Source organism: Camellia sinensis, chromosome 3, assembly GCF_055761805.1.
Source record: "Camellia sinensis isolate YWXY chromosome 3, ASM5576180v1, whole genome shotgun sequence".
Lineage (NCBI taxonomy): Eukaryota > Viridiplantae > Streptophyta > Magnoliopsida > Ericales > Theaceae > Camellia > Camellia sinensis.
In genome coordinates this window covers 66,249,194-66,321,282 of record NC_138963.1, presented here as the reverse complement: position 1 = coordinate 66,321,282, position 72,089 = coordinate 66,249,194, and the positions used below count along the sequence as shown (strand labels likewise).

Here is a 72,089-nt window from a genome sequence, read left to right as displayed (position 1 = left end):
GTTTTGTCAGTAACTGTTTGGCTCACTATATAAAGTTTTTAAACTTTTTGTTAGCCCAGCTAAAAGCAATCAGATTCAGATATCCCTTTTTAAGAATTTCATATTTCTTACAAGTTTTGCTGCTTGTCACAGGTGAGGGTTGACCATATGGCCATTGCTTTGTCAAAGACCTATAGATCACCAATAATGGACACCGTACAATCTCTTCCACAACATCAACAGGTAAGTTTGTTCTGCTAACATGATTAATTAGTTGACTATTATGACTCAAAAGATGTGCATTTTATATTGACGGGTCTGTTTAAAGGAGTTTATTCATGACTCGAAGGACTTTATTTATGCTTTGATCTAATAAGATAATCTAGATACGATGTAATTGAAAATCTAGTGTCAACTGAATTCAGTTACTAAACTAGCATGTGTGCCCTATGATTGTAACATTACGAAAATTCATCCAAAATTGAGATCTGGTGAATTTTAAAAGTGATGATAATATGGGAGGTATGTACTTATTTCAAATGTTCCTCACTTTATATATATCAATCAAATGATGTTTATTTTTAGGCAACTCAACTTCCTGAAAGTTGTCTTTGATCTTGGCATGCCTTGTGATGTGTTTAATTGATGGCATCATAAAAAGCGTTATAAGTATTTTTGTGGAAACTTGCATAATACTATTGCAGCCAACTGTGCAGCTCTTAGAATTGGGGTCCACTGTCCAAAAGTCCAAACCAGTTTCGATAAATTGTAGCCTGTTAGTTTTTATGCTGTTTTCCTTTTTGCTCTTGCTTATCTATCTCTAGAAACATTATTCTGTTTTTTGTTTTTTCCTTGGCTTCAGATTATGCTTTGTTCTGCTGTGAAGCTTTTCCGTGGGGGAAAGAAGGATACAACTAGAGGCGAGGTATATTATCTGACATAGTGTTCAATAAGATTTCAGAAGAGTACATTGTACAACAGTTAATTGAGATTTGTAAGTTTTCTATATGAATGCAGATCAGTAAATCATACTTAGACATCTGCAAATTAACATTAATCCCACCAGTCCGAATTATGTAACTTTCATGCATGTGTAGAGTTCTAGGTGACTAGGTGAGCTTAATATGCTGCGTGTTCTGATTGAATTTATTTCTTTGGATATAATTCTCTATACAAGATTTAGATTGAGCACATGAAGCTTATTTCGCAATACGATACGATCCCCGTGAAATGGCAAGGTAAGATGCATGATTCAAAGTGCAGGGTCTTCTCAAACTTGGTCAATCTCGAGAAGATAAATTAAGAAGAGTAACACTAAAAGTCGATGAAGCAGATGTTGCATTTGCATTGCAGGTATTAGAAAATAAATTTAAGCTTATTGTGTGCCTGATGTTTTGTTTCTGTATTCTAGTGTTATACAATGCAAAACACTGAAGTTTCAGCTTTTAGGATTGCCAACGCTATAGAGCTTTCTCATTTCTAGCTAATTCTAATTGTTTGTATTTTGGGTTTTTTGTTTGTATTCTAGTTTATTTGATGCAAAACACGTCTGTTTCACTGTAAGATTACCTAAGCTATGGAGGTTTGAGTTAGGACATTCTGAGTGAAGGCATGTTAAACTTAACTCTCTCTCTCTCTCTCTCTCTCTCTCTCTCTCATGTTTGCATTATTCTAAAAGGCTCCATTTTCGTTGCAGATAACAATGCTTTGAAGAATGGAATATATACATCCATATCTTCCTTATAACAGAATTCTCCAAGTATTTATTTGAAGAATGAATTATACATCCATATCTTCCTTATAACAGAATTCTCCAAGTATTTATTTGAAGAATAAATTATACACATCCATATCTTCCTTGTAACAGAATTCCCTGATATGAGTGCACTCGATAGGTTATTAAACTTTTGGTCAAGACTCAAGACCAAGGAAGAAAGTGGTATTCAAGGTTTTTCCAAAATTTTTAGGTAGTACAAAGTCGTCAAATTTTCAGCTTACCAAGAAGGGCGAAAATGATTGCTTATTGAGAGGGTAATTTTTGGTGAAAATTGGGCCGAGCTGTGAGATGGACTTTGTGGCCCAAAATACGAAGGACTGTGTAAAAAGGCCGTAATGTTACTCTGGCCCAAGAAAGGTAAAGTTATTTCGGCCCAAGAGATAAAGTTACTTCGGTCCAAGATGATGTAAAGTTACTCCGGTCCGGAGGCAACTTGGAGTTAGGCCGGTCTCAGAGTTAGTCCGGTCACGACGTAGTATGGTTAGAACGGTCAAAACCTTGCTACTCGGTAGTTCGGTCTAAACACACCATGGTTGAACATGAGAGAACCGAGATAAGGAGTGGATGGAGAAAACCGAGCTAAGGATAGTTCGGCCTACTCTGTGGCTCGGCATAGCCAGTATTATTTCGGTCATGTGGTAGTTCGGCCATAGTAAAAACCATCCCACTTGGTTTAAGCAGTGGGGGGGGGTTGTAAAAGGATAAGCATTATCCTTAGAAGTATGAATCCTTAGAGGACTCTGCATGGAGAAGTAACAGTCCTACTAGGATTATGCCACTCGAAACCTATAAAAGCTCACAAGCATCACCTTGGAGGAGGTAACATAACACAACATACAATTTTGCTTCCTGAATACATTGAGCTTTGTCTATTTGTCAAGTTTTCTGACTTAGGCATCGGAGAGGTTTCCGGCACACACCCGCCGGCTAGCTCACGTTTGTGTTTTTAGGTGACAAAGCGACGTCGTACGGAGAAGCGTGGAGTTAGTCAACAGGATTATACGAGGAGAATTATTTCTTCCCCGTACAATTGGCGCCGTCTGTGGGAATAACAGACAGAACAAAACCTCTTGATTAAAGCTTCTCCCCTTTACATTCAATGGCACACATTGAAGAATTGCCACAGTTCGTCGTCGACGGACTAACTCCAGATGGGGGCGCAAGGCGTGAAGGATTACCTTCTGTCCCTCCCATGACGGACTTGGAACCCCAACGACATAACTCCAGAAGGGATGTTAGGGGAAGGCGAAATAACAGCCCCCGTCACTCTCGTTCACAAAGCCCTGACAGGCAAAGACGGAGGATTGACCCTCAAGCTCTGGAAGACCGCGTGAAAGAGCAAGATGAATTGATAAGAAAGATGGCGGCGGACATGGAGGCCTTGAAACGCCAGATGAAGAAAAAAGAAGTGGCGACAGGAGAGGGGCGCAAAAACAAGACGCCCCCTCGCCACTCAGAAAATCGTAGTAGGAATACTACACCCTCACAAGGAGAGAGTAGAAGCCTCAGGACAGGCGATACTCAATCATGGTCTTCCAGAACTCGTCACTCCAGGTCTGAGAGGACAAAGTCTGAAAGATCATACACTGAAGGAAGCACATACTGGCCCTCTCATTCGCATCAAACTAGATCTAGACAGACGGAATTACCCAGATCATCCGACTTACGAACCGTGCTCGAAGAGAAAGCACGATGTAAGGAGGATGCCAGGGCGCGGGATCTGCACAGAGTTTCTGCCTTACAGCGGTTGGCTCCTCGGACGCATGGAAGCGTCGAGGTTGGAATGTCAATACTGCGCCCAGCCTACGAACCAACGGACAAAGCATTGACAAGATTACAGACTTCGCCTTTTGTTCCAGCAATCGAAAACGCGCCCCTACCATCAGGCTTCCTTCAGTCGAAATGCACCACATATGAAGGGAAGACGGACCCGTACTCACACTTGAGCCACTTTCGCCAAGTCATGGCTGTATACAGGCGAAACAAGGCCTTGATGTGCATACTCTTCCCATCAAGTCTTGGCGACCTAGGCTTGACTTGGTTCGAGAAACTACCAGAAGGCAGCATAGCCTCTTGGGCACAATTGGCAGAAGCGTTCGTAACAAGGTTCCGAACAAACACTAAAACCCTGGTGAAGATTGACCAGCTACTCTCCATCGACATGGGCGATAAAGAGACCCTAAGATCCTACAACAGTCGCTACTGGGAGACATTCAATCAGATTGGGGACTGCCCCACCAATCTCGCCATTGCACAATATAAAAGAGGCCTTCCAGTTGGGAACAGACTGAGGGACTCGATCACCATGACGCCACCCCTTACCATGGAAGCCCTGATGGAAAGAGTGCACCAGCACATCAGGGTAGAGGAGGATGGCGCACGTGCCAAAGCAAAATCTGGTGCGATCGCAGTACCAGAAAAAAAAAACCTCTGCCAAGGTGAACACGGTAGATCGAAGTAACAGAAACGGACGTGGCAGACGAGATAACGGAGAAGACCCCGATAAAAGATGGTTGAGAATCCGCACTGCCATAACCACGGTGTTCAAGAAACCGATATATCGGATTCTTAGCGAAATAAGAGATGAGTCCTTCGTCAAATGGCCAGCCAAACTAGGAGAAGCTCAGAAGGATTATGACGAAAGATCGCGGTGCACCTTCCACAAAGAAAAGGGACACCGCACGAAAAATTGCACACCATTGAGACAACATTTCGAAGAGTTGGTGGCAGCAGGCCACTTGGACAAGTACATTGAAAGAGGGACGCAACCAGCCCTCCAAGATCACAACAACCCCAATGGAATGCCAATCGACCTCCCACCTCAAGGCATTATCAATGTGATACATGGAGTCTTTGAACCTGAGCGTGTATGCGAGCTTAGGGGGTCAATCAAAAAGGCTGAGCACTTTAGAGAGGTGCTAAGTGCCCAACCTGTCATCAAGAAGGGGAAGACAGAGGCAACAAACGTCATGTCTTTTTCAGATAAGGACTTGGATCGAATATACTGTCCTCACAATGATGCTCTGGTCGTCACTCTCCGAGTCAAGGATTTTGACGTCAAGCGGATTCTGATTGACCAGGGTAGTTCATGTGAGATCATGTACTACGACACATTTAAACAACTGAAGTTACAAGACAAAGACTTGGCGCTTGCTGTATCACCCTTAATTGGATTTAACTCTATGCTAGAATGGCCCGTCGGCAAAATAACTCTTCCAGTGAGGACAGGAAGCGTGACGAAACAAATGGAGTTCTGGGTATTGAAGGTCCCCTCCACTTACAACATCATCCTGGGCAGAACATGGCTGCATGCCATGCGTTTGGTGGCGTCATCATACCATCAGGTAATGCGGTTCCCCAACGACACCGGTATAATTGAAGAAGTCTATGGAGATCAGATCATGTCAAAACAATGTTTCGCCACGGTAAATGGCAGCCGCGCTGCCAAAGGATACGTTCATTCGCTGGAGGAACTTGAAAACAATGAACTATTCGCGGACGTCGACAAAGAGGCTGATCAAAAAGCGGTAGAGGACTTGGTGGAAGTAAAAATAGGTGAGAAGAACCCGGATAAGTTCTTCTTGCTTGGCTCGTCGTTGTCCAACACTGAGAGATTAGAGGTCTTGGAATTCTTGACCTCTAACATCGAAGTGTTTGCCTGGACGCCCTACGACATGCCAGGCATTGATCCAAACTTCATCAGTCACCAACTCAATGTTCACCCATCCGCCAGACCAGTCATTCAGCGCACACGCAGATCGGCACTCCACCACGCCGAAATAGTGGCGGAAGAAGTGGGCAACCTGCTGGAGGCAGGGGCAATTAGAGAAGTGCACTACCCAAGATGGATCTCCAACACAGTCGTAGTACCAAAGAAAAATGGCAAATGGCGAGTCTACGTCGACTACAAAACAGTCAACAAGGCGTGCCCAAAAGACAGCTTTCCACTACCGCGGATAGATCAACTAGTGGACCTAACGGCGGGGCACAACCGACTTAGCTTTCTGGATGCATACAGAGACTATCACCAAATCGCCATGCATGAACCAGACCAAGAAGTCACATCTTTTACAACTCCAAGAGGACTATACTGTTACAAGGTCATGCTCTTTGGCCTAAAAAACGCAGGGGCAACATTTCAACGGATGGTCACCAAGATGTTCGAACCATTGTTAGGCAGAACAATGAAAGCTTACATCGACGACATGGTGGTCAAAAGCAAGGATGAGAATGACCATCTTAAGGACCTAGGCGAGATGTTTGAGATCCTGAAGAAGCACAAGTTGCGCCTCAACGCATCCAAGTGCGCATTCGGAGTAGGATCTGGCAAATTCCTGGGCTTCCTTGTGACCAACCGAGGTATAGAAGCAGACCCTTCCCAGATCAAGGCAATCCAGGGTTTGGAGAGACCAAACTCAGTAAAAGAAGTGCAGCATCTCACCGGCATGGTGGCTGCACTCAACCGGTTCATAAGCAGGTCGTCAGATAGACTACGACCATTTTTCCTTGCCTTAAAGGCCAAGTTTGAGTGGGACGAAGAATACGGCCAAGCTCTGGAAAGCTTGAAGGAGTATATGTCTTCCCCATCACTGTTTGTTACCCCAGTACCTGGTGAAGAACTCTTCTTGTACCTAGCAGTCTCTCAGCACGCAGTTAGCGCAGTGTTGGTTCGTGCAGAAGGAATTCAACACTTGCCCATCTATTATGTCAGCAAGACATTGCTGGGAGCTGAAACAAGGTATTTGCCACTGGAAAAACTGGCATTAGCCTTGATGATGGCCTCTAGGAAATTGGCACACTACTTTCACGCCCATACTATAGTCGTCTTCACAGCTTTCCCACTAAAAGCTTTGTTTGAGAGAGCGAACTTTTCTGGGAAAATTTTGAAGTGGGCAGTAGAGTTGGGACAATTCGACATCAAATTCCAACCCAGGACCGCAATAAAAGCCCAATCTTTGGCAGACTTCGTCGCAGAGTTTACTCCTGGAAGTCATCATATCTGCCCAGTCGACCTAACTGACACAACCGAACTAGGGACGGAAGTTGACGCCGGAATAGCGCAACCCCTAGTAGAAGGTACTCAGTCAAACTCCAAGGCAGACCAGACTAAGGACAACAAGGAAGAAACGAACAAAGGCTCACCAACAGTACAATCAGATGGCGAGGGGCAGACAGCAAGCATGGACCTTGAAGAAAACACTATTCTTGACCCCACGACATCATCTGACCCCTCCACTTGCTGGAAGTTATTCGTTGGTGAGATGTGGAAGCTCTTTGTGGATGGAGCATCCAACCGGCATGGTGCAGGACTCGGCATAGTCCTCATCTCACCAGACGACCTGGTTGTAGAGCAAGCAATCAACCTTGGCTTCCCAGCATCAAACAATGAAGCGGAGTACGAAGCGTTTCTCGCAGGACTCAAATCAGCATATTACATGAAGACCACCGAACTAATGGTCTACAGCGACTCACAACTGGTGGTAAATCAAATTTCTGGCGACTATGAAGCGAAGGATGATAGGATGGCCAAGTACCAAGAGTTGGTCAGAACAGAGATCAAGAAATTTGAAGTAGTAAGGATAGAGCAAATCGGCAGGGAGGAAAACAGCAGAGCAGACGAACTAGCAGGCTTCGCCTCAATGGCAGATTCCTCCATACCTCATCCACTACTAATTGACTACCTACCTAGACCAAGCATAGAAGACCCCGAAGCAGAAGAAGTATGTTGCACAGAACTAGGTCCCTCTTGGATGGATCCCATCATCTTGTTCTTAAAAGACGGCATCCTCCCAGAAGAAAAAAAAGAAGCCAACAGAATAAGAGCGAAATCGCAGCGATTTTGGCTATCTCCATCATTGGCATTATACAAGAAGTCATTCTCAGGGCCTTACCTAAAGTGCGTTCATCCCAACAAAGTAGAAGCATTCTTGTTCGAAATACACGAAGGGGTGTGCGGAAGCCATCAAGGGGGAAGGTCGCTAGCTTACAGGGCCATTTCGCAAGGTTATTGGTGGCCATATATGCAGGCAGACTCAGAGAAATATGTAAAGAAGTGTGAAAAATGTCAGAAATTTGCACATCAAATACATTAACCAGCTAGAGAACTCCTACCATTGACTAGCCCATGGCCTTTCGCAATGTGGGGCTTGGACATAGTAGGACCACTTCCAACAGCGCCAGGCGGCAGGAAATTCTTCTCGCGGCAACAGACTACTTCACAAAGTGGGTGGAAGCAGAATCATTGGCATCAATCAAGGAAAAAGATGTGAAGAAGTTCGTCTGGCAAAACATCATCACTCGATTTGGCATACCAAAAGCCCTAATCTCAGACAATGGTACTCAGTTCGACGGCAAAATCTTCAGAGGCTTTTGTGAAGAGTACAAGATAGAGTTCTACAATTCTACACCGGCATATCCTCAAGCAAATGGCCAAGCAGAAACATCAAATGAAGTTGTCTTGGATGGACTGAAGAAAAGATTAGAAAAGGCAAAAGGCAAATGGGCGGACGAACTTCCTCATGTTTTATGGGCTTATCGCACCACACCTCGACGATCAACAGGAGAAACACCATTCTCCTTAGCCTACGGAATGGAAGCAATAATCCCACTGGAAGTTGGCCTCTCCACAATTCGAAGCGAAAATTTTGATCCAGACTTAAATGGAGAAGCCATAAAAAATATTTAGGTGGCGACTCTGTATCTGGCAAAGCAGTCCATGTTTGGCACTTCTTTCAAAATCTGTTTTTCCAAAACGATTTGCCAGATTTGGACTCTTTGGTTCAAGATTAAGAACCGTGACACAAATCGAGTCCGAGCTGTAGTAACCCCAAATGAACGGAACGAGAGCTCACCTTCCCAGGGCGTTCGGGGACGTCTACACCTAGCACTGATTGAAAGACACTAATTTAGTTTATGGATGGACCTTGTCGAATCTTTTTTCTTCTCACAATTTTGTAAATAATATGGTCCATGATTAGGATAATTTTGTCAAGGCTCCCATAATTATCTCAAATTCCAATTTAACAATTGGGAAAATAATGTTGACATGAGAAAGGGGGATTCTATTTACACCAAAAAAAATCATTAAATACTCCCAATTTCTAAGTACACCTTACTTAATTATTTAAAATGTTATTTTACTCTCATTACACCCTATTATTTTTTCGAAATTACCCTCAAGGTAAACCCAAATAATAAATAATAAACAAACTAAAAAGACTAAATTATTTCAAAAACTTTTCAATACAAAAAATAATTCTCAAATACAGAAAAAAAAACAAACAAACTTATAAGCATATAAGCATTATAAATACAGAAATTGTGAAACCCCTTTATGTTTTCCAGTAACTTCAGAGTGCATTCATGATGATCTAATCAAAATTATCAATTCATAAAATATCTTAATTTGTTAATATTTGGACTAAACAATATTGCAAAGCTTTGGTGAATAAAAACATAGCCATAGAATAAAATAATTGAGCAATATGCGAGAAGAAAATAATAGAAAATAAAAGTTTTTTTTTTTTTTTTTTTTCAAAACAAACATAAAGTTCAACAAAGAAAGAGTAAAAAGGATAGAAAAAAAAAATTATTAAAAGGTGTCGCAGGATATACCTCCTTTTTTTTGTGAAGGATACTAACATGGTCATTGAGTTCAAAGATTATCTCCAAAAAAAAAAAAATATTAAAAGTTGTAATGCTATTTATATGATTGTGAAAATTGAAAGATTTAACATTGTAATGGGACATGTGAAAAAATACAGAAATTAATAATTATATTTTGATTTTTATATGAATGCTTACTTCCTTTTTGATGGGTTGCTTTAAAAAATTATCTTGATTGTTACTTTCATTCATTGTTTAATTGTTCAAATTTTCTTCTAGGGTTTAAGGTTTCAAAATAATAAAAAAATAATGATATTAATGATAATGGTGAATTTTGATAGGATAGAATAGAGTTTTGGAGTGAGAAAGAAGAAGAAGAAAAAGAAGACGACGACATAATAACTTTGATCTCTTAGGGAAGAAGATGAATATATTTAAATAAGAATAGTGGATTAGGGTGTACTATAAGGGAAAAAAAAATTATTTTAAGATTTATTATGTGTTGTCCTTATTAATAAATTCATATTAGGATATAATAAGAATTAAAATTTATAACTTTAAATTAGGCGTACTAAGACATATTTTGAGTTCAGATAGAATCTCCCATGAGAAAATGTATGTCAAATTAAACATTGAAAAAAACAGCTGTTGTTGAAAATATAGTCACAAAATGTGGGCCAATGTTGTTAAAAATACATTGCCTATATTCATTTCTTTTTTATCGAATGTGGGCCAATGTCCATGGTGTTCAATTCTTCTTTGAACCCTCACTATCTCCTTCTCTTTAGGCTTGGACTTGTGTTAGGCAACTAGGATGGTTGTTCAAAGGATAAGTGATGGTTGCTAGCAATCGGGGAAGTGAAAATAAGTGAATGAGGGGATTAGGAGGCAAGTGAGGGGAAAGGGATAGTAGAGCTAGGGTAAGAGAAGAGGAGGGGCGGTCGTAGAGCGTTGGAGGTAAAGGGGCAGCAGCAGGTGGTATGGAGAGAGAAAATGTGGTTGTGTGGAGAAATTTTAAAAGAATAATCCTTCGTAGATTGAAAAAAAAACTTGGCCCGAGTGGCTCGAATACCCAAAATGACGTCTTTTTGGGTATTATTTTTATTATATTTTTTTCTTTCTTTCCCTCTTATATTGTTGAAATAAAGGGATGAAGAGAAAGAAGAGAGAAGAGAGAGAGAGAGAAGAAGGAGGGGGAAGTGAGAGGAGCACCACTGGCGCCGTTATCATCGACACCATCACCGACGCTGCCTGGGTACAGATCTGTGTATAATGATGCTGATGATGATGATGATGTGTTGTTGATGATGATGATATGTTGTTGATGATGATGATGATGATATGTTGTTGATGATGATGATGATGTGTTGATTTTGATTTTTGATTTTTGGGTTTGAATCTCTCTAATTTTTTTGGTTTAATTTTTGGATTTTTGGGTTTAATTTTTGATCTTCAAAAAAACAGAGGATGAATCTCTCTGATTTTGTGTTGTTTGTTGTTGTTGTTGATGATGATGATGATGATCTCTCTCTCATACAGCTTCCTCTTCTCTCCTCCTCTTTCTTTTTCTACTTCTTCATCGGCAGAGAGAAAAGGACCAAAAAAAAAAAAATACTGCACAAAACGACGTCGTTTTGGACAATCGAGCTACTCAGGCCAAAAGAAATTCGAGCTACAAAACGGAACTGATTTTAAAATTTTTGTCAATTGTACTAAATTTGCCTAGGGTACTTAGTGTAATAAAAAATGAAAATTGTTATTCAAGTTAAAAAATTAGACATATTTTTCAAGTTTAATGATGTGACAATTAATTATGATAACTAAGTAACACTCTCTCTCATATCTTCGTTAATCATCAACCAATCATATTATTTGTACATCATTGGATCTAGAAAATGGATTTAGAAAGTGGGCTTGTATATCACTTTTCTAAAAGAATTTATTAAACAACAGGATTTAAAAAATATATATATATATGTAAACAATCATAAATATTTCTAGATAATGCTACAATGACAATGGGCTCTTTTGGGAAGAGTTAAAAAAGTCAAAAGTCAGTTTTTAATCTATTTTTGATTATATCATCTCTCACATGTTTTACACGTTTTTTCCAAAAAAGTCAAAAAAATAAAAAAAAATTATTTTTTAACCATCTTTTTAAAATAAGCCAATATTTCAAATATCATTTTTCGTGGCACAATCATAACCATTAGATATTAATGAAATTTACATAGAATTCATTGCATTTATGATATTTAAAATGTGATAAAAATTTATGATTAGCATTAATCATATTTCTATTGTCATTAAAATTTCCATTTATGTACTCTATAAAATGCATTGAAAGCATTGATTACTAAGCCAGCATCGTTGCATAATGCATGGAGAGTTAGCCAGTTGTTAGGTCATATCCATTCATGCCTTCATTTACTTCACTTCAGTTTCTTTCTCAAAGAAACAAAACTTTAGTCAAACAAAAGCTCCACAAGGTTGAAAGCCGTTGAGAAAGTGAAGGAAAAAGCACGAGAAAACCAAGGAAAAAGAAAAGAAAACGCTAAATGAAAGAGTGATTACAATTGATGAACAGAGAAAACTAACACACTCATATATATTTAAAATATATAGTGTATATATATATAACCCACTAAATATTATATATATTTATTCAAAGCATTAAAGTGTTAGTGTTCACACCTTAGAACATAACGAGTTTAACTTAAGAATTTTTGAAGCCTGTCATTTCTAATAAAAATTATCCCAGCAAAAAATTTGCTACAAGCCACCTAAATTCAGTTTCTACAGTACGCTTCTCTTGCATATAGTCTTTAAACCAGCATAACCTGGATCCAAAAAAGAAAAAATCTTAATATAAAATTATCAACACTAGGTGTGTAAAAAAAAAAAAATTGATAATAAAATGAGTAGACCAAATTTGTTTGGATGTGATTCACTTCACATGAAGTTCGCATTTCATGATTTTTCTCAAGTTCGGATATTGTGGGCCCATCTCAAGTCTATTTTTGCATTGACCATCTCAAATTTATTTTTGCATCGTTCAGTTTTTAATTCATTTTAAGTAGATCATTCAAAAAAAAAAAAATCAACGTAAACTTATAGTTGCAAAAAATAAATTTTATACCACTAAAACTAAATGTATTGGCTATCAACTCATACGTATAAAAAATCGACAATATGTATGTAATTTTTATTCCAATAAAATACATATCAATCAATACTTAAAAACCATAATTCATTTTCAAAGTGGCTTTTGGTACATACCTTATCGATAGAATTAAAGAAAAGGAAAAAGGAACTAGAGAGGAGAACTTACTCAGATCACGAAGATAGCATTGCCACCCATAGAGAACTAATGAGAAGAAGCAACCATCTCCATCAAATCCATATCTTTCTTCCCACTGAAAGAAGCTTGACCAGTCAAGCAATCCACCTTGAAGTTATTATCAATAATATTACAGTAGTTATCCATGGAAGGCAAAGCATTGGATTACCCATCCAACAGAAAAGAATGGTAAATGTCAGAAGAGAAATGGGTTATTGGAAGCTCTTTATTTGGGGCATTTATGAACATGTTAGTGTCAACAACCATATCATTAAGCAGCTGATCATCACCACTGGTGTTGTTGAGTAATCCGAGCGGATTTAAGGCAAAAACGCTCTTAGAATGATTATTTTGAGCTGTTTTTGCCTCAATTGAAGCCTTGGAATTGTTTTTATCATTCAGAGGCTGGTCATTTTTGGTACCGAAGAAATTTATCATGAAGTTCAGTTCGTCGTCGAATGTTTTGTTCATAAACTGTGGAGAGTCATCAATGGAGGACTCAGATAAGTCCCCGAGAGGAGCAAAATGGGTTGAGAAGTCTTCAGTGACGGTGGAGCCAGTGGTGGTGGCGGCCCTATTAGATGGATTCATGCTTTTGATGTAGTCTTGGAGTATGGAGGGTTGAGATTGACACTTCCAATTCTGGCTGCCTTGTGGTTTCTTGATGTTATTCCTTTTTGAATTTTGCTTTCTTTTGGTGGCGTTCCAGTGATTCTTTATTGAATTTTCGGTCCTTCCCGGTATTCTCTTGGCAATTTCTGCCCATCTATTGCCGACTTTCTTATGAGCTTCAACCAATATGCACTCTTCTTCTTCAGTCCAAGTATCTTTCTGATAAAAAAAAAAAAACAAGGGCGCCACATTGTGTATTATAAACAATGCAATATACATAGGGGAAAATTAAAAATAAAATAAAATAACAAAAAAAAGGTACCAAACTCTAATAAGAATTTCAATAATGCCATGTGCACTGTAGACAAAAATTCATAGAAACGTATATAGAAAAATCAATATTACACTTTGCTGTAAAGAAAAGTGATATTTTTATAAAATTTTTGTACAAAATTCTTGATTAGAATAATATGGTAGTGGCATTTTAAAAAGTATAAGTCAAGTTGATGAATTTTTTGTTTTAAAATGATAAAATTAAAATTTATCACATCATTTTATATTTATTTATTTTTATTTATTTTGCTGTGTAGCACTATAAGAACTTATCTATGAAAGCATTAAATGTGAACCTTTTTATAACAAAATTGATGCTTTGAGGAAGAAAATGTTCCAAAATCACATGAACGTGAACACTGAGAAATAGTGGGTGCAAGGAGGAATTTGAGAGGGTATAAACAGAAAATGGACTGACCCTATAAGTTTTGCATGTCAAAGTGCTCATATGAAAGACAATCCCCAGGCCCTTGTCTCACGAGGAATTATATTAGTTGCCAAGTAAACATATAACGTGGCTTTGTATATTTAAATAACAACAATATTACGAACTCAAAAAAAAAAAGTTAATGGTTGAAATTTATTTTACTCATGTATTCACATTTCATCAATTTAATCTCCACCACATATATACATTTGCAATAAATTATGATTTGATAAGGATGGGTTCATAGCATTTTTATTTAAATAATCATAAAATTCTAAACATGAACCAACATGTCTAGACGGTTAGATGGAAGAAGAAATGTCACTAACTTTTGCGGATTAAAATTAAAAATAAAAAAAAAATGGAAGGGGAGATGTCAGATGATATGAACAGCACCAAACTCACCATAAGATCTGCATGTCAAGCCCATGACTTGTAAAACAAAACCCTAATCCACTTTTTGAATGAAACTTTTCACTAATTACCAAATATAAAATATCAAAAGAAAACTCATGAGAGATGAACGGACAAATCACCTTGATGAAATTTTGGCAATCTAAATCCTATATCTCTAACTTTTAAGATATAAAATTAAATAATTAAAAAAGGAAAAAGAGTTGAGAATAGGAAATTAAACCAGATAAGGCATTCTAGGGTTTTCTCTTTTGACTATTTGAAAAATATCACACAAACCCAAACCAAATCTCAGTTCTTAGATATTTTGTCATAGATTTTTATGAGAAATCTAACACAATTGTTTGATGATTAGTTTTGCAAAAAGTAAAGCAAATTTTAACAAAAACCAAACCACACTCAGTGGTTCTGACAAAACCTCAAATTAGGAAAAGGGTGAGGAAAAAAGACCTTGATATCAGGGCGCAAATGATTGTGCCACCGCTCCCGGCATTGTTTTCCGGCCCTGCCAACCATATTCTCTGCTATCTGAGCCCATTTTCTCACTCCATGCCGCGTCACTAAATTGAGCAGTTTCCTTCACAAAAACAAAATCATAGAAATCTTCAATATCAACTGCACTTTCATGTAAAGAGTAGACATATGTGGGTTTAGTATAAGTAATACGGTCATATATGGGCTAATATTGGACAATATCGATTGATATATCATTATCAGAAGATAGATATTTAAAACCCTAGGTTGTATGAGACTTAAAGAAGGGTAAAAGTTAAAAATTATGTGTTATATCACCTATCTTCTTCATCTGTCCATTGTCCTTTGATCAGAGTAGTTGTAGAAGTGCCACCTTTTGCTCTCTTTGCCACTCTTTTACAATTCCTTTCTTTTGATTTGGCATCTTCACTCAAACCCATATTAGGATCTATCTCATATGTCCATTTAAGAGTCTCACTATCATGGAAAAGCCCATCTATGAAGCTTTTCTTTGGAAAACTTGGCCCCAAAAAGTTGCTTGAGTAGCCACCAATTGCACCACCAGAAGAAGAAAAACTACCATACACGCTCATCGGAACGAGCAGTCCTGGGTTGTGCACATTGTTTTGAGTCTGTTGGTGAGAGAAATGGTTGTTCTTGCTTGACAAGAACCTCTCTATGGCTGTTAATGGAGGACTAGGTCTATATAAAGAAGGGTTGTTTTGTAAATTCACATACCCAAAACCACCACCACCACCACCACCTTCCATGAAAGAGATGCTTGAAGGAGACTAAAAACAAGAAAAGAAAGAACTGTTTTCAAGCAACAAGATTGCTTCCAAAATTGCTTTGATTTAGAGAAGGTGCTTTTTTGTGTTTTTTCTTCTCTCTACTTGTAAAGACACAAGAGCTGGGCAAAGAGAGATTATAGTAAAAAGCCTTGTTTGGAGCTACTACAAGGGTTGGAAACCATTGATCTGAGGGTTCATCCAACGGCTGAGATTCAGAGGTGATTGTAACTCCTCAGCTTCTCTTCTCAGTCAAAAGTAGAAAAATAGTGGTGGAGAGATTAGTGGGTTGGTCATTAACCCTCAGTAATAAATCATTTTTGCTAAATTAAGATTACACTATTATTTTTGAATATATGGAAAGTTTGTGTCTTGTTACAATTAGGGAAAATTTGAATCCAATGTAAAAAAATTTAAAAAAAAAAATTACAAATAATTGGTAAATTTTATACATATTAATAATTATAATTTTAATTTTAATTTTTTTCATGATTCTGTAATAATTTTTTAATAGTACCATTTATAATTATTCACTGCCATTGTTTGGCCACCCCTCAAGGAAATTACTTTTTTACCCACTACGACATATAAGAGTTTTGGAGATCAAATGTTTTGGTTTCTAAAAGTAAAATTTTGTTACAAAAGACATTTAGGGATTAATTTCTATCATCATGAAGATAGTCGCTAAAAGGTCGTTTTGAAAAGTCAAAAATAAGGCTTTTAGTAACAAAATTTTGAAAATGTAACTAATAAATAGATTTTTTGGTACAAATAATTTGGTCTCAAATAGATAATAATTTATCACTAATGTTCAATTTTCATTATTAAAAATATAATGACGGTATTTTTCATAATAAAAATATTTAATTCTTAAAATATAATTTTATCCTTAAATTTTAATCTTCAAAACTTTAATTTTTTGTAATGATCGTTGTATTAACAAATTATTGTGCATCAAAGAAAGGGTGCTTTAGGGCACTAAATGCCATTCAACTTGAGGGGAGGTACTATTGATTAGAAATGATGGCTGCCCAAGTCAATTTGACAGTGGTAGAGTTAATTACCCCTTTTGTAATAAGCCAGATTTCTGCCCAGATTCTTGTTTCAGTGAACACCTTCATTTACAGACTTTGTCTTAAAAAATTCTTTGGTTTTCAACCTATCCCTGCAATCTACATTAAATGCAGTAATGATCCAAACTTCCATTTTTATTTCATTTTAGAACCCTTTCTTAGTCTCCACCGATTGAATATCCTTATCCAGCTCTTTGACCCGATCCATCATTAAGTAGCATCTTTTTAGAGCTAGCTGAAGGTCAATGTTATACTTGAGTGGCCCTTTTTTCTATTCCACTTCCCTGGGGAATAACTCTAATTAATCTCTGTAATGTCAATTGACTTTTTGACCTTAAATTTATAATTTTATTTTAATTTGGTCTAATTAATTATAATTTTAATATTTTTTTTATGAAAAATATGTATATAAGTAGCATGTGCTATATTTTTTACAGTAAAACTATAAATTTATTAAATTCAGTGAGTTAACCTCAACTAATCAATAATTGTTTTCTATCAAAAAAATTAACGGCATTATTAATTGGACCAAATTAATACAAAATTTAAAATTGATAGTCGAAATTAAGTCAATTAAAAGTGGAGAGACCAAAATGACACAAAGAGCAAAATGCCTGAACAACCGACGTAATTTGCCCTAATTATTAATATTGATAAAATTTATCACTAATTTATAATTATTTTTCAAGTTTTATCTTAATCTAAAATTCTCCCATAAAATTATAACTACTGAGAGCGACGAAATAGGAGAGAACTTATTATGGTCATGCAATTAATTGCTTGGATGACTGCTTATGCTTTACTTGTGGAGGTAACGCTCTCTTTCATTGTTGATTTAGGATTTGTTTAAAAATTTGACTATTTTATTTGATATTTTTGACTATTTTAACCTGTCTAAAAAAATTGAGTTTGAGATAATTTTTAGTTTTTTAGATTTTTTTTTGTAATTTATTTGATGATTGTAAGAAAAAAAAAATGAAATAATCATGGTTTGAATATAATATTTTGTTTTATTAGTTATTTTAACTTTTTTGTCTTTATTAACTATTTTAACCAAAAACTTGTGTCCCAAACACTCCCTCAATTTGAATTCTAATGTCCACCTCAAAATAATTCTCATATTAGTACTAATAAGGGTGTTAAAAAAATTGGTGAAACAGGTAAACTGATCCAGTCTAGTCCGAACTATCGATTTAGTATAGTTTTTATTGATTTTGATTCTAGTTCTAGTTTTGAAAATGATGGAATTATTCAAATCAATTTGATTCTCGATTCGAAAGCTTTGGTTGTGGCTCCAAACTGAATTGTGATATATTTATTTTTTTCACAATAACTTTCTGTTGTCTTATTTTGCTGTGTTTTTAAATTGGTATTAAAATCTAATTTCCTAGTCTTGTAATAAAATTATGAGTATTAAATATACTAAACAAATATAATCAAATAATTTAAATAATAGCATTTGCTACAAATAATAATAAAACAAAAAATACATTAATTATATTATTTTAAAAACTTAATGAAAAACATAAATACAGTTAATTGAAAATTAGTATATAAACGAAATTGGCATACAACAGTAGATAAATACAAGCCAGTAACTATTACATAATGATGATGTATCGATTCCCGGGTGGATGGGTCGGACCGGCCCAGGTTCTCCAGACTCCGGCTCAGGAAGGCTGGCTCCGTCAGATGACCTGCAAGCAAGTTCAGGGGGGGAACGGGGTAGTCCCCCAGTGAACCCTCCGGTGCAAGAATTAGAAGAGCAGAGTATGAAAAGACTGTATATCGAGAGATCAAGAGAGAGAGCAACCTAACCTTCTTTTCTTTTCTCTTATCCTTGCTTATATCCTTTGGTCATCATTTTTCCTGTCTCTTGTGACGTGCTTTTTCCGCCGAAAGCCTGTGCCATAGCTCATCTTGTTTAGGGTGATGGAGGCTCTGTTCCGGCGGGGAGTGCTGTTGTAATAAATGCTGTGTTGGGTTGCATTAATGGTGATGTGTTGTGATAATAACTCTGCAGATCTTTGTCTGCTGATGTGGCCCGTGTCCCACCTGCCGTGTGCCTAAATGCCGTTGGCCCTTCATGTCTAGGTGGCCTCCAGCTGTTCTGGGCCTTGTCACCCAAGCAACCGGGTTGTGCCATTGGCCCCAAGCACTGGGTTCGGGGTGGTTTACCGTGGGCCGTGTGCCTTGTGGGCCTATCCATGTCAGTAGTCCCCCATTTCCGAGTGCAGCTTTAGACCAACGAAGGGAATAGTGAGAAGGGAGAGAAGTGTGAAACGGGTGGAGAGGCCGACTGGAAGGTGGCCGAGCGGGAGAGGTCGGCCGTGAGGCGGGGCGACCACGAGGGTGGCCGAGCGGCAGGGGTCGACCGTGAGACGTGCCGATCATGAGGGTAGCCGCGCGGGAGGGGTCGGCCGTGAGGTGGGCTGACCACGAGGGTGGCCGAGCGGCGGGGGTCGACCGTGAGACGTGCCGATCATGAGGGTAGCCGCGCGGGAGGGGTCGGCCGTGAGGTGGGCCGACCACGAGGGTGGCCGAGCGGCGGGGGTCGACCGTGAGACGTGCCGATCATGAGGGTAGCCGAGCGGGAGGGGTCGGCCGTGAGGTGGGCCGACCACGAGGGTGGCCGAGCGGCGGGGGTCGACCGTGAGGTGTGCCGACCAGGGGGGCGTGGGGTTCTAAAATGTGCTGATGTGAAAATGGAAAAGACAGGGTAAGGGTAGGGGACAGTGCATCGTGGCCATACACGTGGCAGTGTCGTGGGGGAAGATGAAGCGTTGGGGCAGGAAATGAAGCGATAGGTCAGGGGGGGTTTTGAAAGAGTTTGGTTAAGATGAATTTGTGTACGAATGTTATTTTGTGTCTGTTGGCAGCTGACTATTTGTGCAGCAAAAGTGAATAAAAACCTTGTGCGGTAAAAATGAGTAAGAAATTTTGTGCAGTAAAAGTCCACAAATGAGGGTAAAGGGTAAGTTACAAGTAGTAGCTAGACAGTTAAGTGTAAATTTGAAAGTGAATGTGAAAAAGGTAAGTGTTATGAGGAGGTTTCAAAACGGACGAGTGAGAGTGTAAACATGAAGGTAAGAGTAAGTAAGTGTTGTGGGGAAGTTTAAAAATGTGACCAAGTGTGAAAAGATGTAGCCTTGTTTGGTTTTGGAGTGCTTGGTCGAGTGTTCAGTCTAGCTGGGGCTTTGAAGTGCTTGGTCTGGCCGAGGCTCTGAAGTGCTCGGACTGGTCGAGGCTTTGAGGTGCTCGGACTGGCCGAGGCTTTGAAGTGCTCGGACTGGCCGAGGCTTTGAGTGCTCGGTCTGGCCGAGGCTTTGAGTGCTCGGTCTGGCCGAGGCTTTGAAGTGCTCGGACTGGCCGAGGCTTTGAATGCTCGGTCTGGCCGAGGCTTTGAAGTGCTCGGACTGGTCGAGGCTTTGAAGTGGTCGGACTGGCCGAGGCTTTGAGGTGCTTGGACTGGTCGAGGCTTTGAGGTGCTCGGACTGGCCGAGGCTTTGAAGTGCTCGGACTGGCCGAGGCTTTGAGTGCTCGGTCTGGCCGAGGCTTTGAGTGCTCGGTCTGGCCGAGGCTTTGAAGTGCTCGGACTGGCCGAGGCTTTGAATGCTCGGTCTGGCCGAGGCTTTGAAGTGCTGGGACTGGTCGAGGCTTTGAAGTGGTCGGACTGGCCGAGGCTTTGAGGTGCTCGGACTGGCCGAGGCTTTGAAGTGCTCGGTCTGGCCGAGGCTTTGAGTGCTCGGTCTGGCCGAGGCTTTGAGTGCTCGGTCTGGCCGAGGCTTTGAAGTGCTCGGACTGGCCGAGGCTTTGAAGTGCTGAGGTTGGCCGAGGTTGTGAAGTTTTGAGTTGCTGGGATCGTCATACAAACATTTGAATTATGACAGTGTAGATCTGCAATCGGAATTTGCTTTATATATAAAGAAAAGGGGAATACAACAATATTGGTAATATAAAAAATATGAACTTATTGATAGTAACGCTTCAGATGTTCTGCATTCCAGGGATGGGGCAGGTCTCGGCCTTCCATGTCTTGGAGTCGGTAAGTGCCTGGTCGTGGTCGGGCTTTGACGATGTAGGGGCCCTCCCATTTGGCTGCCAGTTTGCCCTCGGCTGGATTCTTTGTGGCGAGAGTCACTTCTCGTAAGACAAGATCCCCGACGGAGAATTCCCGAGGTCGGACTCGGCGGTTGTAGTGTGTTCTCATTTTCTGCTGGTAAGAAGCCAATCTGACAGCAGCGGTTTCTCTGAGCTCTTCGATTAGATCGAGGTGTGTTCGATGGAGCTCTTCGGCTGAGGCCAGATCCGGGTGTAAAACCCTAGGAGTGGGGAGGCCGACCTCTACCGGGATAACCGCCTCAGCGCCATATGTTAAACGAAAAGGGGTTTCGCCGGTGGGGGTGCGAGCAGTGGTTCGGTAAGCCCAGAGTACATTGGGCAGTTCCTCGGCCCAAAGGCCTTTAGCAGCTTCGAGCTTGGTTTTGATGATTTTGAGAAGGGAACGGTTGGTGACTTCAACTTGGCCGTTTGCCTGGGGGTGACCGGGGGAGGAGAAGCACGGTTGGATCTGGAGATCTGCACAAAATTTTCTGTACTTCGCGTTATCGAATTGTTTGCCATTGTCAGAGATGATGGCTTGAGGGATGCCAAATCGGCAAATGATCGATTGCCAGATAAACCTGGTTGTGTTCCACTCGGTGATTGTGGCAAGGGGTTCAGCTTCGACCCACTTGGTGAAGTAATCGATGGCAACGATTGCGAATTTGGTCTGACCTCGACCGGTGGGAAAGGGACCGACCAGGTCAATCCCCCATTTGGCAAACGGGTAAGGACTGCAGAGTGTGATTAACTCTGTAGGAGGAGCATGAGGGATGTTGGCGAAGCGTTGGCATTTGTCGCATTTGAGCACGAAATCAGTCGTATCCTGACTGAGCGTTGGCCAAAAATACCCAGTACGGAGTACCTTCTGGGCAAGGGACCTGCCTCCTGAGTGATTGCCACAAATCCCCTCATGGATTTCCTGCATTACGTAAGTTGCTTGCGCTGGATTGAGGCAGCGTAGGTATGGCCGGGAGAAACCGCGTTTGTACAATATGTCGTCGATGATGACGTAATTGGACGCTCGGGATCGGACTTTGGAAGCCTGCTGCTGGTCCTCTGGGAGTGCTCCTGTGGTCAGGAATAGGAGGATGTCGGATGCCCATGGGATAGGTTCATTTTGAATGTGTTGTATAGCTTGTAGACTCGGTGAAACGGCCGGGTGGTGTAGGTATTCTATGCGGACGTCATGGCTGAGAGTAGGATGGTCAGCTGAAGCCAGCTGAGCCATTTCGTCTGCTTTGGAGTTGTCTGCCCGAGGAATATGTTTGATGTGGAAGGTATTGAAGAGGCGAGCAAGAGGGAGTGCCAGGTCTCTGTAGGCTCGCATCGTATCGTCCTTGGCGTCAAAATCCCCCGTCATTTGACCGACGACGAGTTGGGAGTCGCTGAAGACTCGGAGGTGGCTGACCCCTATGTCCTTGGCGAGGCGGAGTCCTGCTAATAATGCCTCATATTCGGCTTCATTGTTGCTTGCTTCAAACAGGAAACGGAGGGCACATTTGAAGTGACCGCCTTCAGGAGAGGTGAGGATGATGCCGGCACCGCTTCCTTCTCTTCGGGACGACCCATCGACATTGAGGGTCCAGGAATGAGGGTCTTCTGGCTCTGTTAGAGTTGGTAAGGGCGGGGGTGTGGTGGTCGGGGTCGGTTTAGTGAATTCCATGATGAAATCAGCTATAGCTTGCCCTTTGATTGCTGTCCGAGGTCGGTAAGAGATGTCAAACTGGCTGAGTTCTACTGACCACTGCATCAATCTGCCTGAGAGTTCCGGTTGCTGCATGACCTTCTTCAGGGGCTGGTCGGTGAGGACCACTATGGAGTGGGCTTGGAAGTATGGGCGGAGTCGTCTAGAGGCAATGACCAAGGCCAGGGATAGTTTTTCCAGCAAGGGGTAGTTCTGTTCCGCGCCCCTGAGAGCTCGGCTAATGTAATAGACCGGTCGTTGGACTGAGCCATCTTCTCGGAGGAGAGCCGCACTGACTGCGGTGTCTGATACTGCTAGGTAGAGAAAGAGAGGCTCTCCCGTGATTGCTTGAGAGAGAAGGGGGGGGTTAGCCATGCATTGCTTTAACTGTTGGAAGGCCTCTTCGGACTCAGTTGTCCATTCAAAGGTCTGTCGAAGGACTTTGAAGAAGGGCAAGCACTTATCTGTCGCGCGGGATATGAAGCGGTTAAGGGCTGCCACTCGGCCGGTGAGCCTCTGAACTTCTTTGACCGTCCGAGGTGACTGCATCTCGACCAAGGCTTTGATCTTCTCAGGGTTAGCTTCGATGCCGCGTTGGCTGACCATAAAGCCCAAAAATTTGCCAGATCCTACACCGAACGCGCACTTCTCTGGGTTGAGCTTCATCTGGTACTTACGCAGGGTGGTGAAGGTTTCTCGTAAATCAGTGAGGTGGTCGGAGGAGTATTTGCTTTTGACTAGCATGTCGTCGACGTAGACTTCCATATTCCGGCCTATTTGGTGATGGAAGATGGTGTTAACCAGCCGCTGATAAGTGGCCCCAGCATTCTTCAATCCGAACGGCATTACCCGATAATGGTAAGTACCGCGGTCGGTAATAAATGATGTGTGCTCCTGGTCGGATGTGTGCATTAGGATTTGGTTGTACCCAGAGAAGGCATCCATGAAGCTGAGCATTTGATGACCGGCGGTGGCGTCGACCAACAGATCTATGCGAGGGAGGGGGTAACTGTCTTTAGGACATGCTCGGTTCAAGTCCGAGTAGTCGACACAAAGCCGCCATTTGCCATTGTGTTTTCGGACGAGGACCACATTGGACAACCACCTAGGATAGTCCACATTTCTGATGAATTGGGCCTCGAGGAGCTTGTTAACTTCGGCGGCTATGAGGGTGTTGCGCTCCGGATGGAAGATGCGCTGTTTCTGGCGGTGGGGTCGAAAATGGGGTTCGATGCTAAGGCGATGGGTTATGAAGGAGGGGTCGATGCCTGGCATGTCAGAATGAGTCCAGGCGAATACATCTCTGTGCTCGGTTAAGAGGGCAGTAAGGTCGGCCTTGGCTTGAGCGGGTAATTGGCTGCCGATCTTGGCGGTTCTGATTGAATTGGTGGGATCAATGTTGACTTCAACAAGTTCCTCTACAGGTTCACCTCTGACCAGCTCGTCCTCGTCTCGGACGTCAAGCCCTTCGATGATCATGGCCTCTTTTAGCTTGACTTCTTTGAGTGAGGCGACATAACACTCCCTGGCTGTGGTTTGTTCGCCTTTGACGGTTCCGACGCCGAGGTCGGTGGGAAATTTCATGGCCAGATGGTATGTGGAAGTGATGGCTTGGAAGGTATTTAGGGCTGTGCGGCCAAGGATGATGTTGTAAGCGGAGGGGCAGTCGACCACGAGGAAGGTGAGCAGCTTAGTGGTCTGCCGCGGGTGCTCACCGATGGTGATAGGCAGATCGATGGAGCCGATGGAGGTCACTCGGTCTCCGGTGAAGCCGACCAGAGGGGTTTGGAGAGGGGACAGGCTCTCTTCCCCAACCTTGAGTTGGCGGAAGCAATTGAGGAAGATGATGTCCGAAGAGCTGCCGTTGTCTATGAGGACTCGTCTGACTTTGTAGTTGGAGAGGATGGCGGAAATGACAAGGGGGTCATCGTGTGGGTAACGGACTCCGGCACAGTCGGTATCAGTGAAGGTGATGGGTTCGATCCATTGTTTTGACTGTTTGGGAGGTCGGTCCACCGTCATTACTGCTTTGTCTGAGCCTTGTCTGATTTTTCTGAGTTCTGCCTTCTGGGCGGAGCGGGATGGCCCCCCGCAAGCAAGGCCTCCTGAAATGACTCTAATTTCGCCGACTGGTGGGGGGGGATTGCCCGGAGGTCGAGGCTGTGGTGGGGGGCGATCGCGGCCTTCGTTTGGTGGGTCTGGATTGCGGGGCGGTGTGCGTCGGCGATTGTTCCTGGGATGGTCAGTTCTTTGTCGCTGTGGGGGACGGGGGTCTGTGAATCGGCTGAGACGGCCCTGGCGGATGAAGGTCTCGATCTGGTCTTTGAGGTTAATGCACTCGTCGGTGGTATGGCCATGGTCTTGGTGGAAACGGCAGTATTTGGACTGATCTTTCCGGGTGGAAGGGCTTCGGGACGGTAGGGGCCATTTGAGGGGGTAATCCCGCTGGATCTGGTTTAGGACGTGATCCATAGGGGAGTTGAGAGGGGTGTACCGCTCGAACCGACCGGGCGGTCGGGTCGGAATCGATCGGTCAGTTCGGGGGGGGTGGTCATTATACTGGGCGGTTCTGGGCTCGGAGTCTTTCCTCTTCTCTCTGGGAGTCGGATTTTTAGGGGTTGGCTCTTGTCGAGCGGCCAGGGAATCTTCAGCATTCATGTATTTCTGAGCTTTGGATAGTAGGGTTGCCATGGTGGTTGGGGGGTTTTTGGAGAGGGAGAAGAGGAAGTCAGACGACCGCAGGCCGGCCATAAAGGCGGTGAGGATGACCTTGTCGTCATTTTCTGCTACTTGAAGGGCTTCGGTATTGAAACGGGTGACAAAGCTGCGGAGCGACTCCCCCTCTGTCTGACGAATGTTAAGGAGCTGGGTGGCCGGGCGCCTCTGACGCTGGGCTCCAATAAAATGGCTCAGGAAGGAGTCACTGAGGTGTTGAAAGGCGGAGACGGACTCCGCCGGTAGCTGGCTAAACCACAGCCGAGCTGATCCCTTTAGTGTCACTGGAAAAGCTCGGCACATGATCTCATCAGGAAAGGCATGGAGGACCATGAGGGTGCGGTAGGTTTCCAGATGGTCGACTGGGTCCGTCGTGCCATCGAAGGAGTCAATGGTAGGCATCTTGAATTTGGCAGGCAATGGTTTGTCGCGGATGGAGGCAACAAAAGGTGAGTTGGCGGTGGCCGAGGGCTTGTGCTGGATGTTCTGCATGACCCCTTGTAGTTGGAGTTTCATAGCTCGGATTTCAGCGTCCCAGAGGGGGGTGGTGTCGCCATGGTCGGCCAATGGAGGCTGGACGCTGCTAGCTTCCCCCTCAGGGGTCAGTACTGCAACCGGCGGGCGTGGAGGTGGTATGTTTTCATGTTGGGGAGGAAGGTGCTGCGAACCTTCTGGGTTAGGTGGAGGGGGCTGTGGAGCGGGATGGTCTGGGGCTGTTCCTTGGTTGGGGGGAACGTTTGGAGGTGGAACGGGGGGGTTTCTTTGGAGTAACGCATTGATCAGGGCCTGGTTTTGCTCGGCCATGCGGTTAATGCTGTTGGTGAGCTCGATGATGTATTGTGGTGGATTGATTGGGTGGGAGGGGTCTGTTTGGTGGCCGGAGGCATTGTGGTGAGAAGCCATGGACCTAGTCGTGACCATGCACCTAGATGGGCAAAAAGGAGAGGTGATAGTGAGAAGGGAGGGCTCCGGCGGTAGTGAACACAACTACCGCGCGAATAAACCAGTAATTTCCCACAGACGGCGCCAACTGATGATGTATCGATTCCCGGGTGGATGGGTCGGACCGGCCCAGGTTCTCCAGACTCCGGCTCAGGAAGGCTGGCTCCGTCAGATGACCTGCAAGCAAGTTCAGGGGGGGAACGGGGTAGTCCCCCAGTGAACCCTCCGGTGCAAGAATTAGAAGAGCAGAGTATGAAAAGACTGTATATCGAGAGATCAAGAGAGAGAGCAACCTAACCTTCTTTTCTTTTCTCTTATCCTTGCTTATATCCTTTGGTCATCATTTTTCCTGTCTCTTGTGACGTGCTTTTTCCGCCGAAAGCCTGTGCCATAGCTCATCTTGTTTAGGGTGATGGAGGCTCTGTTCCGGCGGGGAGTGCTGTTGTAATAAATGCTGTGTTGGGTTGCATTAATGGTGATGTGTTGTGATAATAACTCTGCAGATCTTTGTCTGCTGATGTGGCCCGTGTCCCACCTGCCGTGTGCCTAAATGCCGTTGGCCCTTCATGTCTAGGTGGCCTCCAGCTGTTCTGGGCCTTGTCACCCAAGCAACCGGGTTGTGCCATTGGCCCCAAGCACTGGGTTCGGGGTGGTTTACCGTGGGCCGTGTGCCTTGTGGGCCTATCCATGTCACATAATATAAGTAAAAACATTCTACACTCTTATAAAAGAACTGCACCGGAAAAAGTACCACCTATTTTTTTTAAAAAAAACACAATAAAAAATTATGACCTTCGTTTGGGAATAAGGCCTTTTTTTGGGAATAAGAATTTTGAGTCAAAAAGTCAAAAAAATATTACAAATTATCAAATCATTATTTCTATTCTCTCTTTTTTTTTTCTTTTTTTTTTTGTGTGTGTGCACATTATTCGATTAAAAGTTAAAAATAACTAAGAAATTAATTTCCAATCGAGCCTTAATTGGATAATTTGATAATACTTGAAGTAGAAAGCGTAATCAACCCTAAATAATTCAATGAACTCATTAAAGATCTAGGTTTGTTTGGAATTGATTTTTTTTTTCAAATAAATTTTCAACTTTTTACAAAATACATGTATAGAGTTAATTTTTATAGTGAAATTTTTTTATTATTTTGACTAAACGCCTTAAGAGCATTTCCGGCGCTTAAATTTTTTTTTCATCAAATTTGAAGAAAATTTTAAGTAAAAACTTCATATGATATCACTCATTTTAACAAATTTTTTAAATTTTTATCAAAACACTAGTCGACCGAGAGGATGTCTGGCCGATCGACTGGTTTGGTGTAAATTGACCACAACCTACAGAATAATTTTGCAAGGAAGAGGTTATGTCCAGGAGGACATCCGACCCAACGATCACCTACAAATTTGATGGAACACTCCAAGCATCTTTAATTTGATAAAAATTTTAAGACATCATTAATTTGATATTATAATTGGAGCACCAATTTTATTTTATTTTATTTTTCCATCAACAAATTTAAATTTGATGAAAGAAAAATGTAAGTGTAGAAGCTCTAACCGAACCTGACTAAGCACTCGTTTGGCATACACAATTTTGGGGGGTAAAAGGCTATTTTAATCACAAAAGATAAAATAAGTTAAAAAGTTAATAAAATAAAATGTCATATCCAAATTATAATTATTTAATTTTTTTCTCACAAAAGTCAAAAAAATTAAAAAAATCTATCACAAACGAAATCTTTTAACCTAAATTAAAATAGTCAAAAAAAAAATTAAAAAGTCAAAAAATCAATCAACGACCCAATTGAATCCTAAGGCCCCATTTGTTTTGGGATGTAATGGATGAGAGGGCATTAGGATGATGGATGTGTGGTTATTTAGTGTTGTGTTTGTTTGTAGTTAGGGAATGAATTAAGATGGACGAAGGGATTAAGATGGAGGTTGGAAGGGGGATTGAGATGGGGGAGATGAAGGTAGTATTAGAAAAATAGTGACGGGATTATTTTTATTTTTTATTTTTTACATATTGGAATTTTTTTTAAACATTAATGTTTAATTTTTTATTATTTTATATAAAAATAATTTAATAATTTCTACACTAACAACTATCATCAAAATAAATAAAATTTTATTTAATTCCCTAACTGTCAATTCCCTCACTACTAATTCTCTCATTATGAATCTCTTCCACTCTTAAAACAAACGGAGCTAAACGAGTTCAAATCTATTTACACTACACATTGGCGGGAAGCACACTTGATATGGTTACATTTTTCCCGCTAAAAACAACTCTCTCTCTCTCTCTCTCTCTACATTTGCCCCCTTTCTATTTTGTTTTTGGTACCAAACCAACACATTTTAACATCTCTATTCTCTCTCTGAGTTGAGTCACAGATTCTCAGATTTGTAAGAGTTTGACCTCTTCGATCTCTCAATCATGCCGAGCATCATCAGCAATGAACTCAACGATACAAAATCCATCAAGATCAGCGACATCAGATCCAATGGCGACTCCACTCTTCGGAAGCGAAGATTGAGATCCGATTCGGCTGCAGAAGACGGAACAAAGTCTAAATCTCCTCGTCGATGCATCAATGGCGGCCTCAACTGCACTGAAAATGTGAGTCTGAAAGTACTTCGATTTGCATCTGTTGATATTCTGCCATTGATGGTGATAGTGTTGGAGCTTCTTACATTTTTTTTTTTTTTCTCCAGGGAATCATTGAAAAAGAATCTGGTGGTAATAAGGTTGTCAAATCTCGCGAATTGCTAGTGAAAAATTGTCTGATGATTTTGTTGACAAACCAAAGTGGAATCCAAGAGGCAAGTTTGAGCAATTAAACAATTTTATAGGTTGTGCTTTTATTAAGGGCAATTGATAGATGAATCACATTATGTTTGGGTACTTTCAAAAAAGCTAAAAAGTTAAAAAGTTAACATTATTCACCAAAAGTCAACAATTACGGTTGCACAACTCCCAATTCAAATTTTTCCCTACAAATCAATTTTTACAATTTTTTATTACACATTTTTCAATAAAAAGTCAAAAAGTTAATCCAAACATCCATATTTTCAACCTCAATTTTTTAGTCCAAAAAGACAAAAAGTGCACTTTTTTAGTCTTCCCAAACTTGGCCTTAAAATGTGGAGTTCAAGGTTGTTTGGAATGTCTTAAATAAGTGTACTTTTTGTCTTTTTGGACTAAAAAATAGTAGAAAAAATATGAATGTTTGAATTAATTTTTTGAATTTTTATGAAAAAATGTGTAATAAAAAATTATAAAAATTGATTTGTAAGAAAAAATTAGAATTGAAAATTGTACAGCTGTAATTGTTGGCTTTTGGTGAATAGTATTAACTTTTTAACGTTTTGAATAATTTTTTAACTTTTTATAGACTTGTCAACCTTAGCCTAAATTAATAAAATTAAAATTACGAGAACTAAAATGAAATTTCCCTCAAATTAGAGGATTAATGATATATTTGACGTTCGAATAACTATTAACCATTATGAGATTAAATCCATCTTTCTCTTTCATCAAATCGTCAAAAAAGTTAGATGTAAAGTTCAAAAGACACAATGCATTTGTACTCACCGCCGCAAGTGTGTATATGTATAAATATATATATATATATATATATATGTATATATGTGGACACATACGGTTGTGTGCAGCGAAGATGAGAAGAAAAGGGTTTTGGAGTTCTGTAAACAATGCATGGAGCAAGAGAAAGCAGGGAGTTTGTATGTGTGTGGATGTCCAGGGACTGGGAAATCGCTGTTGATGGAAAGAGTTAAAGACTCTCTGGTCAATTGGGCACAGGGGGTAAGCTGATTGCCCTTAATTGAATAAGTGTTTGGTTGAAAATGTTAATCTTGCTGCATTACCGATTTATATTCAACAAACAAATTATCGATCACTCATTTGTTTGGAAATTGTTAAGGGAAAAGTTCAGAACATGTTTTAAGGATTCTATTGTTCGGCATCATTTCCATTGTTCTTGTTTTTGTCTTTGGTTTTCAATTTTTGTGTTTTTAGAAGTTTGAAAACACAATATTTTTCGTGTCAATTTTATTTTAGTACAAATTTTTTTGGGACCTTATGGAGCATATTTCAATTTTTCCTCAAACATGAGTTGTCTTTCAGATTTTTTTTTTTGCTTGCCAAAATAATTTTAATATGGATGCTGCTAATGACAGCTCAATAGGCTCTCAATAAGAGAAACAAAACGTCGAAAAAATTAGAATATCAATGTATTTTTTACACATCGCAAAGCATTTTCACATTTTTTATACAATTTTTTCAAATCCACCAAGTCTATTAACCGCCCAAAGTGCATTAATATTACTTCTTCTTTTCTTTTTATTTTTTATTTTCTTATAAACAAAAGCAACTTTTGAAAATGATATCAAACAAAATGAATTATACCACAAATGCTAGTATGATTTTCCCGGGCACAATTTTCACTTGCACTCACTTGCATTACATCGATTGCAATTATTTTCCCAATTTTGAAAGCTAGCTCTTCAGTTGATCTTTGCACAAGTCATTTGAATGGAACGTAAGAAGAATCATTATGTCATAATTTACCTTTTATGGAGTTCGACGTAGGATATTACATACAAATGCAGGTTAATTGACAAGGAAGTTGGGAAATATAGACGTGCATATAAATTCCCTTTTATTCTGTAATAGGTGACTTTTTTAACCCTAATACTAATTGAATCATAACTCTTGACTAGACCAAGTCTTTTGCTCTAGTCAACAAGACATTAAGTCCTTCAGCAACAATGTTAAAAAGGAATGGTGACAGTGTATGGTCACCTTGCCTAAACCCTTTTCTTTATAGTGAACTCAGATGTAGGAGATCTATTTACAATACGGACACCCCAGCAGATGATATGACTCTTTCATCCAGCTAGCCGACTTAGAACTGAACCCCATAGTTGTGAGCATGGACAACAAAAATCTCAATTTATCGAATCATACGCCTTTTCAAAATCCAATTTTAGAATTAAGCCCTTCGTGTGAGATTTTTTTCACCAATCAACTAACTCACTTGCAATTAAGACTCCATCAAAGATGTTTCTACCTTTTAATAAAACAGATTGTACTTCACTTACTACCTTGGGTGCAACCTGCTTTAATCTATTTGCCAATACTTTGGCGAGGATTTTGTATATTGACCCAATTAGACTTATCGGTTTGAAATATGTGAGACCCCCTGGCCACTCATTCTTAGGAACTAAAGTCACAAAAGAGCTTGTTAAAACTTTAGACAACCTCTCATTTTTGTGGAAATCATTGAAGAAAAAAACAATTTTGGCTTTGAACACTTTCCAATACTTTTGAAAACAAGCTAGATTAAAATCGTCTAGTCTAGGGGCCTTGTTACCCTCACACACCTTCACCGTTGCACAGATTTCTGCTTCAATGAAAACAAGCTAGATTTCTGCCCAGATTTCTGCTTTAGTTAACACCTTTACCTACAGACTGTCTTAAAAAAATTCTTTGGTTTTTAACCTACACCTCTTTGGTTTTCAACCTATGCCTGCAAGCTACATTATGAGTAGCAATGATCCGAACTTCCGTGTTTATTTCATTTTAGAACCCTTTCTTAGGATTGGTTTGGCAAGTGTAAAAAAAGTCAAAAAGTTACAAAAAAAAAAAAGTTAAAAAATTATCACTATTCAACAAAAAAAAAAATTTAATATACAAATATTAAATACAAATCAACTTTTTGGCCATCAATGTACTGATGTCAGGCCAGCTTCAGTGAAAGGGGAAGAAAAAAAAAATTGCATGTGTATATTCACTAAGTTGAATGGTAAAGTTGGGCTCATGGAGACCCACCATGGGTTCTATTTTTATAATCCGAACCGTTCAAGATGTAGAACTCGTCTAGTACTATATATTTGTAAAAAATCACGTCTATCGGATATTGCTAATTATATGATCAAATCAATTTTGTATAAAAATTGGATGGTGTTATAATTAACAGTTGACAAAAAAAAACTAAGACGATCAGATAACTATCGATATCTAACCAATGTGTTTTTTACAAGCATATAGTAATCAACGATTTTTACACATTGAACGATTCCAATTAAAAAAAAGGATCCGTGGTGGGCTCCCATGGGCTGAACAACACCGTCCAATAAAAGCCCGAAAGGAGGCAATCTTTTCCCATGTATTGACCAAGCTGACTGCCCTGCAATCCGTACGTCGTATTACACTATCTTTTTTTACACACTTTTTATATAATTTTTTAATATACATTTTTCACAAAAAGTCAAAAAGTTAACCCAAATATTTATATTTTTTTCCTCAACTTTTTAATCTAAAAAGATAAAAAATACACTTATTTAAAATACCTCAAATAACCCCTTAGTCTCCACTGATTGAATATCCTTATCCAGCTCTTTGACTCGATCCATCATTAGGTAGCGGTCATTTTAGAGCTAGCTGAAGGTCAAGGTTCTACTTGAGTGGCCCTTTTTTCTACACCATTTCCTTGGGAAATTATCCCTAATTAATCTCTGTAATTTCAATTGAATTTTGGGCAAATTACATATACCCCTTGAGGTTTGGCTAAATTACAAATACCCCCCTGAGGTTTCAAAAATTACATCTCGCCCCCTGAAGTTTGTATTTTCATAACAATTTGCCCCATGAGGTTTAAATTTCATAACAAATTACCCCCTAATTTGTTATGCAAATATAGCATTTAGGGGGGAATTTGTAATTTCTCAAAGCTCAGGGGGGTATTTGTAATTTAGCCAAACCTCGAGGGGGGTATATGTAATTTGCCCAAAAAATTTTATATATATAAGTAGCATGTGTTATATAATTTACAATAAAACTATAAATTTATTAAATTCAGTTAATTAACCTCAACTAAGTCAGTAATTGTTTTCTATCAAAAACCATTAACGGCATTATCAATTGGACCAAATTGATATAAAATTTAAAATTAAGAGTCAAAATTGAGTCAATTGAAAGTGAATGGACCAAAATGACATATAGAGCAAAATGTCTGAACAACCGATGTAATTTGCCTTAATTATTAATATTGATAAAATTTATCGCTAATTTATAATTATTTTTCAAGTTTTATCTTAATCTAAAATTCTCCCATAAAATTGTAACTACTGAGAGGGACGGAATAGGAGAGAACTTGTTATGGTCATGCAATTAATTGCTTGGATGACTGCTTAATAGGGACGGAATAGGAGAGAACTTATTATGGTTATGCAATTAATTGCTTGGATGACTGCTTAATGCTTTACTTGTGGAGGTAACCCTCTCTTTCATTGTTGATTTTAGGGTTCGTTTAGAAATTTGGCTATTTTACTTGATATTTTTTATTATTTTAATTTGCGTAAAAAATTTGAGTTTGAGATGATTTTTAGTTTTTAGTTTTTTTTTTTTTTTTTTTGTAATTTATTGATGATTGTAAGAAAAAAGAAGAAGAAATAATCATGGTTTGAATATAACATTTTGTTTTATTAATTATTTTAACTTTTTTTTTGTCTTTATTGATTATTTTAGCTAAAAACTTGTGTCCGAAACACCCCCTCGATTTGAATTCTACTGTCCTCCTCAAAATAATTCTCATATTAGTACTAATTGGGATGTTAAAAAAATTGGTAAAACAGGTAAACTGATCCAGTCTCGTCCAAATTGTCGATTTAGTATAGTTTTTTTTATTGATTTTGATTCTAGATCTAGTTTTGAAAATGATGGAAAAATTGTTCAAATCAATTTGATTCTCAATTTGAAAGCTTTGGTTATGGCTCCAAACTGAATTGTGATATATTTATTTTTTTCACAATTACTTTCTATTGTTTTATTTTGCTGTATTTTTAAATTAGTATTAGAATCTAATTTTCCAGTCGTGTAATCAAATTATGAGTATTAAATATACTACACAAATATAATCAAATAATTTAAATAATAGCATTTGCTACAAATAATAATAAAACAAAATAATACATTAATTAGATTACTTTAAAGGGGTTTTTTTTTTAAGCTCCCTAATAATAACAATTTTCTGCATAAAGGACATTAAAAAATGTAATACTGCCTCAGGTCCCTAACCAAAATACCCACGCATTTTATCAATTTCTTGGACCAAAATACCCTACGTCTGTTCATCTTCAAATGAGTTGAATGTTGACAAGATCAGCAGAGATGAGCTTTACGAGTATTGGTCTCAAGTCATTGATCAGAGCTTCGATTCTCGACTCCAGATCTTCTTCGACATGTATGCATTATTATTTTTTCTTTTCAAAAAAATTTAATAGATGTATATATATATGATACATACATATATATATATATATATATACAATTTGTTGCTTACTGTCTTGACTAGTATATATATGATAATTAATCAATTAAGACCATTTGCAACCATAATCAAATAGTCACTCTTGGTTATCTTATCTATGGTTGCAAACATATATATATATATATATATATATGATACATACATATATATATATACAATGTCAGCACATATATATATATATATATATATATATCCAGTGTTGAATATAACATCTTCAGGTTCAAAATTTCTCTGAGTGTTGAATATAACGTCTTTTGATTTTTTGGGTTTAGTAGAATTGGAGTTTTTTCTGGAAAAGCAATATTTGGACCCCTACTTGAAGAATATTGGAAAAAGAAGCTTGAGGAAGAGGCAGCAGTAGAGGAAGGCTTAAAGTAATCCAGAGAAATTTGAATTTTCTCTGGATTTAACCCAGAGAAATTTGAATTTTCTCTGGATTCAACCCAGAGAAATTCATACCATTAAGTTTAAAGAAAATCTATCACAAACTCATAGAAGAACTATTAATTTGTTTGTGCAGGAAATTGTGATTGAATCAGCAGCAGCAAAACCAATGACAAATTGATAAAATCAGAGTTTTATCGTTCCAGAGAAATTCTGGACCAGAGAAATTTGAAATTTCTCTGGGTTGAATCCAGAGAAATTCCTGCGAAGTCCAGAATTTCTTTGCTTCCAACTGATGATGGGTTGCTTTCCTTCCAACTGTCAAAATTGAACTGCTTTCTGTACATTTGGGGCTTCTTATTGAAGCTTCTTGTGTTCTTGTTTTTGTAAATTTCTCTGGCTTGCTACTACTCTATTGGTGTGGCTAATTTTCTCTGGCATTTATAATTTTCTCTGGCCAAATTACTTTTCTTACTTGTGTGTCTAATTTTCTTTGGCAGCATTTATAATTTTCTCTGGCCACATTATGTTTATGTCTTGTGTCTAATTTTCTATGGCATATTTATTTTGTTCAATGCTACCTTGTAATTTTCTCTGGGATTACAAGGTAATTTTCTCTGTCAAGGTAATTTTCTCTGTAATTTTCTCTGTTGCTACCTTGAAGAACCAATAAGCATCAAGATCAAGACACCAACTTCAAGGGTGATTTTCACTCAACTACAAGCTTAACATTTTCTCTGTCATTTTCATTGGATTATAATAACAAACCTATGATTTTCTCTATACTACAAAGAAAAGTCCAGAAACATGAATAGTGCAAAAAAAAAAAAAAAATGAAAAGTGCAAAGAAAACATATCAGAAAACTTTGAAAAGTGCAAACATATAAAAACACAACATATAAGTCCAGAGAAATTTGTAATACTTATCATTTGTAATACAATCATATGATTTTCTCTGGACTACAAAGAAAAGTCCAGAGAAATTTGTGAACTTATGTTTATGTCTTGTGTCTAATTTTCTATGGCATATTTATTTTGTTCAATGCACCATTTCCTCAAAATTTCTCTGTCGTGTAATTTTCTCTGTCATGTTTATGTTGCTACCTTGTAATTTTCTCTGTTGTGTAATCATTGCTACCTTGTAATTTTCTCTGGGATTACAAGGTAATTTTCTCTGTCAAGGTAATTTTCTCTGTAATTTTCTCTGTTGCTACCTTGAAGAACCAATAAGCATCAAGATCAAGACACCAACTTCAAGGGTGATTTTCACTCAACTACAAGCTTAACATTTTCTCTGTCATTTTCATTGGATTATAATAACAAACCTATGATTTTCTCTATACTACAAAGAAAAGTCCAGAACCATGAATAGTGCAAAAAAAAAAAAAAATGAAAAGTGCAAAGAAAACATATCAGAAAACTTTGAAAAGTGCAAACATATAAAAACACAACATATAAGTCCAGAGAAATTTGTAATACTTATCATTTGTAATACAATCATATGATTTTCTCTGGACTACAAAGAAAAGTCCAGAGAAATTTGTGAACTTATATTCACTTTCAATATAACAAAAACAAAAACACATTAACATCAAGAGACAAAAATATATTAAACACAAGCACATAAAAAAATCACAGAGAAAATCTGTTATGTTCACAAAACACTTAATTCAAAAAAAAATTTAAAAAAAACAAAACATTTACTGCTCTATTGCTACGTCTGTAAATTTCTCTGCCTACTTACAATTTTCTCTGTGATTTTCACTGCACTACAAGTTTACAATTTTCTCTGTGATTTGAGTTCAATTATAGTAACAAACCTGCAATTTTCTCTGCACTACACAAAAAATGCAAAGTGAACAAAAAACAGAGCACAAAACGCAGAAAAACAGAGCACCAAAAAGGAACTCATAACCATGTTGACAGAGAATGAAAAAGCAACTCCAAAAATCAAAATCAACTCCATCGAAAATTCATCAATAATAGATAATGAAAAATTAACTTCAAAAATCAAAAAGAACAACACTGAGTTCGTCTCTCTCACATTGATCAAAACTAAAAACAAAAACCTAATTCAACACCTACACGATCAAATCAAATCAAAAATTGAAAACTTATCTATTTCAACTCCACATGAAATCAAATCAAACACAATGAACCAGATTTCAACTCCTACACGATCAATCAACACCTACAAACAACGAACATGATTTCAACTCGTACAGGATTTCAACACCTACAAACAACGAACAGGATTTCAACACCTACAAAACCCTAGAAAATCTCCACAAAAATCTGAATCGTCAAATTCATCCTCACGTAATCTCCCACAAAATATCAATATGATCTTTAGCTGCCAAATTGAAAACAACGTATATTATAAACAAGGGTAAGACAGGTATTTTACACTCTAAAATAACATTGAGGGACCTTAGGCTACAAAAGAACACATTGTGGACCTAATCCATTACTAAAAGTTGGATAGGGACCTTAAACCGATTTTCCCTTTTTTTTTTCTATCCTTTTTACTCTTTCTTTGTTGAACTTTATGTTTGTTTTGAAAAAAAAAAATAAAAAACTTTCATTTTCTATTATTTTCTTCGCGCATATTCCTCAATTATTTTATTCTATGGCTATGTTTTTATTCACCAAAGCTTTGCAATATTGTTCAGTCCAAATATTAACAAATTAAGATATTTTCTGAATTGATAATTGTGATTAGATCATCATGAATGAACTGTGAAGTTACTGGAAAACATAAAGGGGTTTCACAATTTCTGTATTTATAATGCTTATATGCTTATAAGTTTGTTTTTTTTTTTTTTCTGTATTTGAGAATTATTTTCTATATTGAAAAGTTTTTGAAATAATTTAGTCTTTTTAGTTTGTTTATTATTTATTATTTGGGTTTACCTTGAGGGTAATTTGGAAAAAATAATAGGGTGTAATGAGAGTAAAATAAAATTTTAAATAATTAAGTAAGGTGTACTTAGAAATTGGGAGTACTTAATGATTTTTTTGGTGTAAATAGAATCCCCCTTTCTCATGTTAACATTATTTTCCCGATTGTTAAATTGGAATTTGAGATAATTATGGGAACCTTGACAAAATTATCATGGACCATATTATTTACAAAATTGTGAGAAGAAAAAAGATTCGACAAGGTCCATCCATAAACTAAATTAGTGTCTTTCAATCAGTGCTAGGCTTGTACCATGAAGTTTGCCCTAGGTGTGAGTCAAGCCCATAAACAAGCAATTACTATAAATTACAAAAATTTAAAAGAAACTCTTGATGAAAAACCACTTTTGATTTCAACATCCAAACACTTCTGATTTTTGTTGTTTTGTAATTGTACCTTTAGCCTTGGACTTGTGTTAGGCAATGTTTCTCACCCTAAATGGCCATTTGTGCAACCTATTATGTCGCCATATAATATGTGCAAAAAAATAAAAATAAAAAAAATCATAGAAGTATATACAAAATAAAAAATTAAAATGTGGTTCAAATTTTGATTACACCTTAATTTTGTTGTACACTTTTTACGCCCATAACATTATTGTTTATGTTGGATGGACCATTAAGAATTTTCTCCAACTGTGGAAAAAGTCCCCACAAGACTGATGGATAGCAGTTTAGCAAAGTCGACCTAATTTTTAGTCCACTTAATTCATTGCTTGGGATTCATCAAATAATTTCAAAATTTTTTTTCCACCAAAAACTCTAATCATCTAAAAGCCTAGAACAATAAACCTTATTTTGATATTGGGCCCAAGGCCTCAAAAATATTTGGGCCACTAATGGAGTTTAGGAATAAGTTTCTTTTATACTGTGTTTAGTTGAATGATTTGAGAAAGGATTTGGAAATGGAAACGGAGAGAGAAAATATGTATGAAAATAAGTGAAATATAAGTACATTCCATTCACATTTTGCCTATCTTTTTCCTTTTCCTTTCCAAATCCATTTCCAAATTCCTCAACCATACACAACATTAATGAAAAGGGTCATTATACTTGAATCCAAAAATCATCACAATACACCTAACTCAAGTTTTAAAATTTTAATTCTTATTATATCTTAATGTGAATTTACTAATAAGAACAACACATATTAAGCACTAAATAAAATGTATATATTTTTCTTATGGTACACCCTAATCAATTATAACTGAGAGGGTGATTTATGCTCCGGCGTTGGGCCGAGGTATAAACCGAACAGGTTGGGGGCCCAGCAGAGCAGTGGGCCGAGGTGATCGACTGTTCACCCGGAGATGGGCTACCAGAACTTGGGCCGGGCAGAGTTTGGACTATGTGCTGCCCCGAACCGTGCAGACCAGGATGCTCGGTCCGAGGATTGACGAGATCGGACAGACCGAGAGGCCGGCGCTCGGAAAGGCGCGGTCAGCCGAGGTAGTTGACTGACCGGCGAGAAGACCGACCAAAGGAGGATCCCGGGCTAAGCTTTGCCGAGATGCCGCCTAGCCCGGTCCTTCATTCGGTTATCCGGTCGGGCGCTTAAGGTATGAAGCATGGTATGACCGAGGTAGGGCAGCTCGGCTGCCGAGCTCCAGCTATGCTGGCAGGCAGTTGAGAGCAGGTGATGAACGGCATGGTTTAAGCTGACAGATGGGATAGCAGAGCCACGTGTCAGGAGATGACAGGGAGTGGATATGGGGCACAGAAGGTATATAAGCCTGTCTGCGCCCCCCATACGCGACAGACGAACACTGTGTAAGAAAATCCTTACACTCAAACACTCTCTCCCTTCTCTCTATTCCCTCTAAGGTGTGTGCTAACTTGACCGTCGGAGGGTTTTTCCGGCCACACACCGCCGGGTAGCTCATCCTTATTGACTCGCAGGTGATCGGACATCGACGGAGCTCGGAAGAAAGGAATACGGGCACGCCGGAATATTTGCTCCCCGTACAATTGGCGCCGTCTGTGGGAATCTTGACAGACAAAACCTTGTCTTCCAGGTTCATCTGATCGCCGTCCATGGCGAACAACGACGAGTTCCCGTTGTCCGCCATCGATGGAGCCACCCCGGAGTATACCCGAAGGAGAGAGGGACCACCTGCCGTCCATCCAATGGCTGAGTTGGGGACGCCCACTGGAGGACAGTCAGGAGACGCGCGGGATAAGCGCGGAAGGAGTCATGGGCATTCACGGAGTCCAGACGGTCACCGGCGGAGAGACTCACACGCCAGGCGACTGGAAAGCAAGTTAAGGGACCAAGACGCTGTCATCAGGCGGATGGCGGCGGAGATGGAGGATCTTAAACGGCATGTCAAAGGGAAAGGTGTAGCTGGAGTGGGAGACCACAGTGAGCGCACCCTATCCCGCCGTTCAGGCGGACAGAGCCAACGACATACTCAGTCCATATCTATTACCAGAAGTTACCAGGTTGGTGATTCCGACGTGCGTGCAGAAAAGTCCAGCGCGCAAGACAGCACCTACAAACCCTCACGTCCGGCGACGACGTCGAGGTATTCTTATTCAGCTCAGTCAGAGGACTTACGGGCAGTATTAAGGGAGCGGGCTCGCCGGCGCGAAGCTCAGAGAATACCTGCTTTCCAGCGGCTCTCCTACGGGGTTCATGCCAGTGAGGAGGTCGGAATGCCTCCACCCCGCCAGGCAGTGCCGATATTCGAAGATACAGACTTGGCAAGGTTGAATGCCACTCCTTTCTCCCTGGAAATAGAAACAACGCCGCTTCCAGCGGGCTTCCATCAGCCTAAGTTCACACTTTACGACGGGAAGACCGATCCGTACATGCATGTGAGCCACTTCCGACAGGTTATGGCCGGACATCGGCGCAATGACGGACTTATGTGCCTAATCTTCCCGTCAAGTTTAGGCGAGCTGGGCTTAAAGTGGTTCGAGAGGTTGCCGGAAGGGAGTATACAAAGGTGGCATCAGTTGGCCGAGGCGTTTGTTACGCGCTTCAAAACCAACACAAAAACACCAAAGGAAGTTGATCACTTGCTGAGTGTCAAGATGGAACCGTGCGACACACTGAAGGCGTACAATTCAAGGTATTGGGAAACCTTCAACGAGATCTTAGACTGCCCGGTCAACCTTGCTATCACGCAGTACAAGCGCGGTCTCCCGGTCGGACATAGACTGCGGGACTCGCTTACCATGCACCAACCGACTTCCATGGGCCAGCTCATGCAGCGCATCAACGAGCACATCCGAGTAGAGGATGATGCGTCGGCTTCCACCGTGAAGGCCACTCCGGTCGGAACAGACAAGAAGACAGCAGGCAAGGTGCACGCAGTTGGGCAAGAGTCCAGCCGCTCAAATGACCGGGCAGAGGAATCAGACCGAGGTTCAAATCGAAAAAACCGGGGTAGAGGACGTCGGAATGATCGGGATGACTACCCCCGTGATGACGTTGAGGACGCAAACAGGAGAATGAAGGCAAGGACTGGCATAACCACGGTCTTTAAGATTCCAATCTATCGCATACTTAGCGAAATCCGAGACGAGGAGTATGTTCGGTTTCCTGCTAAGTTGGGCGATGGACAAAAGGGGTACAACCCGCGGTATCGTTGTACGTTTCACCGGGAGAGGGGCCACCGGACTGAGGATTGTTTGCCTTTGCGACAACATTTGGAAGAATTGGTTGCGGCCGGGCATCTGGACCTTTACATTGATGGCGGAGTGAAACCAAATCAGGCTCCGGTTGATCCCAGGGGACAGGACGACCGAGATGCACCACCACAAGGAGTCATTAATGTCATCCACGGCATCGTGGAACCGGAGCGTGTCTGCGAACTCCGGGGCATGATCAAGAAGGCAGAGCACATGAGGGAAGTTTTGTCAGTACAGCCTGCCATCAAAAGGGGGAAGACAGAGGAGAAAGACGTGATCAGTTTCACCTCAAGGGATTTAGAGCGTATCCAGACGCCGCACAACGATGCTCTTGTCGTAACACTACGCGTCAAAGAATTTGATGTTAGACGGATCTTGATCGATCAGGGAAGCTCGGTCGAGATCATGTATTATGATGCGTTCAAACAGCTCAAACTTCGTGAGACAGACTTGGCACCGGCCGCTTCGCCACTGGTTGGATTTAACTCGCAGCCGGAGTGGCCATTGGGAAAGATTATCCTGCCGGTCAAAGCGGGATCCGTGGTCCAGCAAGTGGAGTTTTGGGTGCTACAAGTGCCTTCAACGTACAACCTTATCCTTGGAAGAGGATGGCTTCACGCCATGCAAGCTGTAGCATCGACCTACCACCAGGTGATGAGATTCCCCTCGGCTATGGGGGCAATCGAGGAGGTTTGGGGTGATCAGGTCATGTCCAAGCAGTGCTTCGTGGCGGTCAACGGGAGCCGGGCTGCCAAAGGATTCGTTCAAATGATCGAGGGACCGGAGGACCAGAGTGTCTTGGATGATGTTGGCACCAAAGTAGAAGACAAGGCAGTTGAAGAATTAGTTGAGGTGCGGATTGATGCCGATCAGCCGGACAGGTTCTTCTTGCTCGGTTCGAGTCTCTCGGCCATGGAGAGAACCGAGATGATCGAGTTTTTAATGGCGAACATCGAAGTCTTTGCATGGTCGCCCTATGACATGCCTGGTCTTGACCCAAGCTTTATCTGCCATCACCTCAATGTCTTCCCTGGAGCAAAGCCAGTCATCCAGTGAACAAGGCGATCGGCGCTGCATCACGCCGAGGTAGTAGCCGAGGAGGTAAAGAACTTGCTTGAGGCACGAGCAATACAGGAAGTGCACTACCCTCGGTGGATTTCCAACACGGTAGTGGTGCCCAAGAAAAATGGAAAGTGGCGAGTTTGTATCGACTATAAAACAGTCAACCGAGCTTGTCCAAAAGACAGCTTCCCTTTGCCGCGCATTGACCAGCTAGTGGATTTGACGGCTGGACACAGTCGGCTCAGTTTCTTGGATGCATACCGCGGCTATCACCAGATTGCCATGCATGGGCCTGACCAAGAAATCACCTCTTTTACGACTCCAAGGGGACTCTTCTGCTATCGAGTTATGCCCTTTGGTTTGAAAAACGCCGGGGCAACCTTTCAGAGGATGGTGACCAAAATGTTCGCTCCTTTGCTCGGCCGGACAATGGAGGCTTACATCGATGATATGGTGGTAAAGAGCCGACATGAGGCACACCATCTGTCCGACTTAGCCGAGATGTTCGCCATTCTTAAGAAGCACAAGCTGCGCTTGAACGCCTCGAAGTGTACCTTTGGCGTGGGATCCGGGAAATTTTTGGGATTCTTAGTCACGAACCGAGGCATCGAAGCAGACCCTACTCAGATCAAAGCCGTGCAAGAATTGAAACAACCTAGCTCGGCTAAGGACGTACAGCATCTGGCCGGTATGGCCGCCGCGCTTAATCGATTTATAAGCCGGTCATCAGATCGCTGCCGCCCTTTCTTTCAAGCATTGAAGTCAAAATTCTCATGGGATGACGAGTGTGACCGAGCTTTGGCTGAGCTCAAGGATTATTTGTCTTCCCCGCCGCTGTTGGTTACACCAGAGCCCGGTGAGGAACTCTACCTTTACCTTGCCGTCTCCCAGCACGCAGTAAGTGCGGTGTTAGTCCGGGCTGAAGGAATTAAGCACCTCCCAATTTTTTACGTAAGTAAGACCCTTCTGCCGGCTGAGACGCGGTACTTGCCGCTGGAAAAACTAGCGTTGGCACTGATGATGGCTTCGAGGAAATTGGCACATTATTTTCACGCCCATACCATCGTCGTACTGACCGAGTTCCCTCTCAAGGCCTTGTTTGAGCGCGCAGACTTTTCCAGCCGAATATTAAAATGGGCGGTCGAGTTGGGACAGTTTGATGTGAAGTTCCAGCCGCGCACCGCCATCAAAGCCCAAACCTTGGCCGATTTTGTTGCCGAGTTCTCACCTGGCACTCATCCGGTATGCCCGGTCGTCATTGCCGGGGCAGATGATGAGACGCCCACAATGCCAACCGAGGAACTACTATCTGCCGAAGGTCGCGCCGCGGAGTTAGCGCGCACCATCGAAATTCCCTCAGTTTGCACGGTAGTATCTCCCGGTGTTGCGATGACGGAGTTGTGTATCACCAACCCATCCACCCTGTCCGGTACCGCATCACCAAGGGGGGAAGGAATGGTTCCACACAGCTCAGAACTTGATGATTCGCCTACGGACTTGGGCATTCTGAACCAACTTGCTGAGTCCGGTGCCGAATCCTCAAGGGGGGAAGGAATGGTTCCAGGCAGCTCAGAACCTGCGGCCGGCTTCACACCGCAACCTGGTGTTTCGCCTACGGACTTTGGCATTACGGACCAACTTGCTGAGTCCGGTGTCGAATCACCAAGGGGCACTGACTTTGAACCGGTCAACACCAAACTTGACACCGCACAGCCGAGCAGTTGTGATCCCATTGCCCTTCGCAACTCTCAGGACCCATCTGACTGCTGGAAGCTTTTCGTGGGGGACATGTGGAAGCTTTTTGTTGATGGAGCGTCCAACCGCCATGGTGCCGGCCTAGGTATTGTTCTTATATCCCCGGACGGCCTAACCATAGAGCATTCTATCACACTCGGCTTCCCGGCATCTAACAACGAGGCTGAGTACGAGGCGCTTCTTGCTGGGCTCAAGAGCGCAATCCAAATGAAGGCTGCCGAGCTTCTGGTATATAGTGATTCCCAGCTTGTGGTTAATCAAGTTTCCGGGATTTATGAAGCGAAGGACGACAGGATGGCGAAGTACCAAGCTCTGGTCAGGGACCATATCAAGCAGTTTGAAGCAATCAGAGTCCAGCAGATTGGCCGGGAAGAAAACAGCCGGGCTGATGAACTCGCCGGCCTCGCTTCCATGGTAGATAGCACATCTCCAAACCCCCTGTTGATTGACTTTCTTCCGCGGCCAAGCATTGAAAATGCCGGGCAGACGGATGTACTCTGCGCCGAGCTAGGTCCTTCATGGATGGACCCATTGATCTCGTTCCTCAGAGACCGGACTCTTCCAGCGGACAAGAAAGAAGCACACAAAATCCGGGTGAAGTCCGAGCGGTTTTGGCTCTCTCCATCAGGCGCGTTGTATAAGAAGTCCTTCACCGGTCCTTATCTCAAGTGCGTGCACCCGAACAGTGTGGAGGCCTTCTTGTTTGAAATTCATGAAGGCAGTTGTGGCAGCCACGTCGGGGGACGGTCCTTGGCTTACCGAGCTATTTCGCAGGGATACTGGTGGCCGTGCATGCAGGCCGACGCCCAAAAATATGTCCGCAAGTGCGAGAAATGCCAAAAATTCGCTCATCAGATCCACCAGCCTGCCAGGGAACTTCTTCCCCTCACCAGTCCTTGGCCTTTCGCCATGTGGGGGCTAGATATAGTGGGACCGTTGCCAACAGCACCGGGCAACCGGAAATTCTTCATCGCGGCCACAGATTACTTCACAAAGTGGGTTGAAGCTGAGCCCTTGGCAACCATCAAAGAAAAAGACGTGAAGCGATTTGTCTGGCAGAACATTGTCACGCGGTTTGGCGTCCCCAAGATTTTGATCTCTGACAACGGTACCCAGTTTGACGGTCGCCTATTCAGAGGATTCTGTGAAGATCTAAAGATAGAATTCTACAACTCCACCCCGGCCTACCCGCAGTCCAATGGTCAAGCCGAAGCATCAAACAAGACTATACTGGATGGGTTGAAGAAACGGTTGGAAAAGGCTAAGGGCAAGTGGGCTGAAGAATTACCGAGCGTCCTTTGGGCATATCGAACAACCCCGCGACGTTCGACCGGGGAAACTCCATTTGCTTTGGCTTATGGCATGGAGGCGGTCATACCCTTGGAAGTTGAAATGCCCACCCTCAGAACTGAGAGTTTTGAGCCCGAGCTAAATGCCGAGGCTATTGCCTTGGAGTTGGACTTAGCGGAAGAGCGCCGGGAGAAAGCCCTCATCCATGTTGCCGCTTGCCAACAAGAGCTCTCCAAGAAGTATAACAAGACAGTGCACCCCAGACCGTTCAAAGTTGGGGATTGGGTTTTGAGGAAAATTATGGGCAACACCCTGGTGCCAGGAGAAGGCAAACTAGGGGCAAATTGGGAAGGACCTTACAAGATCACTGGTCTGGCGGGCAAGGGGGCTTACCACTTGGAGGATCTAGAGGGAAGAGCCATACCCCGGCCATGGAATGCGGCCAACTTGAAATTGTATTATTTTTAAGCTTTTTACTTTCCTCTTTTTTGTAAAGTAATTTTTTGGCTTGCAAAGCAGAATGTAATTCTTTTTGTCAAATTATAGAAGTCATTTTGCATTAGCACTCGGATTGTTCTTTTAATGTTTAAAACCGAGATGATTTGCTCCGGTTGGAAGAGTTGGTGTTTTGTCCAACTTAGGATTCCCAACCGAGATGATTTGCTCCGGTTGGAAGAGTTGGTGTTTTGTCCAACTTAGGATCCCCAACCGAGATGATTTGCTCCGGTTGGAAGAGTTGGTGTTTTGTCCAACTTAGGATCCCCAACCGAGATGATTTGCTCCGGTTGGAAGAGTTGGTGTTTTGTCCAACTTAGGATCCCCAACCGAGATGATTTGCTCCGGTTGGAAGAGTTGGTGTTTTGTCCAACTTAGGATCCCCAACCGAGATGATTTGCTCCGGTTGGAAGAGTTGGTGTTTTGTCCAACTTAGGATCCCCAACCGAGATGATTTGCTCCGGTTGGAAGAGTTGGTGTTTTGTCCAACTTAGGATCCCCAACCGAGATGATTTGCTCCGGTTGGAAGAGTTGGTGTTTTATCCAACTTTGGATTCCCAACCGAGATGAAGTACTCCGGTTGGAAGAGTTGGTGTTCTGTCCAACTTGGGATTCCCAACCGTGATGAAGTACTCCGGTTGGAAGAGTTGGCGTCTTGTCCAACATGGTATCTTGTCCAAACTTAGCAACAACCGAGATGGATATTTCGGTGCGAGAATTTGTTTTGTTATGCTCAAGTGCGTCGACCATGTTATGGACTCCGGTCGACCAAGTGTTCAAATGATAAGTCATACCGAGATAGTTTGCTGAAGACGGAATTAATTACTACCGGGCAAACACTTAGCGAAAATTCAAAATTTTTCATTGATAAAGAAATTCATTACAAAAGGTGGGGACAAAGCCCGGTTACATCAAGTGTATTGAAAGCAAAAATACAAAGAAAAGAAACCTAAACAAAGGGGGAAAGATTGGTGAACTCATCCTCGGCAGCATCAGCATCAAGGTCAACAGCTTGGCTTGCTTCTTGGGCGCCGGGCTCATCGTTGCCGGGCTGTTCAGGCACCTCGGCCTCTTCTTCCTCAGAATCTGTGTCATCCTCTCCATCTTCAAGTCCTTCCTCGGCCTCCGCTTGAAGCGCAGTAAATACATCATTTGCGTATGGCACGAGGTAGACCGGTAGTGAAGCTTTGGGAGGATTGGCAAAAACGTCGGTGTCAGAGCCCTGGCCGAGGTGTTCACAGGCAGACTTCCAACCGGCCTTGCAGTAGATGTCTTGTGTTGCAAACACCTGCTTCTTATAGCTCTCCTCGGCCTCGTTGAACCCGGCCTTGTTGGCAGCCCGGCAAGCCTTCTTCTTCGCCTTCTTCAAAGCGTCAACCTCGGCCTGAAGCTCACCTTGTTTTTTCTCGGCTGCGCCCAGCTGACCGAGCAGTCTATTATTGTCATGGTTGGCCATTTCGAGAGAAGCTTTAGCCCGGCCGAGCTCGGCTTGGAGGCTTTCAACATGGCTCGCAGTGTCGTTGGCTTTCTGCCTAAGCCGGTGGATGCGCTCTAGGACCAAATGTTGTTTTTGAATGGCCTGCACAAAGAAGCATAGTACATCAGAAAGGGGACCGAGCAAGAAGAACCGAGCAAACACTTGTGAAATGTTAAAAAGAACGCCGACTTACCCTGGCCATCGACTTCACAGAAGATTTTACCAGCCGGGTGTCAGGGACGTGGTCACTGCCTACCACGTCGCCCGGAAGGAGAAATGCTTTGGAGAGATCGAAGGCAAGCAAATGTTCTTTGTCTGCCTTGATCGATGCAGTCGCCGGGATGTCCTGTCCCCGGTGCTTCAGCTGAGGACGCCAAGCGGGCACGGGAGCAGGAGTTTCAGCAGGATGCTCGGTTGTCAGCTCGGTGACGAGCTCGGCGGAGAGATCTGCCCTTGGTCTTTTTCCAGCCCGGCGCGCTTCTCTGGCAGATTGCACGGCAGCTGGAGCTGGAGAAGCAAGGGCTATAACGGCAGCACTCGATTGACCGGCAGCCGGGGAACGGGTGGTGACGCTCGGAATCTCGGCTGAGGTCGCGGTTAGGAGGTTTTTGATCCGAGATCTTTTGGCCATTTCTTGCTCGTCGGTTAACCGGATTAATGGGACGTCTGGTAGGGTTGGATCTGGAGGTGGCGAAGGAGCTCTGAGGAAGTCAGTTACTCTACTCCGGCGCGGTGCAGAATATCTGTAGGTGGGTGTGTAGCCGAGCAATTCGTTGCAGTCTCGGTGACGGTACCTAAGCACGGCCCGAATTGCCTCGACGTTGGGGAATTGGTAGTTGGCTTGCAAGGCTTGGATGGCTGCAAAAGAAACAGGGAAACCGGTTAATAAAACTAAAAGAATAAAGTTAACCGTGCAAATTTGAGTGGCTTACATGAAGAACCGAAGTCCTTGCTTATGAACCAGCCCGGCACCTCGGCTGTTTCGTAGTTGCCGGACACCCAGAAGAAATCATCATCGTGCATATCTTTGTCCGGGGTGCTGGTTACGATTTTTTCCTTGCCCGGTCTTATTTTTAAATAGTAAGCTAGGCCGTCACCGGTGTGGCCCATTGTGTACTGCCTCAATATCTCGGCTAGGCCTAAGTTGGTGCCTAGGCGTTGGTTCAATTCATGTACGCCGTTGATCATTCTATAAGTGTTGGTGGACACTTGGGTTGGCGCTAGCCCGGTACGGCGTAAGAACTCGGTAATCAGTGGGTTGAGAGGGAAACGAAGGCCCCCTTCGACAATGGACAGCACGGTGAAGGGGCATTCCTCCCTACCCCAAGGCGTGGTCTCTTCTTCGGCCAACTCGAGATGGACATCGGCCGGGACGCCGTAGTCCTCTCTGAAAGCGGCTAGCGCGGCCGGAGTATCCACAAGGAAGCGGAACTTCCCCATTTGTGGCCGACTTACTATAGCCCGGTTGATGGGTTGGGCACGGTGATAAATTGCTGCAGCTCGGTCCTGAGAGGTTCAGGAATGACAGGGGTCCCCTTGGACTCTGCAGGAAAAGGATGGCAAGTGTAAGTGTGTGGTTTCGTAAAGGGAGCTAGACTTCAGCTCGGTCGGTAAGGGGGCCAAACTACCTCGGTTGTTTGATTAAGGAGCTCGGTCGCCCAAGCAGACCTGATGTTAGCCCGGTTGAGCGACCAAGTCCTTTGATTATCTCGGTTTCTGCCCCGGTTAGAACAAACACGTTGTTTGCCCGGTTTGGCTGGTTTCTTGGATCAAAAAAAAGGTCCAGAGCCCGGTTCACCCCAGTTCTTCGACGTTCTTCAGGAAGACGAAGAACACCAAGAACATTGGGAGGTTTAGAATGTTTTCTATGGTCTAAGCCCTAAAAGCTATGTTTTCGGGTCCTAATGTGTGCAAAATAAGAGTAAATAGCAACATAAGAGAGATTGGACATCTTACCTGTGAAGGGCCGAAGGTGTTCTTCCCAAACACGAAGAACGGCGGGATGGCAGTCGAGCTTGGGTCTGAGAATCGACAGAGATGGATGCAGCAGTAGAGGAAAAATGGAACTGGGGGGGGCAAGTTTGTATAGGCGTTAGAGACCGCCCAAATTCAAATTCTGGCAAAAACGGCGGGTTGGCTGCCCGATGACCAATGGCAGACCGCCACGTGTCACCATTTATGGCTTTGGCAGGACTGAAGCGACGGGTTGAAAAGACGAAGAGCCAACCGAGCTACTTTCAACGAGAAAAGGTCAGCCGAGGAATATAACCGGTCAGATCTGCGGACAATTGCGTCAACTAGCTCGGTCGAAGCTTGGCATCTTGACGACCAGATAAACGTTATCTCGGACGAGGTGAATAATCCCAGTCACGCTTCCGCGGACGGAATTAAGGGGCAATTGAGAGGGTGATTTATGCTCCGGCGTTGGGCCGAGGTATAAACCGAACAGGTTGGGGGCCCAGCAGAGCAGTGGGCCGAGGTGATCGACTGTTCACCCGGAGATGGGCTACCAGAACTTGGGCCGGGCAGAGTTTGGACTATGTGCTGCCCCGAACCGTGCAGACCAGGATGCTCGGTCCGAGGATTGACGAGATCGGACAGACCGAGAGGCCGGCGCTCGGAAAGGCGCGGTCAGCCGAGGTAGTTGACTGACCGGCGAGAAGACCGACCAAAGGAGGATCCCGGGCTAAGCTTTGCCGAGATGCCGCCTAGCCCGGTCCTTCATTCGGTTATCCGGTCGGGCGCTTAAGGTATGAAGCATGGTATGACCGAGGTAGGGCAGCTCGGCTGCCGAGCTCCAGCTATGCTGGCAGGCAGTTGAGAGCAGGTGATGAACGGCATGGTTTAAGCTGACAGATGGGATAGCAGAGCCACGTGTCAGGAGATGACAGGGAGTGGATATGGGGCACAGAAGGTATATAAGCCTGTCTGCGCCCCCCATACGCGACAGACGAACACTGTGTAAGAAAATCCTTACACTCAAACACTCTCTCCCTTCTCTCTATTCCCTCTAAGGTGTGTGCTAACTTGACCGTTGGAGGGTTTTTCCGGCCACACACCGCCGGGTAGCTCATCCTTATTGACTCGCAGGTGATCGGACATCGACGGAGCTCGGAAGAAAGGAATACGGGCACGCCGGAATATTTGCTCCCCGTACAATAACTACTCTATGACCTGTGCTATACACGAGATAAAATAATATATTATTTTTTCAATAAGATAAAATATTATTTACATTTTATCTTCTTTTTTTTTCTAATATTTTATTGCTCATAAATAAAAAATTAAATACAAATTTATGAGTTGTGTATTAATGACTTCCTTTCTCCACCCAAACAAATTTAATCGTTAATCAATACGTGCTTTTAATTTTTTTTGAAAACATAATAATAAACAATTTAGGTTATTAGTTTTCTCTCTCCCAACCCATACATTCAGTATTTTTCCTTTGAAATGTATAAATAATATGTGCAATTTACTAAAATAAAATAAAAAATTACAAATAATTGTATAAAATGTGTTCATTCCATTTGAAAATTAAAAATATTAATTAAAAGAGCACAATTAAATGACATTTTGAAAATTAATAGAACTTAAGAACTTTATAAGGAACAAAATAAAAATATAAGACATTTCTTTTTAAATTTATTGATAAGGATTTCTATTATGAAAATTTTAAGTTACAAATATTTAGGATTGAATGGCCTAAACAATATATTTTTTTTAAAAAAAAAGTTTTGTAGTTTGAGACTTAAAACTCTAAAAACAGTCTTTGTTAAAATTAAAAAAAAAAAAAAATCATTTACAATACTCTATATATTAAAAGGATTGGATAATCTCATTTTATTTTATTATTTTTTTAAAGTTATAGCATATTGCATTTTTTTTAGTCTTGTAATGGTTAAATAAGTCATATTGTTTAGTAATTTTCTTAGTTTTCTTAACTTTTTTTTAAAACTTCATATAGGAAGACTTTTTTAATGATTTTTTTTTTTATTTAAAGAAAGAAACTGAATGGAATTTTTATTTGTAATTTTAATTTCGAGTAACCCAATTTTTATTTTTTATTTTTAAAAACATAGATTTTGAAAAAAAAAAATCAACATGACGAATTAAGTCAAGGAGTAAAAGGAAAAAGATTTTCTTTTTGGGATGGGGACTAAACTGTGATAATTTTTAAAATTTTCACTTTTAGCTTGTTTTATGAGATAAGTTTTTTTTTTCTTTCTTTTTTTTGGCTTGTTGATATTTGAAAAATGACAAAATGGTTTTTATAACTAAAAAAATTACTTTAAATACCTTAGGCACATGAGGCCTTAATTACATACTTTGTGGGCTAATTTTCAATGTTCAAAAAATGTACTCATAATTTTATTCACACATATATATATATATATATATATATATATATATATATATATATATATATGATTCAAATTGTAATGTGAAGAATTTACTCTAGATCAAATTCTAAGTATTAATATGTAAGTATCAATTTCTACAAAACTCATTACTAAAGCTATTCCAAATTAATTTTACATATTTGTAATACTCTTTTCTATGAATAGAGTTTTTCATTAAAAGTAAATGAATAACCTTTTGTTCTTTGAGTGCATCTTCAATAAACAAACAAATAAAAATAAAAATGAAATGTTAAAACGTGAAAATAATACCATTATAAAAATATTAAATTATTCTACACTTATAAACAAATCATACATTCTAACGAAGTTTTATTGAATAAATCATATAATAATGGCATTTGATTGAGCAACACTGTAAATACATTATCCCTTCTGTCGTTTTTGGTCCGTATGGAGGTTGTGGAATGAATGTTTGTTTAAGGGAGCTCATCCAGATATTCAAGTTTTATGCGAAAAGATTAAAGTGCAGATAACTTTGTGGTCCAAAATGGCTCTTGAAAGTAGATTATTCAGTGCACGACATTGTATCCAACCTCCACTAGATCAGGTTTGCTGTGTTATTTCTGTTATTGTTTCTTTGACTTTTGGTCTTTCCCGTGGTTGGTTTCTTGCCAACTGTTGGGGTGTTAGGGTGTTTCTTGCCAACTGTTGGGTCCTCTCTTTTTGTTCACTGAGTGGGATCAAGTTGCTACATTTCATCAATCTATGTGCTGTTGTTAGCTCTGTAACTTTCCCTTTATTGATGTATCCTCATACTTTGTATGCTATATTTCATCAATAAAGTTTTCTTTGCTTATCACACTTTGACAAAAAAAAAGATCTCACTTTTATTGGAAGTGTGATAAAAAAAATTAGATTGATATTTTAATCACACTTACTTTGATTGAGTGTGATAATATTTATTTTTTATGTCACTTTTCAATTTGAATGTGATTATATATATATTTTTTTAATCACACCTTCTAATTAAAGTGTGATTATATATACACTGCTACTTTTTAATCACACTTTTTAAACAAGTGTGATTATATATATATTTTTTAATCACACCTTCTAATTAAAGTGTGATTATTTATATATTTTTTAATCACACCTTCTAATTAAAGTGTGATTATATATATACACTACTACTTTTTAATCACACTTTTTAAACAAGTGTGATTATATATATATATTTTAATCACACATTCTAATTAAAGTGTGATTATTTATATATTTTTTAATCACACCTTCTAATTAAAGTGTGATTATATATACACTACTACTTTTTAATCACACTTTTTAAACAAGTGTGATTATATATATATTTTTTAATCACATATTCTAATTAAAGTGTGATTATTTATATATTTTTTAATCACACCTTCTAATTAAAGTGTGATTATATATAAACTGCTACTTTTTAATCACACTTTTTAAACAAGTGTGATTATATATATATTTTTTAATCACACATTCTAATTAAAGTGTGATTATTTATATATTTTTTAATCACACCTTCTAATTAAAGTGTGATTATATATACATTACTACTTTTTAATCACACTTTTTAAATAAGTGTGATTATATATATATTTTTTAACCACACATTCTAATTAAAGTGTGATTATTTATATATTTTTTAATCACACCTTCTAATTAAAGTATGATTATATATACACTACTACTTTTTAATCACACTTTTTAAATAATTGTGATTATATATATATTTTTTAATCACACATTTTAATTAAAGTGTGATTATATATACATTACTACTTTTTAATCACACTTTTTAAATAAGTGTAATTATATATATATATATATATATACATATTTAATCACACTCCCTAAATAGGTGTGATTGTATAAAATATTTCAATTTGATTTTTATATAAAATATACAATTCCCAAATCCGCGCCTCTATTCTACCCATGAATGATAGAGACGACTCACTACTAGAAAATGAGGCGTTAGACACGGAACTTTTTCACCCATTTTTTCATCTTCCTATCTCTCTGTCTCTGTCTCTCTTCTCTTTCTCTCTCACTCATCACTCTTATCTGTCTGTCTGTCTGTCTGTCTGTCTCTTTCTCTCTGTGTCTCTGTCTCTCTTATTTTTCTCTCTCTCACTCATCACTCTTCTCTATCTGTCTCTCTCTCTCTCTCTCTCTCTCTCTCTCTCTCTTTCTCTCTTTCTCTCTGTGTCTCTTGTTCATCTCTCTTCTGTCTATCTCTCTCATCTCTCTTCTCTCTCTGTCTCTCTTATCTTTATCTCTCCCGCTCATCTCTCTCTGTCTCTCTCTCGTTTATCTATTTTCGCTCTTTTTTTTCTCTCTCTCTTTGTCTATATCTTTTACCCATTTTTTCATCTTCCTCTCTCTCTTCTCTTTCTCTCTCTCACTCATCACTCTTTTCTTTCTGTCTATCTGTCTCTCTCTTTCTCTCTGTGTCTCTCACTCATCTATCTCTTCTCTCATCTCTTTTCTCTCCATATCTCTTCGCTCATCTCTCTTCTCTCTATCTCTCTCATCTTTCATCTCTCTCTGTCTTTCTCGCTCATCTCTCTTCTCTATCTCTCTCTCTGTCTCTCTCGTTCATCTCTTTTCTCTCTATGTCTCTCTCGCTCATCTCTCTTCTCTCTATCTCTCTCTCTGTCTCTTTCGTTCATCTCTTTTCTCTCTCTGTCTCTTTTTCTGTCTCCCACTTTCTATCTCTTTATCTTTTTGTCCCTCTCTCTCTCTTTCTCTCTTTGTGTTCGCGTTGCTTACTCTCTCTCTTCCGTCTTCTCTATTTACTGAGCTCCCTCTTGATTTATCTATCCACTACAAGAAAATGCACTTTTAGCGACCACTTTGTCTCTCTCTCGCTCATCACTCTGTCTTTGTCTCTCTCTCTCTCTCTCTCTCTCCTCTATCTGTCTCTCACTCATCTCTCTTTCTCTCACCACCCATCTCCTTCACCATCTTCACCACTATTGCAAACGCCATTTCACTACCACCATTATTACCACTGTCACCACTTCACTTCTACGACTACCATTACTACTACCATTGCCACCACTACCATTACTGCCACTACTACTACCATTACCTCTCCTTCATCCTTGCCACTTCATCTACTCTACCACTACCACAACTTCACCACTAATCTTCTTCGCTACCACCACCACCACCACCACCATCTCTTATCCACCTCCTTCACCATTACTGCCACTACTACTACCATTACCTCTCCTTCACCCTTGCCACTTCATCTGCTCTACCACTACTACAACTTCACCATTAATCTCCTTCGCCGCCGCCGCCACCACCACCACCATCTCTTATCCACCACCTTCACCACTACTACTACTCCCTCTCCTCTACCACAAAAAATTAGTTCATGATTTTTAATAACAAAAAAAAAATAGGCCGTAGAAAAATATTTTTCATTGACCACAGAAAATTATTTTAAATTTTAGTGGAAAATATTTTTTTATTAAAATATTACCCCTACTTCTACCAAATAGAAAATAATAATATTTTTTTCATTAAAATAAAAATGAAACAAATAAATTTTCAATCTTAGTAACTAAAAAAAAAAAAGATTTTTTTAAAAAAAAATTTATTAACTACAAAAAAATATATTTTTTAACAAAAAATAAATTTTTTTGATGACGACAACCCCGTCGCAAAAAAAAAAAAAAAAAAAAATTAACCGACATTATTTTATTATTTAAATTTTATTTCTGACAAAAAAAAATATTATTTTTTATTCCCGCCCCTTTTTGTTTTTCATTCCCGCTCCCCTCCCCCACCTTTTTTTTTTTTTTTTTTTCTATTCCCGCTCGGCGGAGGAGCAGCCGAAAGGGCAAACGAGCCTTAGCAGTCACTTGAAGCAGTCCAAACCCAAACCCTGGATCAAACTCTCATCCTTCTCCGCCCATAATACGCCCTCCCTCCCTCCCTCCCTCAAACCCCAAATCTAGGGCTATACACAATCACCACAATTCTGTACATACATATTGACGATGATGGTGTTTGCTCATAGCATGTGGTTGCTGGGGTTAATTAAGGAGATTTGAGATTTTAATTAGTCGTTATCCTAATTTAGTTTGGGATTTATGATAATTGTGGAATCTGATTCGTATATGATTCTTTTAAAGATTTATTTTGCAATTAGAAATTAAGGGTCCAAATGGTTTAAGGACGTGAAATTAAGAAGTTGAATCAATTTAATTTTTAATTACGGATCCATTTGGGAGTTTAATTAAATATTCGATTCATTTTAGTAGAATTGAGATCCGATTAATTAGGTCTGAATTGGAGTTAATTAGGTTAATTAAATTATGAGGATTGAGAATTGTGATTATTACGAATTAAATTTATTTATGGGGTGTCCAATTTGAATATGTAATTTATTGACGGAAATTTGGAGTCTGATTAGAAATTGAAGGCCTAAATGGTTTGAGAAATCAAAATTGATGATGACAATAAGTTTAATTTAATATTTGGAGCCTTTTGGGAGTTTGATTAAAAAAAAAACTGATTCAGATTAATAAATTTAAATATTATTAATTGGGCTCTAAAGGAAGTCAAATTAGACTAATTAAATTAAGTGGGATTTGGGATTAGTCATGATTGATTTAATTATGTGTTAATTAAGATTTATTAAGATTAAGTGTTGCTTAGTTAAATTAATTTTGATCATACAGTAAATTGTAGAATAATCTAGAATTGGGTGTGTTTGTGGGTGCGTGTGTGTGTTGAGAAAATCTGGATGTGAAAAGAAGGCTGTGTGTGTGTTTGTTCATTGTTTATACGTTGTATTAGATAGAGCCCATTGAATTCATTCTTTGACATTCAGGAAGAGAGCTTGAGCCGTAAAGAGAGAAAGGCCCAGAGAGAGAGAGAGAGAGAGAGAGAGAGAGAGAGAGAGAGAAAGAAGGAAGGAACTCAAGGCTTGAGAATTGAAGGAAGAACAAAGGAGAAGAGGGTTTTGTGGGATACCAAGAGTCAAGCAAAAAAATTGTGGAAAAATCATCATAAGGTAAGAAATTTCATCTTTTTTTAGTATAGTTAAAATAATCTAGACATAAATTGATTCAAGATGGATTTTTAGAGGATTAAAAATGAAGATTTGAAGATTAATTATTTAAATTGGGTTTTACATATTTTGAGTTAAAGATGATGAAATTCTTCTATTTTAGATCTATTACGATTTGGGTTTGATTGTTGAGTTTTATACTCTCAATCAGTTTCTATGAGTGTTTTACATGTAGAAAAATGATCAATTTGATGGTTGTTTTGGAGATTAAGATTTGGGTTAATCTAGGGTTTGAATGCGATGTAAAAATTAGGAATTTTGGTGTTAGGAAATTTATATGTTGAAATTGACTTGATAAATGGTAGATTGGGTATCTCTATGTTCTATGGAGGAATTTTATAAATGATTGAAGTGGTTTTACTTAAGTTGTTGAGTTTATGAAAATGTTGATTTTTGACTTTTGTAGTTAATTGATGGTGGTATTGTGCATATAAATTGATTGGATATTTAAAAAGTTTATTAACTCAAAAAAATGTACAAAGGATGGGTGTTGTGGAGATTGGATAAGAAGTTTGTTTGGGTGACTTGAAGTTGGAGGAGTTCTTTAGCTTGTCATTCCATAGCATGTCTTATTTAGGATAAATTTTGTAGATGTTGTAATTTTCATTGAAAGCTTTTCCTTAATTTTAGATCCTATTTACCAATTGTTAGGATTGGAGGGAGGCGTCTGGGAATTAATTCATAGAGTTTCAATCTATGCTTTTGCTAATTTGGAGGTGAGTATACTTACCATGGAAATTACCTTACCTCTATCTTTATTACAAAGTTTGAAAATAATTTTTTGAATTAAAGGAAATGAATGATACATTTCATCATGATATATGTATAAAAAGAAAATCTATAAATTTATTGAGGCCAAGGGTTGAGTTTTAATAAAGATATGATTTCATTTGTATAATGAAGCATTAATTTTTTTTTATGAGAATTTATTTAAGTTGAGTCGTTCAAATTTTATGATGATGATGATTGAATGACAGTGAAATGTTATGTGAGGGTATTTATTTTATTGATCATATAACCGAATATAGCCTTTGGGGCCACAAGGGCCAAAATGCTTTGGGGTCCTGGGGACCGAAATGTTTTAAGGACCATAAGGGTCGTTGTATGTATAAGGGGTCCCGGGGACTGAAACATTGAAACGAGAATTGAAGTGCTACGATGACATGAGTTATGTTCCTATGGTTATGTTTTGGGTAACGGTACCGTCACCACCTAAGTCGCGAGGTAACGCGACCCTAAGGCTATGTAGTGGATTGTATGATGGACAGGAAATCTTAATGTATTGAAAAGTTATATTTTTGTTTTCTTTCATTACCCAAATGTATTTTTTTTTCTGCCTTATGAGATTCCTTGGAAAAATCTTGATAACGTTTTAACAAAATTGTATTTCATCATTTTTATTTTTATTTTGTATAAATTTAAGTCCAATTAAACTCTTATGTTTAGGATCTTTATTTTGAACCCTATTGGTAGGAGCAAGTTTTATAACTCCACGGTATTGGTATACTCATTGGGCTTTAGCTCATTCTTTTAAATAATTTTTTTTTCAGATTCATAGACTTTTGTGTGGCTCGCCTCAACTTGGAAGACTAAAATTTTTTTGAAGGATCACAGGTGGGCATCTTGTTGTTGAGGTTTTGCTTAGGGTCATTCTAGGATGTAAGCTTACCCTTTTTTTTATGAAGGATGTTGATTGTAAATATTGCTTATGAAGTTGGATGTATTGATGGATTCGTGATTAGTATGTATTATATTTTTTTTTTGGAGGAAATGCTTGGGAACTATCTTGTAGCATGATAATACTTTTTTTTGTCTTTGAATAGATTATCTCATATATGTTAAGCAATTGAAAGGTCTTATGCACTTTTGTTGATGTGGTGATGTGATGTAAGAATTATACAGGAATTGTGGTGTAAATGTGTTATAGCGTTTGAGGTGCACCCTCTTGGCAGGGTTTTGCCTTGCCAAGATTGGGTCGTTACAAGATGAGCAGATAGTTCATAGTCTCAATGGATGCAGAGTGACTGATCAAATTTTGCGTTTGGTCCCAAATATTCACGTTGTTATTGAATATTTTTGTTCATAAATTTGGCTTTTTGTATGTGTTGCTGATTGTGTTTATTTTTGTCATGGTCAGAGCTTTCGTACTACACTGAGATGTGTGACACTCTGGGCAAAGCGACGTGGGGTTTATTCAAATGTGAGGATGCTCTTTCATTCTTAATGTTTCTTTGTTCTTGCTGCTGTGTCTCATTTCTGACTACATATGCTGTGTGATTCTCTGTCACAATCAGGTTTCAAGGTTTCTTGGTGGTATCAATTGGGCGTTACTTGTTGCTCGTATATGCCAACGTTACACATGGTGTATCATGTACATTGATGAATAAATTTCATTAAATATTATTATAATTAGTGATGTGTAAAATATGTGGTGCATCTGCCATCACTGGGGTTTCTCTAGCCGACGGGAAAAAAAGCACATCAATTATTGAGATTTATTCCTCGGATGCGCTAACATGATACATATTCATTGTAGTACTTGATTCTGTTCTTATCATGTGTTGGTTGGATCTCATTTTTTTTAATTGTTGAGATTTACTAATATGTTATTGCTTGTTTAGGTCTCCGATAATTTACTTCATGATGCTAGTAGCAATCAAGAAACTTTAATCTTTTGTTCTCAAACCCTCAGAAGCAAGGTAATCTGATTCTCCTGCTATTCATTATCTGTGCATTTGTGATTTGTACCAAAGGTTACTGCTATATAATGCTATTCACCTGTGAATATGTCTTTTGATTTGCATTTATTATAGGTTTTGGTATATCAAGGCAGCCTTTCTTTTCACATATCATAGTGCATTTTGCTTGTGATGGACAGGTACAACGAGATTTTGAAGAGCTGCCTTCTGAAGCTTTTCGCCCGTTACGGGATTTATTAAATGTAAGAATATTTATAGGTTTTACACTTTTATGAGGTTCTCATTCAGAATTTGGCATGAGTTATCATATGATTTGTTGGTAGTGCCATTTCTATCTATAATTTCATTGTTTACTGGGGGAGCCTTGGGATCTACATGTTTGCTAATTGAAAGGGGCAAATGCTATACCATAGTTAGTGGGAACTGAAAGTTATGCTTTACATAGATTCTTTATAAGCTTAGCTTGTTCTTCCATCCTTTTCTTTCTTGATAAATCTGCAACAGTGTTCTTTCTTATGCACTATAAAGACGTGTGAGGATTGCAGATGGGCAGTTTGTAACTTTCTATTTTGAATCCTAATATCTTGAACAAGATCCTGCAATCTGAAAAAAAATACGCCAACGTTGGTGTACCTAGTGCCCCCTTTCCCTCACTGTTTCTTTCCCTAATTTTCCACTGTTCGTAGTGTAAATAAGTTTTGTCTATATGCTGCTGTTTCTATTTAGTGCATGTAAACTTGTTTTCTTGCAATTGTGTGCATATGTTGATTCATGTTTGTGATGCAAAAGAGTTTCTTTGACTGATTACCAGCCTTCACATGGTTGTAAATGCAGAGCTTATTGAAAACATTTCACAAAGGCCCCCCCTAAAGTTAGAACCCAGGTATTGTTGTTTTCTCTGTACAACCACTTACACTCTTGTGCGTGCACACACAACTTGGAATGTAAATACAAAGATATGTCCAGCTAAAATTTGTCACCTTTTAGATTAGCCTTGCTGTGGCTGCATTGGCTGTTCATGTTCCTGCTAAAGATTGGGGTGATGGTGGCATTGTAAATTGGCTTAGAGATGAGATGAATTCTCACCCCGAATGCATACCAAGCTTCCTCGAGCTACTAAGAGTTTTGCCTGAGGTATACTCAATTCTGTTCAGAAGAAATATTTAATTTGAAATCAAGCTTTGTCTGTCGATGAGATCATAAAAGGGATGGCGTCATTGGGCCTTAGGTAGATATGTTATTGGGTGCTACTACTTATCTTGGGGATTTGACTGTGGCTTAAAGAACTCATTTTGGAACAAAATAAACTTCAAGTTAGGAAATTGTGTAAATGAGAAGTTTGGCAATGCTGATGCATATGTGCACTTCAAACTGTCTTTGAAACAAATTTAATACCTATGATGTTTCATGTTAAGATGTTTTTTTTGTGTCCCCACATGTCTAATGTGTCCAATTCCTCCAGCTTATCCGACATGTGTTCAGGGCATGTTCATGTCTAACAAGTGTCTGACATCGTGACCGCCATAGCGGTGTCCATGCTTCATAGGCTAAGAAGCACGGCATAAACACTACACAGATGTGTCGACAGGAATATTATCAGACAATGTCGGACATGACACGTGGATGACACACAAAAATATATAGATTTGAATATTTATTATATATTATATATAGTGTAAGCAATTATTATATGTTATGTATATGAATATTTAATTATTTTTTTACAACAAAATGCAATGCAACACTAATTTTCAAAGTCTGAAGGATGAGAATAGGCATAAATTTATATATATATTTTTTATCATTATATTCCAAATTATTTTATTCTCTCTCTCTCTCTCTCTCTCTCTCTCTCTGCATATGTCTGTGTTACTCTTGGGAAACTGAAAGCTTTGTGATTGGGTATTTTTGGCTGTTCATGTGGATGTTCTAAAGTCTTATGTGATTATGATATCCATTTTGCACAACTTCCCCACCCTAGTTTACATGATAGAACTCTCATAACTGGTTTGAATATCTGTTTGTTTCAGGATCCCTGCTTCTACACTTGCTTCTCACCCATTGGTGCTAACAGCTCTCTCTAGCTTGAATTCTGATATCCTTTCAGAGGCATCCGTGAATGGTACAATGATTGACACAAACTAATTTTTATATATGGTCGCACTATGATAGATTTTTCAACCATTCAAGTTTAATGAAGTTGTATTAATGGAATTGGATGATTCAGTTATATAATCATCATTTTGGTGAAGATGATTGATGACTTGATGAAGCTGAAGAGAGCTGTGGATGAAGTTATTTTCAGAGAATTTGGAGAGCACACTGAATATTATTATTTTTATGATTTTGTATTGTCATATTGTATTTAAAGGGGTTTTATAAGTTTTTTAAGTTTTTTCATTTTTTAATATATGTAAGCACAGATAATTTTTTTTATTTAATTCCTTTGTATATAGTTTTGAATATTTAATTTCCATTTATGAAATATATGACGTTATTCTATTCAATATGTGGTTATGATTCAAAATATAGTATATAGTGTGTATTACATTATTCAAATGTGCATACAAAAATAATATTGATTATTTTTCAAATATGTAGCACATTTTTTTTATCACAGATTTTATTAGTTATTAATCACACTTAAAAGATGTGATCTAAATGTTATTAATCACACTTAAAAGATGTGATGTAAATATTTTTAATCACACTTAAAAGGTGTGATCTAAATGTTATTAATCACACTTAAAAAGTGTGATTAAAAATGATCATTTTTAATCACACTTCCAAAGATCACACTTAAAAGGTGTGATCAAAATATTTTTAATCACACTTAAAAGGTGTGATCTAAAGGTTTTAATCACACTTAAAAGGTGCGATTTAAATATTTTTAACCACACTTAAAAGGTGTGATCTAAATGTTTTTAACCACACTTAAAAGGTGTGATCTAAATATTATTAATCACACTTAAAAGGTGTGATGAAAGCATTTTTTAATGACACTTAAAAAGTGTGATTAAAAATGACCATTTTTAATCACACTCCTAAAGACCACACTTTAATAAAACTTAAAAGGTGTGATTAAAAAACATACATCACACCAAAAAAGTGTGATCTTTATCTATATTTGTAGTAGTGAAAACTCTAATCATCTAAAAGCCTAGAACAATAAACCTTATTTTGATATTGGGCCCAAGGCCTCAAAAATATTTGGGCCACTAATGGAGTTTAGGAATGAGTTTCTTTTATACTGTGTTTAGTTGAATGATTTGAGAAAGGATTTGGAAATGGAAACGGAGAGAGAAAATATGTATGAAAATAAGTGAAATATAAGTACATTCCATTCACATTTTGCCTATCTTTTTCCTTTTCCTTTCCAAATCCATTTCCAAATTCCTCAACCATACACAACATTAATGAAAAGGGTCATTATACTTGAATCCAAAAATCATCACAATACACCTAACTCAAGTTTTAAAATTTTAATTCTTATTATATCTTAATGTGAATTTACTAATAAAAACAACACATATTAAGCACTAAATAAAATGTATATATTTTTCTTATGGTACACCCTAATCAATTATAACTACTCTATGACCTGTGCTATACACGAGATAAAATAATATATTATTTTTTCAATAAGATAAAATATTATTTACATTTTATCTTCTTTTTTTTTCTAATATTTTATTGCTCATAAATAAAAAATTAAATACAAATTTATGAGTTGTGTATTAATGACTTCCTCTCTCCACCCAAACAAATTTAATCGTTAATCAATACGTGCTTTTAATTTTTTTTGAAAACATAATAATAAACAATTTAGGTTATTAGTTTTCTCTCTCCCAACCCATACATTCAGTATTTTTCCTTTGAAATGTATAAATAATATGTGCAATTTACTAAAATAAAATAAAAAATTACAAATAATTGTATAAAATGTGTTCATTCCATTTGAAAATTAAAAATATTAATTAAAAGAGCACAATTAAATGACATTTTGAAAATTAATAGAACTTAAGAACTTTATAAGGAACAAAATAAAAATATAAGACATTTCTTTTTAAATTTATTGATAAGGATTTCTATTATGAAAATTTTAAGTTACAAATATTTAGGATTGAATGGCCTAAACAATATATTTTTTTTAAAAAAAAAGTTTTGTAGTTTGAGACTTAAAACTCTAAAAACAGTCTTTGTTAAAATTAAAAAAAAAAAAAATCATTTACAATACTCTATATATTAAAAGGATTGGATAATCTCATTTTATTTTATTATTTTTTTAAAGTTATAGCATATTGCATTTTTTTTAGTCTTGTAATGGTTAAATAAGTCATATTGTTTAGTAATTTTCTTAGTTTTCTTAACTTTTTTTTAAAACTTCATATAGGAAGACTTTTTTAATGATTTTTTTTTTTATTTAAAGAAAGAAACTGAATGGAATTTTTATTTGTAATTTTAATTTCGAGTAACCCAATTTTTATTTTTTATTTTTAAAAACATAGATTTTGAAAAAAAAAAATCAACATGACGAATTAAGTCAAGGAGTAAAAGGAAAAAGATTTTCTTTTTGGGATGGGGACTAAACTGTGATAATTTTTAAAATTTTCACTTTTAGCTTGTTTTATGAGATAAGTTTTTTTTTTCTTTCTTTTTTTTGGCTTGTTGATATTTGAAAAATGACAAAATGGTTTTTATAACTAAAAAAATTACTTTAAATACCTTAGGCACATGAGGCCTTAATTACATACTTTGTGGGCTAATTTTCAATGTTCAAAAAATGTACTCATAATTTTATTCACATATATATATATATATATGATTCAAATTGTAATGTGAAGAATTTACTCTAGATCAAATTCTAAGTATTAATATGTAAGTATCAATTTCTACAAAACTCATTACTAAAGCTATTCCAAATTAATTTTACATATTTGTAATACTCTTTTCTATGAATAGAGTTTTTCATTAAAAGTAAATGAATAACCTTTTGTTCTTTGAGTGCATCTTCAATAAACAAACAAATAAAAATAAAAATGAAATGTTAAAACGTGAAAATAATACCATTATAAAAATATTAAATTATTCTACACTTATAAACAAATCATACATTCTAACGAAGTTTTATTGAATAAATCATATAATAATGGCATTTGATTGAGCAACACTGTAAATACATTATCCCTTCTGTCGTTTTTGGTCCGTATGGAGGTTGTGGAATGAATGTTTGTTTAAGGGAGCTCATCCAGATATTCAAGTTTTATGCGAAAAGATTAAAGTGCAGATAACTTTGTGGTCCAAAATGGCTCTTGAAAGTAGATTATTCAGTGCACGACATTGTATCCAACCTCCACCAGATCAGGTTTGCTGTGTTATTTCTGTTATTGTTTCTTTGACTTTTGGTCTTTCCCATGGTTGGTTTCTTGCCAACTGTTGGGGTGTTAGGGTGTTTCTTGCCAACTGTTGGGTCCTCTCTTTTTGTTCATTGAGTGGGATCAAGTTGCTACATTTCATCAATCTATGTGCTGTTGTTAGCTCTGTAACTTTCCCTTTATTGATGTATCCTCATACTTTGTATGCTATATTTCATCAATAAAGTTTTCTTTGCTTATCACAAAAAAAATAAAAATAAAAATAAAAGATAAAAAATTATGTTGCTCTTATCCTCTCTTTGTTAATATTTTCTTGTAAGCTTTGTTTCATTTGAATTTATTAATAAAGTTTTTCTTTGCCAATCAAAAAACAAAAAAAAGTTTGTAGAGGGTAATGACATTTGATGCCCTAAAGCACCCTTTGTTTCATGCACAAATAGCTTGTTAATACAACGGTAAAACAGTAATTTCCTTGAGGGGTGGCCAAACTGTCACGACCCAAACCCGCCCCTATGGGTTTAGTACCGTAATCGGCCAGTAATCCATGATTACCGAAGGCCTGCTTGACAATAATAACAGAAATACAGAGTACAGGGGCTGGCGGAAGCCAAAACAGTAAATAAAAGATGTCCAGTGAGCTGTGACAGTCTGTATACAAAAAGACTTTTCAAACATATTCACATTCAAGACCAAAACAGTATGTACATACGTCACATACAGACATTCAGGTTAGGGACCCAATTCCTACCATAACAGTACAGTACAAGTTCATTTAGTCTATACAAAACAGAGGCAGAAAAAAGGGGAAATCTAAAACACCCAAAAGCAGCCTTAGCTTGAAGGACTTGGAACCTCGCAGTGAGGCGCAACGGTTGGCTTGACCAAAAAGGGAGTTTAACCCAACACTCCTAGCTCTGATCCGGTGCCTAGACACCTACATATATATATATAAATAAACAGTGAGCTAAAACCCAGTGAATAACATATGCGTAAAGAGGTTAAGAATGAATGTCCTTTCAGTATTGAAAATAGTCATTTGCATCAATATACCAGTTATGCAATCATAGCAGTCATATATGGTACATTCAATAGCAAAACAGTACAGTAGGTCTTAACAGACCAAACAGTCAGTTGATGGCCATCATATCAGTAAACAGTCGTGGTTCCAAACATGGGAACCGACAGAGATCTCTGTAACAGTAGCAGTAACAGTACAGTAACAGTAAATTGCTATGGATGCCATGAGTACAGTTCATAAATAGGACAAACATTCATTTAGTAAGATATATCTTTTCAGAAAGCAATATAATTGACCTTTCAGAAAATATACATGATTGAACATATCTTTACAACATTGTTACTCACAGAGTACTGGGTTACAGACAGGTTAGAGAGCGTCCTCGGATGTTAACCCTACATAGTTACAGAATGAACACACACTAAGTTACACACTTGGGAATCAATGACTTAGTCCCTATTTCGACTCGGTGTGGTTCTACATCCATATCCTCATTAAGACGCCTTAAACTAGGCCTAGGAATGCCTAAGATAAAATGAAGATGCAAAGATGCACTTTAAAACACTTTCCAAATTTTTGTTGAAACAAGGGTCCCGCTCAAGCGTGGCTTTCTACGCTCGAGCGGACATGCAGGCAAAAGATCTCCGCTCGAGCGTGACTTCCCCCGCTTGAGTGGACTGTAAACTCAAGCAAAAGTACTAGATGCATGCAATTCACGCTCGATGGGCGCTCGACCTCCGCTTGAGTGTGAGACACAAGTCCTCGCTCAAGCGTGCACTCCCCTACTCGAGCGGATTGTAAACATATGAAAGGTACTGGATATATGCATTTCACGTTCGAGCGTTACTTTCCCCGCTCGAGCGGACTGCACGAACTCAGAGTGTATGCTCGAGCGTGAAGTCCTACGCTCGAGCGTAGGTCCAAATTCTGGAATTTTCAGATTGAACCTTTAAACTCAAAATCAACTTTAAATGCATCAAATTCGATCCTTTTGGGCTAATTTTCTAGAAAACACTTATAAACTCATAGTATAACATGTTTCAAAGATCAATTTGCAAAATCAAAGCCCAAATGTAGTCCAGTTAAACACAAATTCAACAATAACTTCAAGAACATAATGTGTATGTAACATGCAAATGTTCTAGTGAATTCAAAGCTTCTAATACATGCTCCAAAGAGCCAATCCTTTCAAAAACATGATGAATTCATGAGCTACAATTAGAATGTGGATATGCATGCAAGAATTTCCATGAAAACAACCTCAAAACTCATGAATGTGTGCATACATGCATGATTTAGGCTTCAATTCAACATTTTAAACCAATTCTAGACTCTAGTCTTCAATATGTCAAGAACCATGCAAGAACTAACTTAATTACAAGTTCAAGAAGATAAATTCTCTACCTTGAGTCTTCAATCTAGGGTATGAAAGCTCAATTTTACTAATTCTCTTCAAATCTACCAAGTCTCCAAGCAATTCTTTGTTGAAACCAAGTTTTTCTCCTCTCTCACTCTTTCTCTCGGTTATGGACTTCAAAGATGAGCAAATGATACACCAAAGGCTCCGAACAAGGTTTTAGATAGTGGCCCACTTTAATGGCAATTTGGTAGATAATTAAACTAATGCAATTTAGCATTATTTAGGCCTCGTTTGGGAACCCTCAATTTTAGTTAAAAAGTCAAAAAGTTACTAAATTAGCCAAAAAGCCAACAACCCATACCAAAAAGTCAAAGATTCTCTTTTCTCTCTACTTTTTGCACATTTTTTCGTAAAAAGCCAAAAAGTCATTCCAAACATACTAGTTTTTTTTAGCTCATATTTTAGCCAAATAGCAAAAAAGTTACTAAATTAGCCTGTTCCTAAACGAGGCCTTAAACTAATTTAATCATTCCAAATCAAATTTTAATTAAATATACCATCAAAACACATAAATTCTAACTAGCATAAAACACCAATCAATTTCAGATTCGGCCGCCGATAAAGCCTTCAATTTGCAGTTTAAAACATAAAACATAAACAGATCATTTAGCAGTCAAACAGATAGACATGTATTTAAACTAATACACTCAATCAATCAGTTCAGAATTTCAGTTCAATCAGTCATTTCTCATGCTTAATCATGGATTAGCACTAATCAGTGGTGAGAGTTGTCACACAAACAATGGTAGTGAATAATTATAAATGGTACTATCAAAAAATTATTACAGAATCATAAAAAAAATTATAATTTTAATTATTAATATGTATAAAATTTACCAATTATTTGTAAAATTTTTTTTTAAAATTTAAATTGGATTCAAATTTTCCCTAATTGTAGCAAGACACAAACTTTCCATATATTCAAAAATAATAGTGTAATCTTAATTTAGCAAAAATGATTTATTACTGAGGGTTAATGACCAACCCACTAATCTCTCCACCACCATTTGTCTACTTTTGTCCGAGAAGAGAAGCTGAGGAGTTACACTCACCTATGAATCTCAGCCGTTGGATGAACCCTTAGATCAACGGTTTCCAACCCTTGTAACGCCCTCAAAATAATACATAAAACCCATCATTCTTGACATGCAACAATATAAGAGAAATAAACTTCTTTCTATTTATCAGAGTAGTTCTTACAAAAGTATTACATGTTGACAACAAAAGTAAATGCCCTATGGGCTTACAACTTTCCAAGCCAACACTTGGATACAAGAAGTGAGTGCTAACTCAAATACATATTAAGCCCTTGGCCTGAATTTACATGTAATACATCAAAAGAAAGCAAAACAACAAAAAGCCTGCCTGCCTCTAGCCTCCCAAGCTATGTCCTTGGAGGTGGCATACCATCGGTATCTGAAAATGATGTCCCATATAGAGTGAGCCACAACCCAGTAGAAATATACTAAACCAACTATAAACAATGACTAAAATAATAGCAGTTGATAAATGGTCAACACTTGTACATCCATTTATATCACATTACAGTTCCATGACAATGATGTCCATGTTACATTTCATTTTCCTTTTACTTATCAATTCAATTCATAAACGTGGCTCAGAACCTGGCCAGATAATTCAACAGAGATTACATCTCTTATTAACAATACTTCCAATTCAATTGGGATAACAACTCATGTTTAAACATTTCTTACTTCACATTAGATACACATAATTGTTGTATCATTCTCAATTAAACACTTCCATACTTCATATATGATATACAGATTCGCTATATCAACATTTCAATAGATACACATATTTGCTGTATCAATGGAGTACATCCCCTATCTCCTCCCAAACAAAATTCGGTTTAGGAGTCCATCCCCTACCTTTCTCTAAACCGTGGAGTACATCCCCTATCTCTTCCCACACAATACAATGTATATAAACGTTTATCATATACATGTTCAATCAATGCACAAATTCGATGCATTATTCCAATTGTCATATTCGGTGACATATCCAATAGATTAGTTTTAGTTCGTCTAATCATCATGCATTGTCTACAACAATCAAGACTATCCTCCACCGATAGCCCAAAGCAGTTATTTCTAAACAGGAAATAAATGCCTAAAATGGATATAACATCAACATTTCACATAGGTGAGCGATAAATTAGTCCAACTACACCATTTAATTCCATACTTCTCCAATTTCAATATTCCCAATTCAATTTCTCATCTCTTAAAATTAATTATACAAATTAATTTATCATAAGAATTAGGGCATTTTCCCATAATTCGCATATTAACCCTAAGGTTTCATTTTCATCAATAACCCAACATTAATCTCATTTTTCTATGTCATACATGCATATGGGTTTATATATATTTGAAACCCCTCTTTTGAAAATTACACAAAGACCCAAAACTTTCTCAAAATTATCCAACAACCACCAACATATCAAAATGCCAAAATTTAAAGACAAAGCTCATAAGATGGAGTAGGGCCTTACCTCGAAGTTAGAGCCCAAATGGAAAAGAAGACCAAAATCCAACGTGCTCCAAATCGATAAACTTTCAGATTAAAATGAAGCCCAAGTCACACTCTACCTTTCTTACAAAGGACTCAGGGTAGACTCACACTAAAGGGAGATGAAACCCTAGAGAGAAGGTTTGTAGAGAGAGAGAGAACTCAGATCTAGGGTTTGTGTAAAGAAGAGGATGAAAAATGCTAAGTGTAACCCGCTGCTGCCTGCTGATATACAACAGGCTCGCTCGAGCGACCAGACACAAGAAACCCTCGCTCGAGCGAATAAAGTCTCGCTCGAGCAACAGAATGCTCGCTTGAGCGAAGAACACCAGGCTCGCTCGAGCGAAGGAAAGCTCGCTCGAGCCAAGAAATGCAACTCTCAGGTCCAGAACCAGACGCAGACACAGATGCACGCTCGAGCGAAGGAAACCTGGCTCGAGCCACCAGACACAAAACTCAACTCTCACTCGAGCGAAGAAACCAAGGCTCGAGCTAAGGACGAAAAGCAAAGAGCTTGCTCGAGCGACAAACTGCTCGCTTGAGCGAAGGACCAAAATTCTGGGCAGCAACCATTTGCTCCCAATCACACCCAAACTGTAACAAACCTGCCCAACACATCCTATAACTCAAATATAAAGTATTAAAGGACGGAAACAAGATGTAAACAACTGCTAACATCCATGGAACCAAGTCCGGATCACTGTACAACAAGGGGTAAAACCCGAGATCGCTATAACCCTTGTAGTAACTCCAAACAAGGCTTTTTACTATAATCTCTCTTTGCCCAACTCTTGTGTCTTTACAAGTAGGGAGAAGAAAAAACACAAAAAAACACCTTCCCTAAATCAAAGCAATTCTCAAAGCAATCTTGTTGCTTGAAAACAGTCTTTTCTCTTCTTGCTTTTAGTCTCCTTCAAGCCTCTCTTTCATGGAAGGTGCTGGTGGTGGTGGTTTTGGGTATGTGAATTTACAAAACAACCCTTCTTTATATAGACCTAGTCCTCCATTAACAGCCACAGAGAGGTTCTTGTCAAGCAAGAACAACCATTTCTCTCACAAACAGACTCAAAACAATGTGCACAACCAAGGACTGCTCGTTCCAGCAAGCGTGTACAGTGGTTTTTCTTCTTCTGGTGGTGCAATTGGTGGTTACTCAAATGACTTTTTGGGGCCAAGTTTTCCAGAGAAGAGCTTTATGGATGGTCTTTTCCATGATAGTGAGACTCTTAAATGGACATATGAGATAGATCCTAATATGGGCTTGAATGAAGATGACAAATCAACAGAGAAGAATTGTAAAGGAGTGGCAAAGAGAGCAAAATGTGGCTCTTCTACAACTACTCTGATCAAAGGACAATGGACAGATGAAGAAGATAGGTGATATAACACATAATTTTTAATTTTTACCCTTCTTTTAGTCTTATACATCCTAGGGTTTAAATATCTATCTTCTGATAATGATATATCAATCGATATTGTCTAATATCAGCCCATATATGACAGTATTGCTTATACTAAATCCACATATATCTACTCTTTACATGAAAGTGCAATTGATATTGAAGATTTCTATGATTTTGTTTTTGTGAAGGAAACTGCTCAATTTAGTGACGCAGCATGGAGTGAGAAAATGGGCTCAGATAGCAGAGAATATGGTTGGCAGGGCTGGAAAACAATGCCGGGAGCGGTGGCACAATCATTTGTGCCATGATATCAGGGTCTTTTTTCTTCACCCAAGCATTATTCCAACAACACTTACTCCGCCGATTAGGCTCTGTTTGGTTTGAGAAATGGTAGCAAAGAGGGGGAAAAAATTTTACACTTCGAATCTGAGTTACTTTCATGTTTACAAACTCTTATAGAA

At 39.0% G+C, this 72,089-nt stretch overlaps 2 protein-coding genes, 1 long non-coding RNA gene, 1 other non-coding gene and 1 pseudogene across 8 annotated transcripts in view; 3 read left to right on the top strand and 2 right to left on the bottom strand.

The window, feature by feature from the left end:
• The window catches only part of LOC114260392 (cell division control protein 6 homolog B-like), an 11,074-nt pseudogene extending 9,391 nt beyond the window's left edge, over positions 1-1,683 (top strand). Inside the window, exons 11-14 of the transcript XR_014363349.1 lie at positions 133-222; positions 842-904; positions 997-1,092; positions 1,243-1,683. The product of XR_014363349.1 is annotated as a cell division control protein 6 homolog B-like (transcript). The remainder of the gene's footprint in view (positions 1-132; positions 223-841; positions 905-996; positions 1,093-1,242) is intronic.
• Positions 1,684-12,866: 11,183 nt separating this feature from the next.
• On the bottom strand, positions 12,867-15,731 carry LOC145821577 (transcription factor MYB119-like). Its single transcript, XM_082918106.1, has 3 exons — positions 15,280-15,731; positions 14,938-15,064; positions 12,867-13,532 (listed from the first exon to the last, which is right to left on the bottom strand). The coding sequence occupies exons 1-3, from the start codon at positions 15,729-15,731 to the stop codon at positions 12,867-12,869; spliced, it is 1,245 nt and encodes a 414-aa protein (XP_082774232.1).
• An 18,573-nt stretch (positions 15,732-34,304) lies between these two features.
• LOC145822580 (uncharacterized) lies at positions 34,305-35,450 on the top strand. Its single transcript, XR_014364046.1, has 2 exons — positions 34,305-34,539; positions 35,147-35,450. It is a non-coding gene; the product is annotated as an uncharacterized LOC145822580 (long non-coding RNA).
• Positions 35,451-47,158: 11,708 nt separating this feature from the next.
• Positions 47,159-48,317, bottom strand: LOC145821576 (uncharacterized). The gene is made up of 2 exons (XM_082918105.1): positions 47,880-48,317; positions 47,159-47,788 (listed from the first exon to the last, which is right to left on the bottom strand). Exons 1-2 carry the CDS (start codon positions 48,315-48,317, stop codon positions 47,159-47,161), a joined length of 1,068 nt encoding a protein of 355 aa, XP_082774231.1.
• An 8,569-nt stretch (positions 48,318-56,886) lies between these two features.
• Positions 56,887-62,384, top strand: LOC114269976 (uncharacterized). Of its 4 annotated transcripts, none has more exons than XR_014364042.1 (10): positions 56,887-57,121; positions 57,830-57,894; positions 58,729-58,792; positions 59,316-59,378; positions 59,800-59,877; positions 60,057-60,119; positions 60,712-60,760; positions 60,865-61,011; positions 61,908-61,999; positions 62,105-62,384. It is a non-coding gene; the product is annotated as an uncharacterized LOC114269976 (transcript). The 4 variants fall into 4 exon arrangements; XR_014364043.1 differs by lacking the exon at positions 57,830-57,894 and adding an exon at positions 59,071-59,237 and having other exon boundaries at positions 56,930-57,121; XR_014364045.1 differs by lacking the exon at positions 57,830-57,894.
• The last annotated feature ends 9,705 nt before the right edge of the window (positions 62,385-72,089 follow it).

What these genes read in the sequence shown, in the direction of transcription:
- LOC145821577 (XM_082918106.1), bottom strand. Translation starts at nt 15,731, where the DNA reads ATGGAAGGTGGTGGTGGTGGTGGTGGTTTTGGGTATGTGAATTTACAA. An exon ending in TGGACAGATGAAGAAGATAG is followed by an intron (nt 15,065 to 15,279) that starts GTGATATAACAC and finishes GTTTTTGTGAAG; the next exon opens with GAAACTGCTCAATTTAGTGA. An exon ending in ATTTGCGCCCTGATATCAAG is followed by an intron (nt 13,533 to 14,937) that starts GTCTTTTTTCCT and finishes TTTTTTTATCAG; the next exon opens with AAAGATACTTGGACTGAAGA.
- LOC145821576 (XM_082918105.1), bottom strand. Translation starts at nt 48,317, where the DNA reads ATGGCCAAAAGATCTCGGATCAAAAACCTCCTAACCGCGACCTCAGCC. An exon ending in CTGTGAAGTCGATGGCCAGG is followed by an intron (nt 47,789 to 47,879) that starts GTAAGTCGGCGT and finishes TTCTTTGTGCAG; the next exon opens with GCCATTCAAAAACAACATTT.